Below are 72,089 nucleotides of genomic sequence, written 5' to 3' on the forward strand. Positions count from 1 at the left end.
GAAAGGTTATTGCTTATGCCTCTAGGCAATTAAGGTCGTACGAGCAAAACTACCCCACTCATGATTTGGAACTCATGGTAGTAGTATTTGCACTGAAAATCTGGAGACACTACCTCTATGGGGCCCAGTTTAAGGTGTTTATGAACCACAAGAGCCTCAAGTACTTGTTTTCCTAAAGAGAGTTAAATATGAGGCAAAGGAGATGGATGGACCTACTGAACGACTATGATTGCGCAATCGAATACCATCCAGGCAAGACTAATATGGTGGCTGACGCCTTAAGTCAGAAAACCGTGGTCTTCGTGGCACAATTGATGGTGCAAGAAATGAAGTTAATGGAGGATGTAGTGGAGTGGCACCCATCTAAACCTCTTGGTGAAGAGAGTGAAGTATTGTCACGCCTAAGGGAGCCCCAACTCTTTCAACAAGTCTGAGCGGCTCAGAAAGAAGATCCCCAACTGATGAAAATTCTCAAAGAATTGAAAGTGTAGGGAAAAGATGATTTCTCCATAGGCAATGATGAACTGTTAAAGGTTTAAGGGCCGAATATGTGTTCCCAATGATGAAAGTGCGAAAAGAGCCAATCTAGAAGAAGCACACCACTCTCACTACATGATACACCCTAGGGGTACAAAGATGTATCAGAATCTGAAAAGAATCTTCTGGTGGAAAAACATAAAGCGCAACGTGGCAAAGTTTGTGGCTAAATGTCTAACGTGCCAACAAGTGAAGGCAGAACATCAGAAACCTGCTAGACTATCACAAACCTTTCCCATACCAGAGTGGAAATGGGAACACATCACAATGGACTTTGTCTCTGGGTTACCAAGGTCAAGTGCAGGGCATAATGGTATATGGGTCATAGTGGACCTACTAATTAAGGTTGCTCACTTCTTACCAGATCGCACGACTTATACGTTGGACAAGTTGTGAGACTTCATGGGATTCCTATTAGCATTGTGTCAGACAGGAACCCTAGGCTCACTTCTGGATTTTGGTCAAGCCTACAATCAGCTTTGGGGACCGAACTTACCTTCAGCACAGCCTTTCATCCCCAGACAGATGGCCAATCAAAAAGAACCATTCAAACACTGGAAGATATGTTAAGGGTGTGTGTCATTGACTTTAAAGGAAGCTGGGAGGACCACTTGCCCTTGATAGAGTTTGCCTACAATAATAGCTTCCAAGCTAGCATCCATATGGCATCGTATGAGGCCCTATATGTGAGAAAATGTAGATCTCCCATCACCTGGGATGAGGTAGGCGAGAGGAAATTACTGGGGCCTGAAATAGTCTAGATAACTTTTGAGAATATTGCCTTAATTAGAGAATGGCTCAGGACAGCCAAAAGTCGGCAAAAGAGTTACACCGATAATTGTAGGAGAGACCTCGCATTTGAGGTGGGAGACCGGGTCTTCCTGAAGGTATCGTCAACCAAGGGCATTATGAAATTTGGTAAGAAGGAAAATTAAGCCCATGGTTCATTGGTCCTTTTGAAATTTTGGAAAGAATTGGGAGTGCAGGATACCAACTTGCCCTACCTCTTAATTTGGCCAATATCCATAATGTCTTCCACGTATCCCTGCTAAGGAAGTGTCATCCTAACCCATCCCATGTTTTGGAATACAAGCCAATCCCACTCAGAGAAGACCTAACCTACGCTGAATGACCAATTATGATATTGAACCGAAGAGCGTAGGTGTTTTGTAATAGAGAAATTCCCTTGTGACAGGTGCAACGTGGGAACAGGAGGATGAAATTAGGGAAAAATACCCCCACCTCTTTGATTAATGATTTGGGGGACAAAATCCTTTTTAAGGGGGGATGATGATGGGCCACAATTCAACTGAGCCTGATCACTCGCGGCAGTAGAGAGAAGGAAGTCAAAAGAGACGGGAGCGCACGCCCGGTGCTAAGGGCGAAGGATAGCGTAGTCCGTGTGATTTGGCCTAGTGTTGTCCATATAACATGGAGGCAACGTCGTGTGCAAATGAGGGTATTGCCACTGGTATACGGGCCAACGTCGTGGGCAGGCCAGGCTAACACCCTGCGTGAAAGGCAGGAGATGTAACACCGTGCGTGAGATGTGGTGATGCAATGCATGGAATCGAGTAGTGTCGCAAGCGAGTTTCACCGTTTGGAGCATCACCGCGAGTGAGTATCCCATGTTTTGGAATACAAGCCAATCCCACTCAAGGAAGACCTAACCTACGCTGAATGACCAATTATGATATTGAACCGAAGAGCGTAAGTGTTTCGCAATAGAGAATTCCCCTGTGACAGGTGCAATGTGGGAACAGGAGGATGAAATTAAGGAAAAATATCTCCACCTCTTTGATTAATGATTTTGGGGACAAAATCCTTTTTAAGGGGGGGATGATGTAAGGGCCACAATTCAACTGAGCCTGATCACTCGCGGCAGTAGAGAGAAGGAAGTCAAAAGAGACGGGAGCGCACGCCCGGCGTTAAGGGCGAAGGATATCGTAGTCCGTGTGATTTGGCCTAGTGTTGTCCATATAACATGGAGGAAACGCCGTGTGCAAATGAGGGTATTGCCACGGGTATAAGGGCCAACGTCGTGCTCAGGCTAGGCTAACACCCTGCGTGAAAGGCAGGAGATGTAACACCATGCGTGAGATGTGGTGATGCCACGCATAGAATTGAGTATTGTCGTAAGCGAGTTTCACCGTTTGGAGCATCACCGCGAGTGAGTATCACCGTCTGAAGCATTGTTGCGAGCGAGTATTGTCGTCTAGAGCATCGTCGCAAGTATGTCGCCGTCTGGAGGATCGCTGCAAGTACGTCGTCGTTTGGAGCATCGCCGCGAGCGAGTATCGCTCTCTGGAGTATCGCCACGGGCATCGTCGGGAGTGAGTGTCATCGTTTAAGAACATCATCACAAGTGTGTTGCCGTCAGCGGTGTCAGCGCCGCGCCTACCTATCAGTTCCACGTGAGTGAAGCCATCCACAACTCTTTTCTCAACCACCCAGCGACATCAACCATAGTTGGCCTCACCTACCCACGTGCCTATAAATGGCGCCCCTCCTCACCCTCAGACTCGTTTTCCCTCAAACTTTCTCTTTCTAGAGAGCCTTATGCTACTGTCGTTGGGAGGTTGTCGATTGGAGCAAGGGCTGACCTGCACGTGAAGGCCTAGGAGTGAGGCGGTTGTGGGGGAGCAAGGGGCGACCTGCGCAAGGAAGTTTAGGGGGCGTTGTGACCTTTATGTAAGTAGATTTAATGTTATGCCTTGAGATTTCCATTGAGTGATGGGATATAAAGAATAGGCAAATGGTAGGTTAAATGCAAGAGCGTAGAAATGCATGAGTATTCATTTATTGCCAATGAACTTGGAAAAAAATTATAAAGGAGATCTTCTAGCCAAACTTGCTGATTCAACTTGTAAATGGTATGTATCATGGTAGTAACATGTTAATACTTGTGGGAAGGAAAATTTTCCAGAAACCGTGAGGGCTCATGTTAATGATGCTCCACAACAATGTTCCATGTAGAAAGTGATAAGCGCCATATTGATGTGATTATTTCATGATGAAAGTTTCATGATAAGTGCCAAAATTTCGTTGAAGATATTCATGTGTAAATTTTATGCTACAATTCATGTAATGAATGTTTCGTGTTAACTGTCATACTGATATGATAAGAATGTGGTTTATCTGTTACGAAGCATTGAATTGGCATGAATGAATAGAATGCTCAAGCAAGAGATGAGGCCCTAATGATAACCACTATGCAATGGGACACCCATTGGTAGTGAACACTGCTCTATTATATCAATGTGAGAATGGCTATTGTTTGTGGATACTGGCCACTATGCGATAGGTCATCTATCGGTAGTGGAGATTGATGCTCTAAGATAGTAATGCTGGCATATTCCCTAACCTGTATAATGACAGGAACTGGTTAGGGGAGAAAAGATAGTCGCTCCCTGTGATTCATGAGATGAGATATGTGATTGATTGACGCCTTGCAAGGTTAAGGCATGTCGAACCCCCAATGCCCGCTAGGGACTGTGTGTGTGAGTTGAGGGTATTACGAAGCGAATTACCCCACTTGTCATTACCCTCCCTCCTGTGGGATGGTAGAAGTCTTAAGAAATGAGTTTAGCTTGGCCTGATAGATAGGACTTCTACTAGCAGGAGTAGGTGAACTAGGGAGTGAGTGTGCAATAAATGAATTGTGACTGTGATTTCCTGAAGTTGTGATGACTGCATGATATTGTCTATAATTGATGCACTATTGCTTGGATATCCTATTTATAATTGATGTACTGATCTGATGACCAATATGCATGACTACTGCACTACCACTGATTATGATCTACTGTTTATTGCACATGGGTAGACTTGTTACCAAAATATAACATTAGATCTGCTTACTGAGCTTCAACGCTTATTCCATTATTCTTCCTCCTTGTAGACTGAAAGTGACAGGTTCAGAGTTGGGAGTGCGAGTTGCAGCTAAAGATCAAAGCAGTCATTCAAAGAAGGACTTTAAGATCTTGTAGGTAGCTGGGCTCTAAGCCCAATTTGTACTACTTTCTTTGAACTATGTAACTCTGGGCCCTGGAGCCCTGAACTCTATTGTACTACTTTAGTGGTGCAATGTAATGTAATGAAACATCTTTTCTTATGAATGAGTTTGCTAAGTTTTAAATTTTTAGGCTTGCGAGCATCGACTTTCCTTGGTTTGCTTGATTACTGAGAATAAGGCGTTGAGTCTGCTCTTATCCAAGTAACAAACACTACGTTGGGATCACGAACCCGTGCCTGGTCACCCTCCATCATTAGGGATAAGGCGGTCAGGGGCGGGGTCATGACATGCGCTCTCATGCACATGCCCTCACCATCTCACACCCATGCCTCTCCTCACCACACTCCATCTGCGCCTCATCTCCCACACTCCTCGTCTTCCCACTCCTAACCACACTCCATCTGCACCTCATCTCTCAACACCCACATTTCTATCCGTGCCTGACACTTGCACATACTTGCCCGCGCCTTTGCACCCATACCTCTACCTGTGATATTACACCCTTGCCTCCATCCGCGCCCTTAACACCCTCATTTCTATCTGCCCTTAGCTACACACTTGCATGTCTTTGTCTGCTCCTACAACCTCTGTATCATCACTAATCTCTATCCTCCCCTACATTCTTTCATAACCTCCCATCCGCCCTAACCCATGTTCGCCCCTATTTACTCATCCATCTTACACCTTTCACCCATCTGCCTTATCACACCCCAACTCTTACATGAGTCTTAACTCCCATCTACACTTACTAGGCCCCAACCTCCACCCGCCCTTATCACCCGTTAACCTATTACACCCTCACCCTACACACTCTTACCACATATCACATCTCCATCCGCCATATCATTTCTAACCTTTAACCGCCCCTTGTATTTCCACTACCCTATCCACTCCTTTGATCCCATTAACCCTTTTTCCACTCTCATTTCTCTCTGAATCATACTTTAAATGCTTCATTTATTTCATCTTATTTTTATCTCATTATTTCTCTTATCTCTCTTTATTTGTTGGTTGCTTCTCTCACTTCTTGATTACTCAACTTGGGGTTATCCTGAGATAGTGTCTCAATGTCCTAATTCTAGGATTGCTACTCTAACCACTTTCTCTCACAATGAATTCGAGTCATAAGAGACATTGATTCTCTTACACTTAGTTGCTCGGGTCGGGGTCCTGAGTTAGCTTTCTTTAGAATTCTGACTCTTTCGCTACTCTAACCACCAGGTCACATAGTGCTTGGGTTGAGAGGGGCTTCCTTCTCTCTCATTTCTTTTCTCATTTGACTACTTTTAGGGGGCTCTTCGGTTTAGTGACATAGTTATAGGTTCAGCTATGTAACTTCACTTTTCAAACCCTTCGGGTACCAAGGCTTCCAGCCTAGTGCTTTTCTCGTCTCCCGTAATACCTATTGGGAGAGGTTACGCCGAGAGGCTGCCCAATTCTCTTCGGGTCGTCTCGTCACTATTTTCCTCGTCTTCTTCTTTCTTCTAAACCAACTCTCATTTACCCATTCTTATTCTTCCTCTTTCTTCCCTCTCGTCTTTAAGCCACTCAACTTACAAATTAGAGCCACTCATCCATTAAGAGGTACATCAAAGAGGAGTATATTCTATTCGGATTCCATCAGCAATCATTAAGTGAGATTTTTAGGTGAAGTGTTGAGTCTTGAGAGGGGACCGTATCCAAACCGCGCTCTAAACAATCGGAAGGCTTTTATGTATTGATCTAAGAGGGCGACAGCTTGGGCTTATCCCTCGAACTCAAACCACAATGAGGTAGGTGCTCGAGTCCATCTCTTCATCGCTTCTAAAACCTCTCATAGTTGGACATACATATCCACACGTGACACATGAGCCACACACGCGCTCGTACAAGTCCAGTGGACCCAGGTCCCCGAGGGAGCCAGGGCTAGGCGGATCCAGGCCCGACCACATTGGACTGTAGGTTATGAGTACTACTGAGTTAATTTGAGAAAGCAAGTGTGGATTATGGTCCACAGTAGAAGATGGAGTGCTTCAGAATTACTAATTCCTAAACCTTAAGCATCATATTCCCATCAAATTTATTTTCTTAGATATTGATTAATTTTAGAATAATTATTTTAAGATTTTAAATATTTTATTTTATTTTTTTTGTTTGTAAAATATATTTATTAAAAATAAATTAACAAAAAATAAAATTGTATTTTTCAATACTTATAAAATAATATGGCTATAGGGGCCCATTGGACCCCATTATGTTTTGCATGGGGGGCCCACTATGTGAACCTTTTTGGCACACCACTTTTAGTGGGGCCATGGGGTCATGCCCCACTTTGTGGAAGCTTCCTATTCTCATGGAGCTAGGTGCCACTTTTAGTGGGGCTAAAGGGGGAGCCACGCCCCACTTTTAACAAAATCCACTTTTTGTGGAATAAAGCCCCCATGCCACTTTTTGAGGGGCAATGGGGGTTACGTACCACCCCATGAGATAACATTTTGGTTTTGATTTTAAATTTGAAAATATCCCTTAAGATATGAGAATTAGTTATTTGAAATCAAAAATATATTTTGAAATATTTAATTGGTTAAAGAAATATAAATTTATTGACTGGATACAATGTATATGATATTTAAGGATATCTCTTATTTGATGGGATAAAGGTCTAAGAACTCAATGATAAGGTTCTGGCCCCTTCCTTTTGATCATGATGGCTGATATAAGAAATAGATAACTTAAATCTCTCACCCCACAGGTCTCCAAGTTCAAAAGATCATGATCAAACTTTGTTGATGGCTATCTCTATGGAAACCCTATAAATAGGGTTCTCTTCTCCCATTCTCTACAAGCCTCTCTCTCTTCTATGTTCCTACTTTCTCTCTAAGGGGTATGCCCCACTTTAAAATCTCTTCTTCTCTCTCATAAATATTCTCTCTCTCATAAATCAAGTTATAAAGGGTGGCACGCCCCACCTAGGTAGAGCAGGTGGTGCACTCTACTTACACTCAGGTTGAGATTTATTTTATTGTGGTTCATAAGCTCTCATAAGCTCTCAAAAGATAGTTAAAGCTTTCCAGATGTGAGATTGATCTTTACACTCGGGTTAAGATTTATTTTATTGTGGTTCCTATGCTCTCAAGAGATAGTTGAAGCTTTTCCAGATGTGAAATTGATATTTACACTCAAGTTGAGATTTATTTTATTGTGGTTCCTAAGCTCTCAAGAGATAGTTGAAGCTTTCCATATGTTAGATTGATCTTTTGAACTCACGCGCCATTGGAGGAGAGACCCAGTATGGGATGGTTGAGGTAATTTTCCCATCTTCCGGCGTTCTTATTTTTATTCATGCAGTTCATTATTTCTTAGTCTTGTTTTCGTCTACTATTTTTTTAAGGAAGAGACCCTTTTTATTTATACAGTCCATTATTTCTCAATCTTGTTTTCCACTTCTTCTTTTTTAAGGAAAAGACCCAATGTGCGGTGCTTCAAAGACCGGTTAAGGTACGCTTCCGGCATTCTCATTTTTATTGATGCAGTTCATTATTTCTCTATTTCATTCAAAGTCCAGCCGGTTGAGGTAATCTTCCTGTGTTCTTATTTTTATTCATGCCCTCAGCAAGTGAGGGCCATCTTAGTTATTTTATTTATTTCTTTTGAGTTGAAATAATTGTATAGGACTGTTGTAATATATATATATATATATATATATATATATATATATATATATATATATATATATATATATATATATATGGAAGATATTACAAAATGCATATAGGAGAAAATGAACAGTGATTTCTCCTACCCTCATCTCCATCCAAACTTCATAGCATGATCACGATTGTCTGGTAGTATTTCACTTTTTCTTTTTTTTCTACAAATCAGAATGACTTGAAATTTGGAGCGTGTGTACATCTTAGTGAGGCACACCTAATAAAAATATATAAAAAAAAAATCATAAAATATAAATTGATCAAAATACTCTTGAAATTTTTGGGGCTATTTTGGTCAATTTATATTTTGCGAGTTATTTTTTTCATATTTTTATTAGGTGCGCCTCACTAGGATATATACAAATTTCAAATTTTAAATCATTCTGATTTGTAAAAAAATAAAAATTTAAATACTACCGGACAACTGTGATCGTGCGATAAAGTTTGAATGGTGATGAGGGTAGGCGAAATCACTGTTCATTTTCCCCTATAAGCATTTTGTAGTATCTTCTTATATATATATATATATATATATATATATATATATATATATATATATATATATATATATATATATAAACTTAGAAGGGGTGTGATTGGTGTATATATCAATAAAATGACTACTTTTTGTTTAAAAAATTATTTTAATAGGTAACTTAATTATTAAGAAATGAAAATTTTAAAATTTTTACAAAAGTACAATGGCATTTTGGAAGTTAGTGTCCTGGAATTTATTTGTAGAGTGTCATTGTCTTTTAGTAAAAATTTCAACTTAACCGTTTATGGAGATGACAAAAATACCCCTTGTCTTGTTGTAATATTTACAAAATTGCCCTTACTTAATGATAAAAATATCACAAAAAGTAATTATTTTTTAAAATAGACAACAAAATTAGTAAATATACCTTTCACAACTCTCTCTATCTTTAACCTTTATAACTTGAAGGATTGTGAAGTTTAGATTATCTCATATATATATATATATATATATATATATATATATATATATATATATATATATATATATATATATATATATATATATATATATATATATATATATATATATATAAATATATAAGGGAAAATTGCGTACAGACCCCTAATTCCCCATCGTATTTCATGGTATACCCTTCTTCTATTTTTCTTTCAAGTGGCATAAAAAATCCCTTAAGTATTTCACCGACCCCCTCATCTCTTCTCTCCCACGTTTATTCACTTTTGGCTACAAAAACTAGCCCCAACAATTTTTTTATTCCATCTCAATCCAAAAACTTTTTTAAAAAGTGTAAAATAAGGTTCAAAAGGATTTTGGATTGAGATGGAATAAAAAAATTTGTTGGTGTTAGTTTTTGTGGCCAAAAGTGAATAAATGTGAGAGAGAAGAGATGAAGGGGTAAGGTAAAATATTTGAGGGTTTTTTATGCCGCTTGAAGAAAAATAGGAGGGTCTAACGTGAAATAAGATGGCGAATTAGGGGTCTATACGATATTTTCCCTATATATAATGTAATAAAAGTATAAAAAAAATAATTCGTAAAATATAAATTGACCAAAATACGCTTGAAACGTTTTGGGAGTATTTTGGTCAATTTATATTTTGTGAATTATTTTTTTTATATTTTTATTAGATTCTACTATTTTATACACCCCAAATTTCAAGTGATTTGGATTTGTAGAAAATAAAAATGAAAATTCAAATATGAAATGAGATCGTGACCGTCATATCGGCCAGATTCAATCTGGGCATTGGACGTTTACTGTAGCAGTCAGCCTATGTGTATAGGACCTCAAAGGATCACCATTAAAGTTAGCATAGATCTCTAGAAAAATTATCACATGGGTGTGGGACTTGACTTTTCTAGAGATATTTGCCAAATTTAATGGTGATCCTTTGGGGTCCTACATACATGGGTATGGGAGCGTCTCACAAGGTCATTTCCTCTATATATATATATAGGAAAAATTTCTTGTACGCCCATGAGCTTACCGCTACAGTAAATTTCCAATGGCCCAGATCGAATCTGGGCCGATCTAACGGTCACGATTTTCCGAGAGTGTTTGAATTTTAATTATTTTTCTACAAATCAAAATGATTTGAAATTTGGAGAGTGTGTACATCTTAGTGATATGCACTTAATAAAAATATTAAAAACAATTCTTAAAAATAAAATTTACCAAAATAACCCAGAAAAGTTTTGTGGGTATTTTGATTAATTTATTTCATGTAAAATTTTTTTTTATATTTTTCATAGATTCGCTTACTTTGATGAATATACGTTTCAAATTTCAGATCATTTCAATTTTAAAAATAAAATGAAAAATAAAATACTACTGAACATCCGTGATCGTCAGATTGGCCTAGATTCGATCCGGGCCGTTCAGCATTTACTATAGCGATACTCAAATCGGTGTACTGTAGCATCTTCCACATATATATATATATATATACCCTAGTCCTACTTTCAAAAACTACCTTACTTTTCTGAAAACCTTTGATTACTAGTACATAAGGCAACTCCACACTCTTCTTTCCCAGCCGGGCAGATCAAAGGAGTCATTTGAAGGGAGAGAGAATGAGCCTACCACTATAACAAATGCATTTCTCCATGTGTCCTTCATAGTGCCATCATTTGTAAATAAAAATGGACCATTCTCATCCATCTCCTCCATTGCTTTGGAATCTATACATAGTCCCCCCCCCCCCCCCCCCCCCCCCCCCACCTCCTCTACCTCTGCCTATTGGTATTTTGGCTCACCTATGAAAGAGGTCACAGTGCCAAATTGGATGTTGCACCTGTTGGGTTTATGTGGCCTTTAAAAGCCTTATGAGTACCTGTAAAATGAAATAATATAGTGGAACATGAACTCAGTGGGAGTGTGGTCCCTCGTGGACCATACTAAGCAAACGATGTTTGCTGATACCGGACTGTGCTTGACGATCTAGGCCAGTCGGTTAGAAAACCCAAGGTATCTGGGCTTAAAGAACAAATCGAGAAGGGTTCTGAGTTATTCATTGATGAGGTCGGAGCTTATGCCTGGATGAATGAGTCGAGGGACTGTGTGATCCTTATGTGTGATGGTGGGCCTACAGAGACGGGGGCCAAAACCTCATCCATGATCCATCACACAACATGCATATCGATAGATCATTTGGGAAAGTCAGATATCCACCTTTTAGGGTGAAGCGTATGTATATGCGAAAGATACCCCTATGCGCCATAGAGTTGTGGTCGGAAAAGGTCTTGGTGACCTTGACTCATATTTAGGGGAGGACCTGTAATCCACAGACTAGGATTGCGACCCCTTGGCTCATCGGCCAGATTTTGGTGACTCGCTAATGAGCCCCTGCTTGGACTGTGGGTCATGGGAAACACTAAATCGGTCAGATAAAGCAAGTGTGGTCTGTAGTCTACAGTTGAAGGTGGAGTGCCTCATGATTGTTAATTCAATTCTTAAACTATATGGATCTATTTCTCATCATATTAAGGTAATTATGTTTGTTTTATAATAGTAATTATTTTAGAATTATTATTTGAATTGTTATGAGTTTTTTGATATTTTATTTATAATTTTTGAACTTATAAAAATAAAGTTACTGATTTTACAAAAGTATAAAATTCAAATAATATTTTAGAAATTAATTTGTTAAATATCATGGGGGCTCATAGTATACATGGGCCCACCATGTACCATGTGGGTGGGGCCCACACGTGCCACACATGGGTGGCACACCTCACTTCTTGGTTGTTTGTTTTGTTGTCAAGTTATTCAAATTTAGGAAACTTATGTTGTGGCATGTGATCTAATATTAATATGGAAAAGATAGACCACATCTTATCCTAAATATTGAAAGCATATCTTGACGAGACATATCTTTGAATAGTATGGGAAAGAATATGTTATTTTATGGAATGAATAATATTTAAATAAGATTCAATTTATTTAAATAAATTGATGGGAAAATAGTTTAAAGAAAAGGGGATAATGGTCCAAGCACCTTCTATAATGTGGATAGCCCATCTATGGAATGGATGGCTCAGATCTCTCACCACACAAGTCACCTTGATCAACAATTCATATTCAATCTCAATAAAGAGACAAGAGAAACCCTAAACCTAATTTTTCTCTATAAATAGAGGTGCACCCTCTCCCTATTCTCTACATTTTTCTCTCTCCCACAACTCTCTCTCTCCTCTCGCTCCCATAGGGGCAAGCCCCACTCTCTCTCCTCTAGGTCTCTCTCTCTCCAACTTTCTCTCTTTAACCATCTCTCTCCTAAGCCTCTAGAGGGGCACGCCTCAACCCTAAGTCTCCCACTTTCTCTCTCATGCTTTAAAAAAACTAAGGGTTGGGAAATTAGGGGTAAGCTAAGAAAATTTTGGGGCTAGAGTTTGTAGAGATTTAAGGGTGAATACTCAATTTGGCCGAAATTTGCTTTTTCGGTTCAAGATTGAAGCTAAACTATTGATCTCGCGCCATCAGATGTTGGTGACTCAGTATGGGGTGTAATAAGCCCGGTTGAAGTAATCTCCGGCACTCTCTTTTCTTTGTTTCTTGCTAGATTTAATTATATTGGTTTTATATTCCCAAGCATAAGAATTGTGGATATTTTCTTTGTTTAAAGAAAATTGGTTTAATGGCATCAAGGTTATAAAGATATTGGATTTGTTAGTTTTATTTTCTTTGAAGCAAAAAATATTGTAATAAGACTACTTGTAAAAGATCTTTGCCAAAAGAAAAGAAAATGGATGAAAAGAAGAAAAAAAAAAAAAAAATTCCCCGTCAAGATCGTATTAGTCTTTCTTTCGGCACCCACCTACCAGAGGAAGATGAAATGTTGCATCACTTTTAGTATATTTGCTTGAGAGTCTCTGTTTTGGTTAGGAATTGAAGTGTTTCAGCTTCATCTCATACAGGAGATATCTTAAAGTGTATTTTAAGATTAAACAATATAATTAGCCTTGCCTTGAAATGTTTTTTATCCATAATATTTTGGGAACTTTTGAACGCTTTATGGATGTAATAAAATAAAAGTTTTAATATTTAAAGGAACTTCTAGTAAATTATGGATCTATGGAAGGTATATTTGAAATAGCATTAGTGATCTTTTTCAAAATACTGTGGGTGTGATTCGCTACTTCAGATGAGGAGCTAACGCAAAAGGCTTCAGCTAAAGCGAAGCAAATTTGCGCAAGTTAGTGGAACCTAATCTAGTTATCAGAACATTTTTGTTTTTTGTGCCTTATATGCTTTGCCTACTTTAGTAGGATTTCAAAGTTTTGCTTTTTGATGGTCATTTCGGCTCCATTTTGAAATGGTTTAAGACTTTATTGCAACAATGTTCCCTTGCAATTTTAAGGTGTTTTCTTTTGTTTTGCAAACTTCATCTTCAAAGTATTATTTATCTTTTGAATATGAAATAACATAGACCCCCAGGCTGGATTTTTGTAGGACATTTCTTGGGTTTGTATACGTGACCCTTATGAAAGCATTATTGATATGCCTTTTGGAGGATTATTATTGTCTTGTCAAACGGTTGAAACAGAAATTAAGTATCCAACAAATACAATGTTTTGGCACGTCGCACTCTCCCACAATCTAAGCCAAAACCATTGATTGGAGGTGTTGAGGAGGTTCTTGATCATCGATCCATGCGGTTATGAGGATCACAATATGCATTCCCAATTTTCTTTTGGGGCATGTTCCTATTTCTAGGATTGTTGTCATTCAAATATATTCTCCTGAGTCCCATAGGTTATAAAATAGTTAATAAATAAAATAGTTAATAAATTAATAAAAGTCACCAGTCAGCGCTTAAAAAAAAAAGAAAGGAAAGAGTGGAGGTTTTTTCTGTAATAAGTCTCTTCAGTAAAATATTTTGTTAATTGTTATGCACTTTCACAGTAGTTCTCAATGTGAGCTCCCTTTCTTACCTTATTTCTCTGTTTTTGTTGCTGAAGTTTACCTCCACTTTTTCTTGCTCTTTGCCTTAAGAGGATGAAAAAATATTCCGAGAATGGAAAAGAATTGATGGAGGTAAAAGTTGATTTAGAGGTAGATACTCAAAAATGTTCCATGCATTTGAAGGATGAAAACATAAGTTGGTGTTCAGAACAATATAAAACATAAGAGTTAGTAAAAGTATGTACCTTTAAAAAATATGTGTTTCTATAAAGGCCTAGGCCTTACAAACAAAGTAAAGCCTCGCTATAAAATCTGTCCAGAAAGCACTTCTAAGTATAAAAAATCCTTTAGATGACTCTAAAATCTATTTCTACTATCGATTATGAAACTCAAAAAATGGTTGTGGATCTGCAAACACTTGAAAATGGATGGTATAGATAATGTGTTACTATAATCATTATTTTTAAGGCTTGAAATCCAATTTTTTTTCACAACCATAACGATCAAGGTCAGTAATCAATTGAAAAGATTTCCAACTCCATAACTATAAAATTTTGATAAGTTTTGAATTGAGGCTTTTCTCTTTTTTCATTAACCCTTGGCTTTATTTACATTCAACAAAAAAAAAAAACCTTGGCCTTATTTTAATCTTTCCCTTAAAAAGCCCATTCTCATTAGGTTGGGGATTGATAAACAATGGGTGTGAGTTCTAATGTCGTGTGCCATTTTCTCAAGTGTGTGGAGGAGCAAGTAAGCATAAGTTCGAGAAATAATTTAATAAGGAAAAATTTTATTTTAGGTTGAGTTACCAAACAATCAAACTAAGATGCACCTCAAAAATTACTAAAAGAATTTGCTTTAATGTCAAAAAAACCCTTAAATCCAATCATGTCGACCTTGAGATATGCACATGAAAAAAAAAAAAAAGACTTCAAGTCTTAAAAATAGTGCAGCTTGTAACACATTATCTATACTGTCAATTTTTTAGATTTTTAAGTATTCATAGATTTGCTTGATCTACAATATTTTTGGAACTTTAAATTTTATAATTGGAGATGAAAATAGAATTGCAGGCCATCATAAAAATCTTCGATACTAAAATAACATCTTTCAACAATATTTTAATATGTGCCTTACTTTGATTGTTTAAGGTCTCGGCCATATGCAAACCGTACCCTAATAATAATAGGAAATTAAAGTTGAAGTCTAATGAGGATTGCCAGGCTGTATAATAACAATGTCTAATAAAGAGTCCGTGTCACATCAATTTCTAGTGGCTGACCTAAGCTCTAGATAGATGATGAAACAAAAAGACTTTGCGAAGAGATAATCCCATGAAACTCTTTGAAAACATTTAGCCATTACGAAGTTGGGAAATGAAGACGTTGCAAATATATTGGGATCACTACCTTTAACACTACTCATGCTCTAAATCACCAGGGAGCATAATTAGCAATTAAGAAACTCCCATTTGAGATGATTAACTATTAGGGAAAATCCCATTTGAGAATAAAGTGCTTTAATCTTGAACTTACCAAAACATTTCACTAATCACCATGATTTAATCAAGTTTGAGTAATCAATAGCTACAACATGTTGCACAATACCAGATACCAATATTGACATACACATACATTACATGAAAAAAGACCACCCGTTTCACTTGATGTAGTAGGGGAGGTTCAACCCATACAGAAGGAAATAAGCCCAAATAACCCCGGATATCCCACCAAAGAAGAAACCGCCCGAGAAGCCAGCCCACCCCTCGGCTGTCTGTAGTTTGTCGGCCTCCTTCTTACGACCTGTCAGGGTTAGCGTTGGTGCAATTGAAGGCTCCCCTTCGTTGAATGAAGCAATTCCATACATCGTGAGACATATGCTTAGTATGACCACTAAACCAGCAGCTGCTAAGGAACCGGCCGTCCCTGCATAGGGTGTGTTCCTTAAGGGCCCAGTCTTGACGAAGGGTCCAACGAGCAAGAAACCATGTGCTAAACCAACCTCAATTCCCCTTAGGAGTGGGCTGACTGAGGTGCGGTAGGCTGGGAGGTTGGAGAGGTACCACGCAATAAGTGGGCTCGATGTTATCGGGGTCTCGAGCCCTCCGATGAATGGGTCACCATTTAGAGGCTCGATCACTTGGTACTGGTACATTGCATTGTCAATCAACTAACATTGTTTAACGGCGATATACATGATGATTGTGGGTAACTATATTGTGATGGAAAAGTATATAATGAGATCATTTATCTTTCATACAATGTGTTTACAATTAATCTTGACTTGGATGGTTGTATTTATTCCATTGACCAAGCTCAAAGTTCAGAACAAATTTTCTCGAACTTTGTAACACATCCAAACTATCAAATTTCATATTAGATGGTTATAAATAATGGTAATCTCTTTGTACCAAAAGAAAATGATCTCATTATATACGGTCCCTATTCAAATAAGAGCCATCACTGTCTCCCTATTCAAATAAGAGCCATCACTATCTAATCAATAGGCTGGAAAAGGACGATGGAAGATGGGGGCATTTCAATAAAACGCCTCACCATCCATTCCCACCGATAACATTTCAAAAAAAAAAAAAAAAAAAAAGAAATAATAGAAGAAGAAAGAAGGGAAAAGAAAACCGATACCATTTCAAAAAAAAAAAAACAAAAAAAAGCAAGAAGGGAAAAGAAAAGAAAGAGAAGAAGAAGGAAGGAAAGACCGGCATAAAATTTGTTGGTCCCCTTTCCCTGCATTGCCGTCCAGGATATTGATTATGGTCATAAGGACCATTATGAGCATATTGTGGCTGTGATCCTAAGGATCATAATATACTTTGCAACAGGGGAGCATCCACCATCCATTCTGGTGATGGGGGATGAAGCCTAGCTCATTGAATTCCATGACTACAGTACAAGTTAGTCACACCTATCTGTCACTGGTTAATAAGATGATGATTTCATATATCAAGCAATGGGCGTGACACCAAATAATGGGCAATACTGGCATATTATAACGGTAACAGCCCCTGGAATAAGGAGTTATCAGGGATCTTTAAACCTTGGTACTCGATGAATGATAATCCAGCTCCACACACTTCTCCAAAATCTGGTCACGTATATGATTGAATATAATGGAATTATTTATTTTGATACAAGGTGGTCACAATTAATCTTGACCATTAGATATGAAATTGGGTGGCCCTATTTATTGCCCTGATCAAGTTCAAAGTTCAAAATAAATTTTTTAGAATTTTGTCATGCATCCAAGCCATCAGATTTTACATCGAATGGTTAGTAATTACGATTTTTTTTTATAAAAGGCAAATGATCTCATTATATACAATCCCCTATGTAAACTAAACCGGAGAGAGAAGTGACCATGTTTATTATAATATACATAACAAAATGATGGTACATTATTTTGTGCTGGTTTTTTTTAATCCAAAGAAAGAGTTAGAGATTGGAGGAGTTTATATTTGGTACCTTTTCAGTCTGGATGGCTTTCACAGTAAAACCAGAATAAGAATAAGAAGCTCTTCTTCTTGAACTCAATGGCGTCAAGGGCAATCCTGAAATAATTCCCTTGGGGGAAGACAAGCCCCCAAGAAATGCATTTCCCCTCCTGCTAAGGCTCACAGCTGAAGAAGCAGATGCTACAGAGGCTGCCATTCTTTCTCTCTCTCTCTCTCTCTCTCTCTAGAGGAGGAGGAAGGTTATAATTTGAAATAAGAAAATAATATGTAAAAATAAACACTTCTTCTCTGCCTATGCTTCCTTGACGGATCAGGGGAAAGAATGGGTGGTTTTTATTGGAGGAGAGGTGCCAAAAGGCTTATCCTTATCCCACGAGAAATGAAATCAGGCCTTGGAGTCCACAAGGAAAAGAATGCCTTTGTATGACAAGAAAAATATCCAATGCATCCCTGTGGCCAGTGATCCACCTAAGATTTCCTAACAATTCTGCCTTGGGTTGTCAGCGTAGGAAGGCCCTTTTGGTTATTTCCTTAGTTGTTTCTCAACTTTGGGCCCGAACTATAGGTAGCAAGCTTATTGATTGAAACGCGATTTTTCAAAAAATCTCTTCTTTTGAAATCCGTTAAAGAACTTTGATTTTTTTCAAAAGATCTTCAAAAAATTATTTTTTTAATGAAAATGATATGAATATATTTTTTTGTTAAAAAAAACTTCTGCCCTGCAACTTTCTCTTCATTGATTCTAGATTTTGGTTAAAGGTAAACACCTTAAAAGTGGGAGTAAATTAAGAATTTTAATCTAATAAAAAATTTCAAAAAAAAAAATCACCAATATGTTCATTACCCAAGAAAATAAGCGCAAGCTTTCTATGTTTCCATAACAGCATAAAACTTCTATATTTCCCCCTATCCAACAGTCCATTCTAAATGGACGGCTTAGATGGCCCCAATCACAATGTCAACGTCCATATTATTGTACTTTTAATTTTTCTTATACAAAACATTTTGACGACAACATTTGGGCGTCCAATCCTCACTTGAACTCGCACCTATAAAAAATATATTCCCAACAAAATAAAATATCTAGAATGCCCCTGAAAGTTTTAGGGGTATTTTGTTCATTTTATTTTATCAAAAATATTTTTTTAATATTTTATTTAAGTGCTCCCCATTGAGATTATGACACGTACTAAATTTCATATTCATATAATTAATACAAAAAAATTAGAAATAAAATACTCTAAGACGAATGGTTAGAGGCTCACTTGATCTAAATTGGACGTCTGGATATCAGGGGAAGTACAGAAGTTTTATGTTGTAGGGGAAGCTTAGAAACCTTTCCCAAAAAATAATCCATCAAAACAACTATATATCTCATAATAATAGTTAAAGTTAGAGGAAGAGTCATCATCATAATTATCAAAGCATTCTCAACTAATTGGGGTTAGTTGTACAAATCTTGATCTACCATTATGCTCTATTATAAGTCATACTCTCAGTAAGGCAATAAATCTCTATATCTTTTCTCATTACTTCCAACCATGTCTTTTTGGGCCTACTCTTTGCCCTTTTTTAGCCTTCCACTTGAATGAACTCGTACCTCTTAACAGGTTATGTACTTGGTTTGCACCATACGTGGTCAGCCCACCTAAGTTTACTTTCTCTCATCTTATCGCCTATTAATGTCAAACTTCAATTTTCTTAGATGTATTTATTTTGAATTCTGTCCATTCTTATCTTGACGCTCATCCAACTCGATATACAACATACATGGCCAGCCCACCTAAGTTTACTTTCTCTCAGCTTGTCGCCTATTGGTGTCAAACTTAAATTTTCTTGGATGTATTCATTTAGAATTCTATCCATTCTTGTCTTGACACTCATCCAAGTCAATATCATCATCTCAACTGCACCTATTCTATGGGAGTTAGAGGAAAAGTAACCCAATAAAATATATTTGTTTTCTCTAAACACAATGCCGTTATAAAGAGCAACAGAGAGATTTAGTGACAACTAAAGATTTAGGCTGCTAAGAATTCAGGATGAGCTTTGAATATTTAGATGTCCTCATGTAGTTTATTGTTTTCTTTCTATATACAGAAGTTTGATTAATTTCACCTTTTTAAAAAAAATTTATTGATGATGTATACAACATAAAATTTTGGATAGACCAGTATTTTACATTTTTGGGTTTTTGTATTTTAGTTAAATGCAATTCTTTACTAAAGGCCTTTTTTATTTTTTCTTTGAACAATAATCTCATTTTTTGGGTCACCAATCTTATAATAGTATGGTTGTTGTTTTGTGTCGTGACAACAGAGTAAACATTGTTGCAATATTTATTGAAAGTTTAGATAAAGTTTTTGCGATATGTATTTTTACCCGATTTTCCACCTTCAAATTTTTGGAGTAAAACCGATTTATTACCTAAATTTTGGTGTATTGATACATTATTATTCTTTGACTTGTTTACTAAAAATGACTATCCAAGCCAAATAAAACCAAGTTCAACTTCCAAAAGCAAATAAAACTTACTCAGCTTTCATTGAATATATAGAAAGAAAATTGTTGATTTCTTACTTTTTGGTTGGTGCTCCAAGGTGTGAACAGATATGGAAACTGTGAACAAATATGGTATCCTGCATAGGCACGATTATGTTGTACACAACTATAACAACCTGTATCTTGCATAGGCATGATTATGTTGTGCCCAACTATAGCAACTTGCAGAGGCATGATTGTGTACTATATATTTATGGAAACTATATTTTCTGGATTTGGAAATCATTAAGTGTACATGCAATTCTTCATGTATAAATCCGCCATGGTAAATCAAGTTTGTATCAATAGAAACAATATTTCCACACAAGGGAGGTGCAGAGATTGTTCTTTTTCATAGAAGAATGTTGATTTCTCTTTCATATAAGAGTACATTTTTTTCTAGCCTTTGTGGATGATAAAAATCATGGTTTGATAAAAATAAGGGAAAGAAAAATAATGTAGAAAAAAAAAAAACGGAAATACAAATGTTTACGTGGTTCGACAAATTGCCTACATCCACAAGACAACAAAGTTCTCTCCCACTAATAAAAAAAAATACCATACAAGTATGGATAATACACAGGATTACAAGCTCTCTCAAGCCAATAACAAGGTCTTTAAGAATACCCACCTAATGACTAACCCAATGACTAAAGAGCTAACCCTTCTCTCTTGCATACTTTTTCCATATTGTTCTCTCTACAAAAGATACCTCTTATAAAGAAGAGTCTCAAGGCCATCCACGTGATAGCGTCTCTCTCCCATTCTTATTTTGATTTGGTTTCCTATCCTATTATTGGGTTCAACAGTAGATTTCTATCTCCCACAAAAATCATGCACTATCCATGCCTCCAAGATTTTGTACTAGATCTTCTCTCATGGCATATCAAAGAAACCACATAAATAGGATCTTCCTTTAGGAAGTTTATCTCAACAATGACTCATGTACCTCTTTCCTTATCTAAAAGACCCACGTGAGTTTTTTATTAAATGGGATTTAGCTTCCCACATTAATAGGAAATAATGTAGTCATTAAAATGTCATCCACCAAAATAGGATATCTCCCAAACTAGCGGAAATTGGCTTCAGGCACCAACATTCTCCCACTTGAAGACAGGTCTCCATTCTGACTAGCCGGTTCCAAGAAATTGATGCCCACCGGTTACTAATCATCAGGTAACTACAAGGCCCATGAAAGATCTACATCAAGTGAACTTCTCTTTCCCTATGGGCATAGTAACATATCCACTGGATTGTCATTAGTATGAATTTTTTGCAATAAAATTATCCATCTTCCATCACATCATAAATAAAGTGATACTAAACATCAATATGTTTAGTCTTGTCATGGAAAGCTGAATTCTTTGCTAAAAACAAGGCATTATGGTTATCACAATGAAGCAGAATACCTTCTTGCACAACTCAAAACTCACCAAGTAATCTATTTAGCCAAATTGCTTCGTTAGATGCATGAGCAAGTAACATGTATTTGGCCTCTATAGAAGACAACGCCACCACAGACTACAACATTGATAACTAACTGCACCACCTCCCAAAGAAAAACATATCCGATAGTAGACATTCCTTTATCCAAATCACCTGCAAAGTCAACATTGACATAACCAGTGACTTTCAAATCCATTCTACTATAACAAATACTTGCATTACAAGTTCCTTTCAAATACCAAAGGATCCATTTTACAGCGATCCAGTAATCATGGCCAGGATTTTCCTTATACTCACAACTCCCACTGGTTGTGCTATGTCAGGTCTAATGCTAACCATTGCAAACATGAGGCTCCCTATTGTAGATGAATACGGTACTCGAGACATCTGCATCTTCTCTACTTCGGTGTTAAGACATTGTTTCGAATACAACTTCATATGCACATGAAATGGGGTACTAACTAATTTGACATTCTGCATATTGAAGCGTCGCAGAACCCTCTCCACATAACTCTTTTGAGTTAATCAGATTTTCCTATTTTTATGTTTCTAAGTACGCTCATCCCAAGAATTCAGTTAACGGCTCCCAATTCTTTCATCTAAAATTCCCTAGCCAACTGAGCTTTAATTATTGCAATATTCTCCTTGCTTGGTCCTACAACAATTATACAATCGACATATAATAACAAGATAGTAAAGCTTCCATCACTATATCTGTGGAAATAAGCACAATGGTCAGCTTCACATCTATGAAAATTCAAGTTCAACATGAAAGAGTCAAATCATTTGTACCAACACCTCGGCTCCTTTTTCAACCCGTACAACAATTTCTTGAGCCTACAAACCAAATTCTCTTTACCTTCCTCAATAAAACTCCCAGGTTGATATAAATTTCTTCTTTCAAGTCACCATGCAAAAATGCAGTTTTCATATTTAATTGTTCCAACTCTAAATCAAGCACAACGGCTATAGTCAAAACAAATCTAATAGTGGACATGCGCACAACAGAAGAAAAAATTTCATCAAACTTAATTCCTGATTTCTGAGCATATACTTTCACAAGCAATCGAGCTTTGTACCTTTCAACAGTATCATGAGGACCATCTTTCTTCTTGGAGACCCACATGCACCCAATTGTGCTTCGCTTCTCTAGTAGTTTGATGAGATCCCATTTTTTATTTTTTCATGGGGCCTCCTCCATCTCTTCCTCCATAGATGCTCTCTATTGACTGGCTTCAATGACCTCACATGCCTCATGATAATAAACTAGTACACCCTCTTCTGTTAGGCAAGCATAAGACAAGACATGGTTGCTAAGCCTCACAAGAGTCTTTTTAGGTCTATCAGATTTTATTAATTCAATATTACCTAAATATTTTTCAAGCTCTTTGACAATTTCAGGTTGTTGGTTCTGACCACTATTTCGCTGGTTCTTATGGGTGCATTCCACCTCAACAGTTTTTGCATATGGCTCGTCTATCTTTTTCTACATGGAATTCTTATTTAAAATAATATCTCGACTAACTATAACCTTGTAGTCAGTAGAATCCCGTAATATGTACCCTTTGTACTATCAACACAACCAAGAAGACACACTTCTTGGATTTTTCATCCAATTTAGTTCTTTTCTCCTTTGGAGTGAAATGATATTCATCACAACCATAAACATGAAGGAAAAAATAATCAGCAAATTTATTTGTCCAAACCTCTTCTGGTGTCTTGCAGTCAATAGCAGAACTGGGAAACCTATTGATTAGCAAACACTATGAACTGCTTCTGCCAAAAAATACCGCTCTAACCCAGTAGCACTCAACATACACTTGGCATGTTCGACAATGATACGATTCATCCTCTCAGCAACACCATTTTGCTGAGGTGTTCCAGGAACTGTCAACTACTTAACAATATCATGCTCGCTACAAAAGTTGTTAAATTCACACGAACAAAATTCTACCCCATTATCTAAACCCACACTTTCTTGAAAAATCATCAATAAAAGTGACAAAATATGTAGCACCCCCATAGAAACAATAAGTGATTCCCATATGTCTGAATGAATCAATTTTAAAAAATCTGAACTTTATGCGGTGGATAAAGAAAATCGTAATTTGTTCTGCTTTCCAAATAAACATGACTTACAAAAATCTAAATTAAAAGATTTTAAACCATGGAGAGGATTTTGATCAAAAAGTACCTTGAGTCTGTGCTCACTCATATGGCCCAAACTTGCGTGGCACGTCATGACAGTACCCACCTCTGCAATATCATCCTCTCCCAAAATTGTTTCACCAACAAATCTTTAGAAATTGCCTACCAACTCTCCTTTCACAACCACTAGTGCTTCTTTTGAAATTTTCAGACATTTATTTTCACCTGTAAATTTGAAACTTTGCTCATCGAATTCTCTCAAGGACAAGCGACTCCTTTTGAGACCTAGACCATGCCTGACACCTAGTGCATATGCCTCCATTGAACATCTTGATTCTCATATCTCCAACTCTCACTATTTTACATAAGTCATTATTTCTCATGTAAACAATCAATCCCTATGTGGAGTCATGTGAAAGGATGCACTTGAATTAAGTAGCCAATACTGCAAAACTTTCTCCCTATACATAGGCAAAACTTCTCCATCTTCAGAAAAGTCAACATCTTCTACTAGATTTCTTTGAGACCCACTTGAACTAGGCTTCTCATAAGAACCAGATTTAGGGGCTTCATGGCTCTCTTTCTGTGCCTTACAATCTTTCTTCATATGGTCTAACTTTCCATAGCTCCAACACTTCACTTTTGTATGCCTTCTTGATTTGGATCTTGACTAATCTCTACCCGTAGTTCTCTCCATTGATCTTCCCCATGCTACAAATACATTCCTAGACGAATCCTGACCAGGCTTTCGCCTAGACTCCTCTATCAGAAGTGCTGAAACAACAGAATCAAATTCAAGAGATTTTGCACTACTAAAATTCATAATTAATCCATCCCAAGATTATGCCATTTAACAAAGTAAAATAGTTTTTTGTCTTCTTCATCAATTTTTACATCCAGTGACATCAACCTGCTAATCAAGGCATTAAATCATTTAATTGCCCTTGCAAAAATGCATCATCACGCATCTTGAGATTGCAAAGTTTCTAACAAGGAAAAATTTTATTAAGAAGAGTCTTACCTTCATAAGCATTTTTCAGCCTGTCCCATAGACTTTTTGCGGAATTTTCTAATGAGACATTGAATAAAACAGACTCATCAAGCGCTAAGAAAATATCCGCCCAAGCTAATTCATCATTTTCATCAATTTCCTCATCACCCATCTTTTCTAATTTATTTTCTATGCCTTTTAAAGCCACTACACAACCATCTTTCACCAACACCGCATGCATATTTAATTTTTAGGTTGAGAAATCTAAACAATTAAACTTTAGAGTTTTATAACTGGATGAACTTCCTAAGGCCATTGTCAAAGATATGTGATCTACCACAAACCTTATGCCCAGCAAGGATCTTAAACAATCCTAAGGCTCTAATACCAATTGTAGAGGATAAAAAACAAGGTTTGACAAAAATAAAAGAAAGAAAAATAATGCAGAAAAATAAAAGAATAGAAACACAAAGATTTACGGGGTTCGACAAGTTGCTTACATCTATGGGGCCGCAAAGTTCTCTTCTATTAATCAAAAAACACCATGCAAGCATGGATACTACAAGGAATTACAAGCTTTCTCTCCGAAACCCTAAAATAGGCTCTCTCTCTCTCAAAAATACCCACCCAATGACTAAAGAACTAAGCCTTGTTCTTGCTTACTTTTTCCATATTGTTCTCTCTACAAAAGATACTTCTTATAACAAGTCCATCCACGTGATGGCCTCTCTCTCCCATTCTTATTTTGATTTGGTTTCCTACCTTATTTTGGATTCAACAATAGATTTCTGTCTCCCATAGAAATCACACACTATCCATGCCTCCAGCATTTTCTACTACATCTTCTCTCATAGCATATCAAAAACACCACATAAATAGGATCTTCTTTTAGGAAGTTTATCTCAACAATGACTCACATACCTCTTTCCTTATCTAAAAGACCCACGTGAGTTTCCTTACTAAATGGGATTTAGCTTCCCACATTAATAAAAAATAATGTAGTCATTGAAATCTCATCCATATCTCCTAAACTAGTGCAAATTGGCTTCACGCACCAACAGCCTTTACCTAGGATATTTTGTAAATCGTAGGTGTTGTTTGGGGGGGCTAAAATTCTATTTTATTAGTAAAAATTGCACTACCATGCGACTTAGATGGCATATAGCTTACTCTTGCATAGCACACTACGCTTACTCTCCCAGGGAAAGACCTAAGAAGATTTTCCGATCTGAACTTCTATGATCTGTTTTAAAATCACTAAATGATATTAAAAATAAAACATTTTGACTTCCAAAATAGACTGTTTAAACTTGAAATGTTATTCTTTTCTGACAAATAAAAAGTGGTACATGCTCATCTCCTCATTATTCTTTTTAAGTGAGAGAGTAAATGTACACAATCTAAGCATAAGATCAAAGTTGTTTAAGAGAGGAACATCAATCTTTTCTGAAAAGAGAAGGTTGTTTTTCCCTCACACAAGGATACCAAACTAATATCTAAAATGAAATGAACAGTTTAGAGAGGACATCAGTTTTGTGAATTTGGAAATTTTATGCTCTTAAAAAAAAGAAAACATGAATATTCTTGTTACTTCTCTTAAACGGAGCTTGCGGTTTATATAATGCATCCACTTAAAAAGTCAAAGGCTCACCTCCAACTTTTGTTGAAAGATGTAGTTTCGGTTTTGAAAACACTTAAAGATTGCTTGGAAAAAAAATTTACTTCTAATTATAAAATTTAGAGCTCCAAAAATATTGTGGATCACTCAAATCTAGAGACACCTCAAAATTTTTGAAAATGGATGTTTTGAACATTGGACAAAAGTAATCTAGTATGGTGTATACAATTTTAAATTTTTTCTCTCACCAACTAGAATACTTACAATAGTCCAATTATAATAAAATCGACTTAAAAGAAAAGAATAAATAAATAAATCGGTTCTCACTTGATGCCTCTATTTATTTTCTTTTATTGAATAAAACAAACACAATACTTGATGGGAATAAGAAATAAAATACTGTCAACCATAAATCAAAATGTCGGAAGATTACCTCAACCGAATTTAGTACACCCTACAATGCGTCTCATCCTCCAATGGCGCATGGGATACACCCTACATCGGGTCTCTTCCTCCAATGACGCACGGGATCAAAGGTCAATCTCAGATCTTCCAAACGTGGAAAGCTCTGTGTAAACCCCTTCACAAAAATATGAAAACAATAACTACTTCATCGAGCCAAGGTCTCAATGCCTTGCAATTTTATGAGTGGGGTATGTCCACCTCTATAATCTCTTATGTGAACATGCCCCGTATCTTTCTTTAGAGAGATGAGACCTTCAAGAGAGAGAATAATTTCCCCGAGGGTGGCGTGTCACCTTAGAGAGTTTAGATAGAGAGGGAGAGAGATTTTTGGTGTAGAGAATAAGAGGTGAGGAGGCCCCTATTTATAGATTTTTCAGAACGATAGGGTTCCATAGGGCTGGTCATTCTTGTAGATTGATTCTGACCAATTGATCGTAGAAGACTTGTGGGATGAGAAATCTGAGTCATTTGATCATTGGATAAAATAAATAAATAAATAAATCGATTCTCACTTGCTGTCTCTATTTACTTTTTTTTATTAAATAAAACCAACATAATGCTAGATGGGAATAAGAAATAAAATACTGTCAACCATAAATCAAGATGTAGCAAGATTACTTCAACTAGACATAGTACACCCTACACCGTGTCTCATCCTCCAATGGCGCACGAGATACACCCTAAATCGGGTTTCTTCCTCCAATGGCACACAGGATCAATGGTTAATCTCAGATCTTTCAAATATCGAAAGCCCTAGCTAAACCTCTTTACAAAAACACGAGAGCAAGAACTATTTCATCAAGCCAAGGTCTCAATGCCTTAGGCAATTTTATGAGTGGGGACCTCTATAGTCTCTCATGTGGGCGTGCCGCCATATCTCTCTTAGAGAGATGAGACCTTGACCTTGAAAAGATAGAGAGAGAAGAATTTCTTAGAAGGTGGTGTGTCAGCCTAGAGAGAGATTTTTTGTGTAGAAATAAGAGGTGAGGAAGCCCCTATTTATAGACCTTTCAGGGGGATAGGGTTCCATAGGGATAGTTATTCTTGTAGATTTATCCTGACCAATTGATCGTAGGAGACTTATGGGGTGAGAAATCAGAGCCAATTTACTTTCGGATCAGCCATCATGATTTAAACGATGATACGGAACTTTATCTTTCAGTTTCCTAAACATTTATCCCATTTAAAATAAAATATAAAAAATATATATCTTTGTATAAATTTTTTTTATTTATATCTATTCCTTTTAAAAGTATTAATTCATTTACGATTCCATAAGATATATCATATTTATTTATATTCTTTTTAGAAGTTTTAATTTCCTTAGGATTCCATAAGGTATATCATGTTTTTAATTGAATTGGTCAATAAGACATGATCCAAATCAATAAATCCTAAATAAATGGATCTCAAAATTGTAGAGAATTGCCCGCTTTAAGTGAGGCATGCCAACTAAGGTTTTCATAGTAGGCCCCACATATATCCCAATAGGGTCATGATGGGCCCTCATCTATTATATTAATTTTTAATTAAGAAATTGATTTTTCGTATTTAGAAAGTAAACTTTATTTTTCTCTAATTATTTAAGTACTGAAAATTGAATATTTCTTATTTTAAAAATTAATATAGTTGATGAGAGTTCATGGGGGCCCATCCAGACCCCATTGGGATGTAAGTGGGGCCCACCATGGGAGTCGTAGTTGGCACGCCCCTTTTAAAATGGGGAATTCTCTACAAATTTGAGATTCACTTTTTAAAATTTATTGATTTAGATCATGTCTTGTTGACCAAATCAATTAAGAACAAGATATATCTTATGGAATATTAAGGAGATAAGGACTTCTAAAAGGGATATAAATAAACAAGATATGTCTTATGGAATCCTAAAAAGATTATGACTAAAAGGAATAGGTATAAATAAAATAGATCTATACAAATATAGATATTTTACCATATTTTATTTTTTATGGAATAAAGATTTAGGAAACTCAAAGATAAGGTTCAGCATCATCATTTGCATCATGATGGCTTATCCAAAGATTATATGGCTCATATCTCTCACCTCATAAGTCTCCTATGATCAATTGGTCAATGATCAATCTACAAGAATTATTATCCTTATAGAATCATATCCCCTTAAAAAGTCTATAAATAGGGGCCTCCTCACTTCACATTCTCTACACCAAAAATCTCTCTCTCTAAACTCTTTAGGGTGGCACGCCACCCTCTAGGAAATTCTCTCCCTCTCTTGAAGGTCTCATCTCTCTAAAGAGAGATAGGGGCATGCCCCCATAAGAGACTCTAAAGGCAGACACAACCCACGCATAAATTACCTATGGCATTGAGGCATTGGCTCGATCAAATAGTTTTATCTCATAGTTGATCAGCTTTGTCCAACTTTCATTGATAGCAGAGTACAAGGTTCAGTCCAGGGCTAGTGTTTGTGCATTCGGCTGAAGAAAAGCACATAGCAAAGGTGGAGAAATATGATGACCAGCGCAATCTTTCCAACAAGAATAGTGAAAGAGTTTATTTGGCAAAGGATGATGAATTCATAAATCTATTCCTAAATCTATCCATTGAAAGAGTAGGTGATTTTGATATCAAGGATGAGAATGTTGGATACAGTGATATCCAAAATCACCCACATAAGGAAATCCCATACTAAGTGAGATTGAGTAGATTTTGACAAGTTTCCTAAAAGAAATAGAAATTCGAAAAGATTATGACCCTGGGATATATCTCTTGGTTCTTGAGATATATGTAACATCTATAAAAAGTTTCTTACTTACTATAGATTTCTAACCTTATATATATATATATCTATGAAGAAAGATAAAACAATATGTGTGCCCTATTCAAGTCACCATGTGAGAAAGGTGGTTTCCTCGAGAGAGCGAGAGAGAGATAGAGAGAGAGAGATATATATATATATATATATATATATATATATATATATATATATATATATATGCAGGGGCCTCCTGTGTATGAGAGGTAAGGTATCCCTTCAAAGATAAGAGAGCTTCCTATGGAGAGAAACACTACAAATGTGCCTCCTATAGATTGAGTGGTTGGTTTCTTGTAGAGAAGTGGTTCCCATAGAGATTTTGGGTGGTTTTCCCTTTTAGAGATAGAAAGTCTCAGTTGGTCTCAAGGTTTTCTTCTTGAACAGTAGTTTAGTTGTGGCATAGTGATAGATTTCTTTTGGACAGTGGGTTTAGTTGTGGAACAGAGCTGAGAGAACAGCGAGTCGTGCCAATTGGAAGAGCGAGTCTAAAAGGATTTACTCAACTTGGTTTTGTCGAGGGTTAGAGAGGTAATTCCACATCCCAAAATCTATGATGTAACTTTGCTTAGTATAGTGGATTTCAGTTTGTCGTGCCTGTGGATGTAGCCCTCTTGTGGTGAATCATGTAAATCTTTGTGTTTTTGTAGTGTATGTGTTTCATGTTTTATTTCTCGTATTATGGTTCGTGCTCTCTCCTATTTTGCTTCTAGTTGGATAAATATACGATCTTGGTAGGATCCAACTTTTAGGATTCTTGTTTCCGCATCTAAGAGAGTTCTTAAATCTTAACATGTTCCAGATAATATGTTACAAGATGCATTATTTTTAATACTAGAAATCTTATTTTTTTTCTCATAACGATACATCCCAAGGTTGAGATGATCAATTGGAAGGTTTTCTACCATGGGAATGACCTTTTCCTTCAGGTTTTGAGGTGCGTCTGAAGATTGAAAGAAATAAGACATAAAAGTAAGGAATAGAGGGAAAAAAAGGCGGTTTTCTAAAAGAGATAAAGTAAGGAAGAGAGGGAAAGAGGGACGGTTTGTCTCTCTCTTTCTCTCCCCATCTTGGAATGGAGGGGCAGAGGGTTGCGATGTTGCAGAGGATAGAGATTGGGAGGTTTTAGAGAGAGAAATAGTCATGCATGTTATGTGATGTCTCAAGAGCATCGCTTCTAGTCGCTCCTCCATCTCAGATCCTGGTGGGGATTCCAATACAAAAATGGCTTACCGAGGAAGCAGAAGAAAACGTTCTTGGGGTAAGGCATCTGATACATTGGAAGATGCAAGTGTAGGCTGAGGTCAGCATATGGATTCTAAGCCAATGGAAGCTAATGCAACTGATGCAAGTGCATCAAATGTTGTTGTTCCTCTGGGAACAAATGAAAATGTTGGTCTTGATCAGCTGCCTAAGGAACTGCATGAAATGAAGATTAGAGATGATGAAGCTAACAACTTGGATCACAAGGAAAATAAAGCGGTTGTGGTGAATGGTCGTAGGACTGAAGATGGCCATGTAATTTCAACGACTATTGGAGGCCGTAATGGCCAACCAAAATAGACAATCTCGTACATGGCAGAACATGTAGTAGGCCATGGTCCATTTAGTGAGGTCTTCCGTGCTAAATGCCTGCAAACAGGTGAAGTGGTTGCTATAAAGAAGTTGTTGCAGGATAAAAGACACAAAAACAGAGAACTTCAAGTTATGCACTTACTTGACCTCCCTAATGTGATTCGGCTGAACATTGTTTCTTTTCAACCACGGAGAAAGATGAAGTCTACCTTAGTCTTGTAATGGAATATGTATCAAAGACTATGTACAAAGTTGCCAAGCACTACAGCAAAATGAGCCAATGGATGCCCCTTGTTTATGTGAAATTATATCCATATCAGATTTGTCGGTCGTTTGCTTACATTCATGGTGTTATTGGTGTCTGCCACCATGACATAAAGCCACAAAATTTATTGGTTAATCCCTACACTCATCAACTAAAGCTTTTGTGATTTTGGGAAGTGCAAAAATGTTGGTAGCTGGTGAACATAATATTTCCTGCATCAGTTCCCGTTATGATAGAGCTCCGGAGTTGATCTTTGGAGCTACTGAATATACAATTGCAATTGACACGTGGTCTGTTGGTTGTGTATTAACTGTGCTGCCTCTGGGATAGCCTCTCTTCCTTGGAGAAAGTGGAAATTATCAAGGTTTTGGGTACTCCCAAAAGAAAAGAAACTAAATGCATGAATCCAAACTATACAGAATTCAAATTTCCATAGATTAATATTTATGCACGTTCTTATTGGCAAGAAATTTTTCATATGAAAAAATTCTCTCGTGTGGTAAAATGTAGGAAAATCTATTAGTTGTCAATTGGTGTGAAAAGATGTACTAAGACCAATTGGTGAAAAAATATTCCCACATTTTACCACACCAGAAAAACATTTGTATGAAATTATTTTCCAGAAAACAATTTCACGCCAATCAAACATGCACATTGGCATAATGTTTTTTCTAAATGAAAACCTCTAAAAGCAGTTGATTTGGCATCAATGCTGCTTCAATATTCTCCCAATCTACGTTGCACAGTTCTAGAGGGATGCGCACAACCCTTCTTTAATGAGTTGTGGGACCCCAACACACGCTTGCCCAATGGATGCCCGCCTCCCCCCTTAGTCGACTTCTATGTCCCAAGAGATTGTCGCTGCTTGTCCTGATATGCTCCACTTTTTTACTCCAGAACATATCATTTATTGCGCTTTTGTTTTCTGAAAGATATCTTCTAGAAAGTTTTATGTTTTAAAATCTTTTAGAAAGTTGAATGCTTTGTTCTTGAAGGTCTACAAATTTCTGGGTACTGTGTTTGATATCATATACATATTATTAACCACATAAATATAAATAAACCTTACAATAGTTGGGCAGCTATAATGAATAGTAATATAGGTACTCCTCCGTCAGATCTTCATCATGTAGTTCAAAACGCATATCACTATACAAATTTTAATATTTTTTTCTAGAAATCAGATTATAATGAAATTTTAGACGTGTGTACTAAAAAATAGGGCACACAATTAAAAAATATACAAAAAATATTTTCAAAAATATAAAATGATTGAAATACCCTTGAAAAATGATATTGGTAATTTGGTCATTTTAAATTATTGAAAATAATTTTTTTATATGTTTATATGATGCGCAATAGTGTTAGGTATATACACCAAAAATTTCATCTTAATTTGATTTAAAAAAAATTAAAATTAAAATTGAAACAGTGATATGCATTTTGAACCGCACGATGAAGATTTGACGGTTGATATTCTACCTATATTACTATTCATTATAGTTGCCCAGCTATTGTTAGATTTTTTTCAAATATAAATAGGGAAGTATTGGCATAGGCCCACTAGTCTACAGCTACATATAGGTCCAACAGCCTAGATTAAATCTGGACCGATCCAATGATTACGATTGTATTCCAGATTTGAATTTTAATAATTTTTTATAAATCTAAATCACTTGAAATTTTGGACGTGTGTTCTTTAAAAATATTAGATTCTAATAAAATTATCAAAAAAAAATTCTGTAAAAAATAAATTAACCAAAATACCCCTGAAATATTGAGGGGGTATTTTAATCAATTTATATTTTACGAATTATTTTTTTAATATTTTTATTAGGTGCACGTTGATGAGAAGAATAGACATCTAAAATTTCACAATATTTGGATTTATAAAAAAAATCAAATTCAAATACAAAATCAGATAATGCCCGTCAAATCAGCCCAAATTGAATCTAGGTCATTGGGTCTATATATAATTGTAGGCTAGTGGACCTACGCCACCATTTCCCATATAAGTATATAACATATATAACATACTATAATATATTTTATATATTTTATTAATGTATATTTGTATTATATATAACATATAATATAATATTTATCATAATATAATATAAGATATTTATATATTAGATATAATATAATAATATAACTATTATATATTATATGAGTAATGATCCTATGAACCCTGCCACACATAATGGTATAGTACCCCAACAAATCACTGTTGAGGATTTGTAGGTCAGGAACAATGTGTTTTGATTTTCGTCATTAAACATTAGGACTTTCCTCATATCTAGTTTTAGAGAGAGAGAGGAGAGAGAGTATTTTTAGAGAGAAGAGAGGGTGGGAGTTTTAAGAGAGAGAGAGACGTTAACTTCGGACTTTCTTAACAGGTTAGTCGGTAGCCCCTCAATCTCGCCTTAAGATTTGAGATTGATCTAACAGCTTAGATTAGGCATCCTATGCCACTAAGTGTGGCAGGGTCTCACGAGATCATTTCCTATATTATATATAATATATTTATTATATTATATAATATCATAATATATATTATATATAATATTATAGAGTAATGATCCTATGAGACCCTCCCACATCCATGTGTGAAGGACTCTAAAAGATCACCATTAAATTTGTCACAGATATCTAGAAAAGTTATCATATATGTGTGGAACTTAACTTTCTAGAGATTTGTGCCAAATTTAATGGTGATCATTTGGGGTCCTACACATATAGGTGAGGGTCTCATAGGATCATTATAAGATATTTATATAATAGATAATATAAGGATAATGATCTTATGAGACCCTCCCACACCCATGTGTGTAGGATCTCAAAGGATCGTTATTAAATTTGACACAGATCTCTAGAAACATTATCACATGGATGTGGGACTTGACTTTTCTAGATATATGTGTCAAATTTAATGGTGATCTTTTGGGGTCCTATATACATGGGTGTAAGAGGGTCTCACCAGGTCATTTCCCATAATTATAATAATATAAGTATTACATACAATATATATTTAATATAATAAATATATATTTTATTTATATATTTTATATAATATATATTTATATTATATTAAATATTATATATAATATATATTTTATAACATTTAGTATAATATAAAATATTATATTATATATATATATATATATATATATATATATATATCTTAAAAATTATATATATTATATATGATATAATAAATAAATATATATAGTATAAATATATAGTAATATTATATATTACATATAATATATAATCAATAGATACTATACAATACAAATTATATTAATAAAATAAATATATAATATATAATATAATATTATAAATTATAATATTATTATATACTATTATGTTATAGTAATACTATATTATATTATGTTATATTAATAATACTAATATTATGTATTTATATTATGCATAGTGATTAATGATCAACAAAAAGTTTTCTTTCACTTTTTAACAAAGGAATAGGAATTTTTGTTGAAAGATTAGTTTCTAAACTTTTCATGAAAAGTGTGAAACAAACGTGGAACATTTTTTTCAAAATCTAAAAGAATACTTTCAAAAAATCAAACACACCCTTATAGTGATTTACGTACGGACCTTAAAATTTATAAATAAAATACGAAATGCTCCACTTATATGTGAAAATTACAAAGAAAGTCGATCAACTTTTTTCTTTTCTTTTTTTTAAATTGCCCCTCAATAGACTAAATTTAGATTTTTCTTTTTTGCTTTTCTATTTTTCATTAGTAGAACAGTGCCTTAAAGTTTGGGGCACTGCCCTACTAACAAAAAAACTAAAAAAATTTTAAAATATATTAAAATTCGGGTTGACCGAGGGGTAATTTTGAAAAGAAAAAAAAAAGGCATGTTAATTGTCCTTCTTTGTAATTTTCGTCTACAAACGGAGAATTTTGTATTTTACCTAAAATTTTAAGATCCATACGTAAATCACTCTAAATTTTACTTCTAAATTTTACTTCTATGTTCTTGTGATACAAGACCCTGCTACACATCACATTGTAAGCATCCCAATTTTACTTCAGCTCTTAGGAACAAAGGTTTTAAAAAATAGATCAGTGACTCGAATCGGTCTCTCCCATACTCGTGTCGGATCGGCAGATTGAATCGAAGAATTAACCGAATCGGAATTTTTTTTTCTCAAAACATTTTATAAAAATCACTATAAATTTCTAAAAATAATGTTATGTTAGTTTGTAAAAGAAATTAGGAGTGGTGCATTATGTATTTTCATTACTTTGTAAAAATAGGTGAATATTGAGATGCTATTTTTTAGTGTGGATGTCTGTATAATTATTAGTTATACTATAGTATTATAATATTACATCAAAATAATTTAAAATATTAGAAACACTTCCATATTATCAAATTAAAATAATAATTTCCCATATAAAGTTACATAAGTTTCATATCAAAGTAACAAACATTTATTAATTGGCTTTACTCGTTCAAAACTATCACAACCTAACTAACTATAACAACATATACATAAATTGAAATTGTTGGTTTATAGTTTATAATTATTTTACTATACAAATAAGAACAAATCTAAAATGTCGCATTATTTACAGCTATAAAAAAAATAATACGTTACACAAGTTACAATGTAAATAAATTAATAAATAAAATACAAGATTTGGTTATCTATGTATAACTATTAATTATAATACTATAATAAACATGATTAAAAAATTATTAAAAAATATTTCCATACCATATGATTCAAAACAAAAATAAAATCCCCAATAAATTTTAATATTATGATATTAAAAATAAAAAATAAAAATTATTTTATCCTAAAAAATGAAAACAAAGATATCAATTTTTTTAAAAAAAAAAACTCTCGACGACACGCAACAACGAAAAAAAATAATAATAATAATATGGTAATTAAAACCTACCATTGGTTTTCATATTATTCATTTAATTAATTAGTGTGCCATATATTAAATTTAATTACAGTAACTTCAAGGCTTAAAAATTCGCCGTCCCACTTCGAGCGCTTTGTTGTACGCCATATTTTTATGGAAAAATCACAAAAAACCCCAAAAGCACACTTTTTATGCGACTTACTCCCAACCAAGCTTTTTCTCTCACTTTATTTCTCCAAAACAAAATTTCTATGCAAATACTCCCAACGGAAAAAGTTCAGTTTTTTTAGATGGAAATACCCTTCTCGTACACAAAAATCATTTTGGTCAGATTTGACGTTGATTTTTTTACCCCAGTAGCACATTGCCGGAGTGCACTATCACATTGCCGGAGTGCGCAACTGCTGGGCTGCCCTTTGCAATTGCCGGACCACACTTTACAACTGTCGGGCTGCCCTTTACAACTGTCGAACCGCCCTTTTCAATTGCCGGACCGCACTTTACACGGTGCCAAAGGCCTACAGCCGGACCGCACTTTACGCAATGCCGGAACTTTACTGCCAGACCGCACTTTTCATAGTGCTGGAGCGTTACTGCCTGACCACACTTACACGGTGTCGGAGCCCCTATTTTGGGGGATAGAGGAGAGAGAGGCGTGGGTAAGGTAAAAGTAAAGGAGGGTAGTTTAGGTATTTTCTATTTTATTTTTTAGTTGGGGGTTTTTACATAAAAGGTATACTTTCGGTTGAGGATAAATTGCATAGAAATTATAGTTTTAGGGTTTTTTTATAATCCTTTTTATTTTTATTGCCTTAACGCTTAAATTTTATTGCAAGTCATTGTCGCACATCATATATTTTAATGAGTAGAAAGCTCTATAAAGTGCTTGAATCCCATGCCTCAAATGCCACGGGGTAATGGGTGTAGGATGTGGGGATTGCTTGCGGAACATGCGAGGAAAGGCCCTTTAATTTTAATGACAAAGATGACGGTTTACAATAAAATGATAAAAAATGTGGTATAAAATGATAAAAAATGTGGTTCACAAAAAAAATTGATAATGAAATAGACGAAGATGACGGTTTGCAATAAAATAATTGAAAAAACGTGATTCTAAGAAGAAATGACAAGGATGATGTTGTATGCCGGATCTCGATTTTGTATCAAAAAAATCGGCGAATTCCGTTTAAAAAAAAACGTGATTCTCAAAAGAAATGATAAGGATGATGTCGGCGAATTCCGTTTACATGACCGTGCATCCGATAAAGATGATGTCGGCGGATTCCGTTTAAATGACCGTGCATCCGATCTAGCCGATTCCCGATCCAAATCATCTGAGACACCAACTTTTTAAACTTTGTTAGGAACAAAGGTGCAATCTATCGACCAAAGTCGAGCAATATTTTCCGACGTCCGAATGATGTGTGCGTCCCAAGTTCGATCCTTTCAAATGAGTGCAGTGCATTTATGCCATTTTCTCTTTCCTTTTCTTTTTCGAATGATATCCGTGGATTTATGCTCGTAGATTGTGATATATTAGAATGTGTTTTCATGTAATGTGGTTAGAATGTATTCCGCAATGTACACTCTTAGAATGGCTCGGGCCTCGCCCATTTGCTTATGTATTTGTATTGATTTTAGATGGATGAATGATTCTCTCTTACCCCGTCAAAAGAAAAAGAAGGGAAATTATCAGAAATATAATTTAATTTTTGTTTAATTAAAAAAATACCATAAATTTTCAGAAACCTCATCCACACTTTTTTTTCTCAATTTTAGCATTTTTCTTACCAAAATAACCTTTATGGTAGTCGTATTATCATAATGACGACCACATTATGGTATTTTAAGTACTATAATGACCAGGCTAAGCTTTACCGTACTTTAAGGGCCTGTTTGATAACTGGAAGCAAGTTCAGGAAATATAAATTGGAAGTTTTTTAAGTTTTGTGAACTTAAGAAGTTTCTGGTTTCTGTGTTTGATAACCTCCTTGGGACGTAAAGAAGTTCTTGGTTTCTGTGTTTGATAATCTGATGGGAAGTTAAGAAGTTCCTGGTTTCTATATTTGATAACCTCCTAAGAAGTTAAAGAAGAACTGGGTATCTATATTGGATTAGAAAAAAGATTGGCTTTCATCCCATTAGCAAGAGTTACATTTTTCATATGTCTACCACTAATACCACATGAGAAAATTGTATTTTGGTTTCCAAACCGGCCTATAGTCCTTACCAAAAGAAATATCATGGAGCAGATATCATCTTGAAGTTTTCCAAACTCAGTGGCAGTCATGTAATTTTTATAAAGCGCATATCATTTTGAAGTTTCCTAAATCAGTGGCAGTCATGTAACTTATTTTCTACTTCTTTTTTTTTGTAAAGAATAGGTGCACATAGTTTCTTTTTTTGCAAAGAAGTATGGACATGCATGAAGACAAGCAAACTCCATAGAGAAATGTAGTCTACCTTTGTGAGATTTGTAGTCTCTATTTGATTCTTGTAACAATTTTTTGTTTGCATGATTTTGTTTTTGTGCATTCACTTTTTCAATATATATTTTTTGATAACTTTTCTCAAAATATATAGTACTTATAAACAGCAAAAAAGAAAAATGCAAAATGTGTCATATCATGGCATTGGAACCAAAAAGATCTTTTCATAAAGAAATAAAATGTAAAATGCATAACAGAATAAATTCACTAATCAATGAACATTTGAAGATTTGCATGCTATGTGGCCCAATGGATAAACTACGAGTGAAGTTTATATGCAAGACACTTGGGGTCAAAATATTGAAACTCTATGGAGGCATTAGATGTTTTATAAAAGGGATGTATAAAATATCCAATGCACTACATAAAACTATACTCCATCGGGGTAATCCACATTTGATGAAATTATGAGTGGTGATGAATGAGTGATGATGAAGAGGTAAGACCCACCATTGTGATCATATCCTGTTTTAGGGGGTTCCAGTCACTCTTTATACCATTTATTATTTCATTGGACAAGGACCACCTCATGGAATATGCAAATGAGTAGTCATTGGATATATTATACACTTCCATTCTAGAGATGTAATAACAAATCATAACATGTAATAACTTCAGTATTGATGCATCTGTATCGAGCAATATTCACAATTGATGCGTCCCTAAAAAGAAAACTATGTACAAAACCAACCCATTCAAAAATTAACCTGTAATAGTTTAAACATACATAATTCAAAATACAAGAACTAAAAAATCAACCCATTCAAACACATATGCACAATGCAAGCAGTAAGAAATCAGCCCATTCAATAATAACTTGCAATAACTTGAGCGCTACATATATTCAACACTGATGCATCTGTATCAAGTAACATTCACAATTCATGCACCCATAAACAATAACCTGTAAGAAATCAACCCATTCAAATACACATGCACAATGCAAGCAGTAAGAAATCAGCTCATCCACAATATCCTGCTATAACTTGACCACTACTTATATTCAACACTGACGCATCTGTATCAAGCAACATTCACAATTTGTGCACTCATAAAGAAAACCACATACAAAACCCCATTCAACAATAGCCTGTAATAGTTTAAATATACATAATTCAAAATACAATAGAATGAACACGACATAAAAATTTCATATGAAATGCAAAACAATGTTTAATTACAAGTGCTAGCTACTTAGGTAGGCCTCCCACAACTGCGTCGCTATGGCATCTCACAGATTTACGCCAATGTCATGATCAACATGCCCTTGAGTTAATTGTGAAAAACCATCATCTCCGTCAATTACGAGTTGACTCTCAACCCTCCTTCGAAAACGTAGCTCCCTTCTGCTATCGGCTCCCCGAGTCATCATGATGTAGTTGTGCAATATTACACATGCAATAACTACATCAACCTGTGTTCGTAAAGGATACTGCATTTGATTTTTGAGTACGTGAAATCTAGCCTTCCAAATGTAAGATATAAGATTACCACCAACCGACGCTGTTGGGGATCCATAACTAGAAATAGAAGAAGGCACCCACATTAAATTAAAGCAATATTTTTAATCAAACCATAATATGAAAGAAGCCATGCACATCTATAAAGAAAACCATGAAGCAACATTTGACATTAAATTAAAAGAAACCATCCACATACAAATGAAGGAATTTATCTAACACATATTTATAAAATGCAAGCCATAAAGTAATCTCTATCAAGCCATAATAAAAAAGAAGCCATCCACATCCATAAAGAAAATCATGAAGCAACATTTGACATTAAATTGAAAGAAACCATTCGCATACAAATGAAAGAATTTATCCAATACATATTTATAAAATGCAAACCATAAAGTAATCTCTATCAAACCATAATATGAAAGAAGCCATCCACATCTATAATGAAAACCATGAAGCAATTTTTTATATTAAAATGAAAGAAACCATCGAATTACAAATGAAAGAAGTCATCCACATACATATTTATAATATGGAAACTATAAAGTAAACATACTCAATTAAGTATTTAGAGGTGTTTCATCTCTTCATTCAAGTAAGCTTTTCGTATCCTTGAATCCGGTATGTTTAATAACATCTCTGCCTTTGTAGAATCTAGGAAGATCTTTGCCGCCGTTACAAAGACATTATCACCAACTTCACCTGCTCTCCACATGTCTTCAACAATCTTCAAGGCATCTTTCCTAACCTTGGACGGAACATCTACCACAGGAGTACTACTGTTACCTGCGGTTTCACTTGCTAGCATCTTAATGCTATCGGCCACTTCTATCATGACTTTAGTCATGGAGTCATTGAAGGTGGGTTACTTTAATCGCCTTTGTGTTCCTATAGGAGTATGGGATCGTCGTCTTTTTTATCCAGATGATACTGGGCCATCAGATGAGGATGAGCTAGATTGGACTTGAACTTCTACGAGGGGGTCATTAGAGAATGGAGTTTCGAGCCTTTTTGGCTCAATTGTAATGCCACCCCCAATCGATTTGTACCTCTCATCTGCTGTGTTGCCCTCATAGATCTTACTTAAGAGCGAATATCTGGGCAAAGTCTTGTTATGATATTTATTTGCCCATTCATTATCCTGCATATAAAAGATCATAAATTATTTTTAGCAATATTCGTATTTAAATATATTCAAAAATTTTAAAGCCTATGCAAATGAGTAATTATATACCGCTAAGTAGTCAATCCAAACAGCTCTCTCAACAATTACTATCATCCTCCTTGCATCCCATCCAAACCCGGATACATTCATAACTTTTTTATGTCACTGTACATGGTTTTGAAAAACTTATACTTGCTCTTTGACTTACTTTTCGTGTTTAATGGACCAAATTTAATTGTCATTGCTTCTACCATCCGATTCCAGGAACCTTTTTTAAAGCCCCCCCGCCCTACCTTGGATACAACCCTACTCTTCTTTTCCATAAGGTCAATGAAATGATCATCTTCTGCCTATGTCCATTGCAAGTATGTTCATTCCCTATACTTGATGACGTGTTTGGATCCATTCTAAAATAAGGAGACAACAAATTTATTATATTCTATATAATCATATGTTGTGTGCTCTCTCTCTCTCTCTCACTCACTCTCTTGGCAAGATTACAATGGCACACGACATTTGAACATATATAAAATAACCTGTAATAGTTTAAACATCCATAATTAAAAATGCAAGAACTAAGAAATCAATCCATTCAAACACACATGCACAATGCAAGCGGCAAGAAATCAGCCCATTCAACAATAACCTGTAATAACTTGGGCACTACTTCTATTCAACACTGGTGTATCTGTATCAAGCAACATTCACAACTCATGCATCCATAAAGAAAACCATGTACAAAACCAACCCATTCAATAATAACCTGTAATAATTTAAACATGCATAATTAAAAATGCAAGAACTATGAAATCAGCCCATGCAAATACATATGTACAATGCAAGCATCAAGAAATCAGCCCATTCAATAATAACCTGTAATAATTCGAGCGCTACTTATATTCCGCATTAGTGCATCTGTATCAAGCAACATTCACAACTCATACATCCATAAAGAAAACCATATACAAAACCAACTCATTCGACAATAACCTGTAATAGTTTAAACATACATAATTAAAAATGCAAGAACTAAGAAATCAGGCCATTTAAACATACATGCACAATGCAAGCAGCAATAAATCAGCCCATTTAATAATAACCTGTAATAACTTGAGCACTATTTATATTCATCATTAGTACATCTGTATCAAGCAACATTCACAACTCATGCATCCATAAAGAAAACCATATACAAAACCAACCTATTCAACAATAACCTGTAATAGTTTAAACATACATAATTAAAAATACAAGAACTAAGAAATCAGCCCATTCAAATACACATGCACAATGCAAGTAGCAAGAAATTAGCCCATTCAACAATAACCTGTAATAACTTGAGCACTACTTATATTCATCATTGGTGCATCTGTATCAAGCAACATTCACAACTCATGCATAATTACAAATGCATAATTAAATATGCCTATGGAGGACCCATTGCGTACTCATCCACTACCAATGGAGGACTCATTGCGCGGTGGCCAGCATCAGAATCAGATAACAGAAATGCAGTAACCACTACCAATGGAGGATCCTTTGCGTAGTGCTCAGAATCATAAGCATCAGTATCATAAATAGAATCAGATAACTGAATCAGACAGTATTAGTGTCACATAAGGGCGTTTCCTGCAATTTAAGGCAGTGACATCCTATCAAAAACAGTGTCATAACTCTCAATTTGTTTGGAATTTAAAGATAATTTCAAAACAAAGTTTTTGCTATACATAGCAATCTTTCGAATAAGGGTAGTTTAAGAGTAATTGGACCTTATTTGGCCCCTCAAAATACAAAAGAACAGAGACACTTCATCTGAAAACTGTTGTGTAGTAAAGATGATGACATATCTTTGAACTTCTATCCATAACTCAAAATCAAGAAGGAATTTCCAAAAGTGCTAAACACGTGAGTTCACGTTAATTTATAGAATTTTCAAATGGCAGTGGTTTGGACTAAAATGAGTTCCATTTGATCATTAAAAACTTGTGGCAACAGATGCGAAAATTCTGAGTTTCTGTGAAATCTGTCAACAGTGACATATCCACACTTTTTAGAATATAAATCTCCAATTATGCAAAATTTGGACAAGACTAAAACATGAAAATTGTATTGCACTCGTGTATCTTGCAAATGGCTATAATTTTAAGTATTTTGGACTTCATTTGGCCAAACAAAACTTCAGTTCACCAAGAGTGATATTTCTGAAAATTGGTAGGATCTATCAACAGTGACACAGGTGCATAAAATAAAGCACAACTTTCAAATTATTCAGAATCTCAGCTAGGCCCAAACATGAAGATTAAAATAGAATCAGAGACCTTTCTAATGGTGGCAATTTGAAGAAATTCTGACACCATTTGAAGATTTTTTCATAGCTTCAAACATGTATTACAAATTATGCACAGTCCCTGGATTTTCATGTCACAGTCATAGCATGCTTTAAAGATTTGTTCATAGCTTCAAATTTTCATTAGCAATCAGCATGCAACCTTTTTTAACACATAATAGCTACATATGCCCCATTGATTCACAAGTTTTTCCCCAATAAATTGAAGGGTTTCATTATTCATTTCATCATACAAAGGCAAGCCATTGTTGCTCGAAAAATCATTAACAAAACAAGTCATTTATCATGATAATCGATTTGCCCTTAACTAATGCCAAATATTGTCATAAACTTCTCTCAATTTTCATTAGATACATATAGGCACATGATCACAGATTTTTCTATGAAAATCGGGAAGATTTGGGGCTTACTCAAGTCAAGCAAAGACAAACTATGTTGCTGGAAAATCACAGTGTAACAGTGTACATAAACTCTCATTACACATGCTCATTTTATGTGTATGACAGTCTAAAGAATTAGCCGACGCTAAATACTTGGGAAAAGGCTCTCACGATGATGTTGAGTACAGTCCCATGAGTAACGCCTAAAAAGAGTTCGAGATGAAATTTCAGAATTTTTTTTCATAGCTCTGACAAGTCTAGAATTCAATATTAAATTATGACTGAAATTGATCAAATTCCTTCTAAGATAAACAAAACACTCAATTTCAGTATGAGAAATTATAATGCAATAATGAAGAATCAGTGTAAAACCACTAGAATCATGGATTAAACATAAGTACATGAAACTAAGAACTAATATCACAACAAAGAGAGCTATTCCACCACAAAAAGAGGGGAAAAAAAAAAGCAAAAATATAGCGTAAGCTGATAAACAAGCTTAAATTTCGCGTAATGACTCGAACATACCCATAAAACCCTAAAAATTTACAATGTTTAAGCTTAGATAAAAGCTTAGAAATCAATTAATTGATCAAAGGGAATCTCAAAAAGCCCTAGAAATGGTTAGGGAGAAGCCCTATAAATAGTTTTGGTTTTCATGTTCAGATCTACGAGATCCGAGCTCAATCCAAGTTTTCGAGAGAAAAAATTTACAGGAGTGGGCTCTTTGGTACTGGTTAAAATTATAATTTTGTAAAAAAAACCCACTTCCATTTTTGCCTTCTTTTTTTTTGTTAAAAATGAAACGAGAAGGGAGCTGTAAAAATAGTTCTCAATTTTTCATTCTCACAAAATTCAAAAGAAACAGGTATGTACGTGATCAGAAGTTAACAATGGATTGTCGTTAGTAATGGACGTAGTCACATCACTGATGAATTAAATAAATATTAGAGTATTTTTTTTTTTTCCTTTTTCATTTTGTTCTCTTTGTATTAAGGGCACGATTTCTATGAGTCTATGTACAAGTGAGTCACATCTTAAAAAACTATTTTTGATATGGGTTTTTGGACTTAATTTTTACGGACATGTAATCTCTAACATGGAGATCATGAATATGAATAAATAAATAAAATTTGAAAATTAAAAATAATAATTTTATTAAGAAAACATTTGAACCGTTAGTTTCATTTGTTTTTAGATGGACCACCTATTTGCATTCATCTTTAAGATGGTTGCTTTATATCTTGGGATTGCATATTGTACAAATGCGATCTTGTGCTCTTATCTCAAGATTAAGACTGAGATTCACGGGTTGACTTGCTCTCGAGCAGGTAACCGGTAACCCAATAAGGCCACCCAATTTTGAAACAAAGTACTATGTAGCTCTCTAGTCGATGAACTATCTTTTACTCTACAAGAAAAAGGTCGCTAGAGGTCTCTTTCCTACATGAGCAGGCTAGAAAAACCAAGGCAACTCTATCTTTCTCTCTCTCCACAAGCATCTCTCTTTTTTTTACCGATTTTACTACTTTAAAAAAAAAAAAAACCACAAAAAAAACCACAAAAAAAACCCTTCATAAGAGCCCTACAAGTACAATCAATTTACCACATTTGCATGGACAGTTTCACAAATTCCATACTGGAGTTTCCATATTGATAGATTCATATAACATTAAATATTCATAATCTACCAAGGAGAATTACATCCAATACACATAAGCTATAGCAGTGAATTCATCATAGAAGCACTCACATAAGATTTCAAAACCAACCCACTATTTCAATTTCACAATACTTCAATTTCACCAACACACACATGCGTGTGTGATGTAAGAGAGAGAGAGAGAGAGCATGGTTATTTATAGGCATTTAGCAAATTATAATATTATACCCATTAATCAACAGCCATGAAAAGAGAAGCCCAAAATACAACAACATTTGAGAAATGAACAAAAATCAAATGATCCATGATCAAAGAATACGACCTCAAATAATCGAATAGAAACACTAAGTTCCAGCAAACATTAGGGTGATGAATGGATGATTAGGAGCAAAGAATAATCACCATTTATGAGATATCTTCTCTACCCAAGTAGTATTTACATTTAAGAGATAAAATCAAGTTTATGACAAACATAAGTTACATTGTGTTGTTTAGTCAAGAAACTAGGGATGGAAACAATTTATCAGTATCACATAGATAATCTGAAAATTTCTAAAATCTTATCTAACAAGTAATGATAAAAAAGCAACAAGTTATAATTATAATTAAGCCTAGTGGTTAAAAAAACGAATCGGTGCCCCTGATCGGGCACCCCAAAAACCTATCCAGAATGGTGGATAAGCGATCCAGATCGGAAATCAGCCAAATCGGTCGGATTAAGCTTTAAAACAAATCTAAAAAAATTATTCAAATTCATTATAAATATTGTTTTTTAGGAATCCAATAAGAAATCGAGATACTACATTATTAATTGTCATTTTTTTCATCAATATGTGAATATTGAGATATTTTTTCTCTGTATGAACTTATTTTAACGATTAAATTACATCACACAAAATAAAAATCACGCAACCATCATTGATGAAGTATATAATCATACATGGACTACAATAAAGAATGGTTTTTTTATAAGAATATTTTAGTTTTTTTTTAACAAAAACCTTTTATTTTTTTACAAGAAATGTTTGTCGTATTACATTTTTTCTTGTTTTTAGCAAGAACCTTTTTTTTAACAAAAAATACTTGTTGTATTATTATTTTTATATAAGAACTTTTTTTTTTGACAATAACATTTTGTTTTTTTTACAAAAACCTTTTATTTTTTTGACAAAAAAAAGAAATTTGAAAAGAAAAATAATTGATAAGAACCTTTCATTTTTTCTAATAAGAAACTTTTTATTTTATTGATAAGAAAAAAATTTGACAAAAAGAAAAATTGATAAAAAAAACCTGTCCTTTTTTTTATAAGAAAAAAATTTGATAAAGAGCGAAATTGATAAAAAAAACCTTTCATTTTTTTCTTATGACAAAAAATACTTGTTGTATTATTATTTTTTTATGAAAACGTTTTTTTTGACAATAGCGTTTTATTACTTTTTATTTTTTTGACAAAAAAATGAAATTTGACAAGAAAAATAATTGATAAGAACCTTTCATTTTTTTTTATAAGAAAATTTTTATTTTATTGATAAGAAAAAAATTTGACAAAAAGCGAAATTGATAAAAAAAAAACCTTTCATTTTTTTTATAAGAAAAAAATTTGACAAAAAGCAAAATTGATAAAAAAAACCTTTCATTTGTTTCTTAGGACAAAAAATACTTGTTATATTATTATTATTATTTTGAAAACTTTTTTTTTGACAATAATGTTTTATTACTTTTTATTTCTTTGAAAAAAATCTTTTATTTTTTTGACAAAAAAAAAAAATTTGACAAGAAAAATAATTGATAAGAACCTTTTATTTTTTTTTATAAGAAACTTTTTATTTTATTGATATGAAAAAAAATTGGCAAAAAGCAAAATTGATAAAAAAAACTTTCATTTTTTTTATAAGAAAAAAATTTGACAAAAAGCAAAATTGATAAAAAAAACCTTTCATTTTTTTTTATAAGAAAAACATTTGACTTCAAAAAATAAATTTGATAAGAAAAATAATTGATAGGAGAACCTTTCTTCAATTTGACATCAATTTGACAAGAAAAATAATTGATAAGAGAACCTTCCTTGTCGAGGGGATTCGAACCAACACCCTCCACAAGCAAAAGGCATTTGATAACCAATGAGCCACATTTTATTTAATAGTATTAAAAGCGCATACAAAATATATAATATATTAATGTTTCAAGTTAATACATTCACATTATCCCACATCGAAGAGGTAGCAGAAAGTTGTAGAAAATAAATACATCTTTGTACCCAACGAGAATAACGCATGTGAAGTGAGGAGAGTCACGTGGTGAGGTGTGCGGACCTTAGGTTTCTGTAATTTTTAAAATTTACAAAAATGCTCATTGAAGAATCGGCGGGCCATGAAGTCATAAATCGAAGAATCAGGAGATTCATGATGTCACATAGCAATTTACGGCATGGAATCGCCGGTTCTTCTCTAGAACCGGGCGATTTTCGGTATTTCACTGGAAGTGGTACACATTGAATCCCGAGTCGATTCGGGCGAGTCCGGTTCGACTCGCTGACTTTTGAATTACTGGTTAAGCCTCTTCAAACAATGCGAACTACGGAATATGTTTGCCACTTAAGTTATTTGTCAAAGAAATGCAAATAATGACCCACATGAATTGGTTAAAGTTTCCCATATCTACACAGTTAAAAAATAACAATTCTGAAAACATGAGAAAATGAGTCCTCGGGATGCAATTATAGAATACAAGAACCTTCGGGCAGCCAAGAAACATAAATACATAATAGCTCCATATCTCTGAATTTCTACCACAAAATATAAAAAAAAGGCATTAATTCCTAGAAGTCGAGTTTTTGAAGTTCTAAATAAAACTAGAGAAGCCTGATGAAATTTGTTTGTTTGATGGTGAAGACTCATGAAAATGAAACATTCAAGCAAGTTTCCCTGAATTTTTTACCAAAAGCCGGATAAAATGAATGAGTTGAGGTGAGATGTATTGTTTGCAAAAAAACTTGATGGGCCCTAAAAGTTCCACAATAGCATATGATCCATGTAGCATAAAACTGGAGAAAAATAGACAAAATCGAAAAATAAATAAAGTTCCTCAATAAGAACAAAAAATTTCCAAAGACAGACTAAAATGTTCTATGGAACCTGCAAGTCCCACATTGATTTGATTCTAAGTAGGGAATAGATAAAATGGGTCTTAGAGGGAAAAAACAAACTTTTAAAGATAATATTTGGAAAGAAGTCTAAAAAACCCTGAAACATTTTGGAAATAAGCTTTAAACCCAATAAAATTAGTGGAAAAAATTGCTGAAAATACATTTATTTCTATGTTTCTCATCTAAAATATATGCGATGGGCACAATCAACTCTCTATAACTCAAGTTTTCTAAGTTTCTAACCTAATCACAGTGAAATAGAAGCAAACAAAAAGCATGTTTCCCAACCAAGATCTTTTACCGCAGAACGTATGGCTTAGTAGTTGCAGAATTGGAAAATCATATCTTGGCTAAAAGAGAAACCCCAATCCAACAAAATGGTAGAAACAAAGCCATAAATATAATTCTTCTTAATCAAGCTCTTTACAAAAACTAAGGTCCCAGGAATTGCAGATGCAGAAGGCATAATATTATGGAACCAAAAGAAAAAAGAAAGAAAAGAATAACAAGAACCAAATTCAAGAAAATACTTTCTCACAAAAAAGAACCAAATGCAATAGAACAAATCCACAAGAAACACTTTTTCATACAAGCTCTGTAATTTAATGCCCCTACACTTGTAGAATTGGAATTAGAAGCTACATAAAAAAATAGAAAAACTAAAACCAATAGTGAATTGCAAGATATATGAACCCACAAAAAACTTTTAATTTGGGGTTCTCATTTTTATCAAGTACGAAAAGTTGAGAAGTTCTCAATTTTCAGAAGCCACTTCCTATTATTAAACACGCCCAAAGTACTATAATGACCAGGCTAAGCATTACGATACTTTAAGTAGTGTAATGAACATGCTAAGTATTACGGTACTTTAAGTACCGTAATAGTTAGATGCGACAAATGAGGGAGAAAGTGACCCGGTGAGCATTACGGTCTTAATGTACCGTAATGTTTAGCCTAGTCATTACGGCACTTAAAGTACTATAATGTGGTAGTCATTACGGTAATACGACTACCGTGAAGGCTATTTTGGTAAAAAAGAAAAAAATCAAAATTGAGGAAAAAAATGTGTGTGATGAGGTTTATAAAAGTTGAGGGTTTTTTTCTCTAATTAAACAAAAATTAAAGTATATTTCTGATAATTTCTCAAAAATAAAGAAGAATATGTTAGCAATCTTTCAAAGAAAATGACAATTAAAACTTAGCTCTTTTCCTTATGGGTGCGGTTTGTATAGAGCCTCTAAACAATCAAATTAGAGCCTACCTTCAAATAGTGTCGAGAAATGCGGTTTCAATACAGGAAATCTTTATGATAGCCTTAAAATATATTTTTATTTTTATTTATAAAGTTTAAAGTTTCAAAAATAATGTAGATTGACATATCTATAAAAACTTGAAAATCTTAAAAATTGACGATCCACAAATATATTACAAAATGCACTATTTTCAAAACTGGAAAATGTATCTTGATATCGAAATAATCAATTTGAACATCAAAACCACCTTTTCTATTGGAATTTTTGAGGTAGGCTCTAATTTTATTGTTTAGAGCCTCGGCTCAGTATAAACCTTTCCCTTTCCTTATTGTAACCTTTTCATCACAACGTTGGAAACGTTTGGATGCATTTATTGTTTTATTCTATCTTGAGTCCAAAATTTCTCTCTTACCTGATACGATGAAAACTTTTTATCTCAAAAATAATTCTACATTTCTTAAGTAAATTTTGCGGTGTTTGAGGATTTAAAATATTGTCTGCTTTATTTATAGGAGAATCAAAGCAGCCGAAAGTCCTACTTCATGAGGATAACCCTTTTGACATGATCCCCCTTTGAGAGGTAGGTCCACTTCCTTCTAATTCTCTTATTTCTATTTCTAACTTTTTCTGTGGCTTATTATTTCCCCAAAGAGTAGGAAAAAGTTCTTCTTTTTATTTTTTGCGCCAAAAGATATTATACTCTAGGGAGAGTATACTTTATATTTACTCTCTTTATTTACTCCCTCAAGTAAAACCTATGTAGGATAAACGTTGAGACCCCAAATTTTGTGTATGTAACCTCTTCAACCTATAGATTAATTTAATAAAAAAAAAATTCTCAATTGCACCTTTTATGTACCTAAATAAATAATGTCTCAAGATTGAATAGAGATTGTCGAATTATTAAAAGGTGAAACCTAAGTGTTAGAAAATTCAAATTTCAAAATTTTTCTTTTGAAAATAATCATTTAATGATTATTATGTGGTTTCCAAAATTTAGGAATGAAAAAATCTCTCAAATAGGTATTTTGACCGAGGGAATAAATATACACTATGCTTCTGTAGGAGCATAATTTTTTATTTATTTCGCTATTTCGAGGGGTACAAGTAAGTATCCACTTAAGGAAAAAGTTTAGGCTCTAAACAATCAAATTATAGCCCACCTCAAAATTTTTACTAGAAGACGATGTTTTGATGCTCAAATATCCTGAAAGTGATTAGGTCGACATCAAAATGCATGGACATGAGAAAAAAAATAGATTTCAAGTTTTGGAAATAGTGCATCTTGTAACGTATTTTTAAACCGTTAATTTTTAAGATTTTCAAGTTTTCATAGATTTGTTTGATCTACACTATTTTTGAAGTTTTAAATTCTATAATTAAAGATGAAAATATATTTTAAAGCTATCACAAAATTTTCCAATATTTTTTTTTTTGACCAAGATCACTACTTTTATAAATAACTATGAAAAGAAAATTACATCATCAGAGACAAGAAGTGAGTCTCGTCATTTTGAAGGTGTACTTTACTTTTATTGTTTAGAGGGCGGGCTATATACAAACCGCACCCTAATGGGTCGTTTGGGACTTAGGATATAAATAACCTAGATATTAAAAACCTAGCTTTGATCCATGATGGGTTGTTTTGATGACTATCAACGAGCTTTGGGCCTCCTAAAAGAGACACAAAATGAGTGTATCTTTGTTAAAAAAAAAGTTAGTCTCGGAGATGAAGAAAAACTTGCTCTTCTTGGGCCGTGCGCTGCCCGTTGGCTCTTTTCTTTTTACCCAGGGGCTACCTAGTGTGTTTTGAACTTTCCTTCGCCATTGTTACACCCAAAACAAGCTCCGACCTCTCTAATACGATTGAAGCCACAAAACAATCACAATCGATTTTGAACACCATTGTTAGCACATTTTCTAAAGATCGATCACTGCTCTCTATTTATTTCGCCAGTACCAGGTTTGAGCATTGTTGGTCTTTGGTTTCGTTTTTTGTTTTTCTTTTATTTGGGGTTATCATTGAAGGTAGATTAGGTTTCTCTCAGTTTCTGCCTTCTTTTTTATGTTTTTACTGCAATGTTAAGTATTTTTCTAGAGTCCTTTTTTCCCTATCTGATGAATAAATTGCTGCCAATTCTCCCTTTAATTTGATGAAAAGTTGGGACTTTTCTTCTTCTTTTCATTAACATTGTCCAATAAATTTATCTGATTTACCTTCCATAAATCTGATTTTTGTTCACATTTCAAGAAACCAGTCGAATATGGCGCTTCATATTCCTTTTTACATGTAAATGCTATTTTCTAAATCATATGTTTTGATGGGGTGTTAAAAGAAACATCTGGTTTGAGTTTATGGATTTGATGTGGTAATGGTGGAACATAGGATAGATTTGATAGTGTGGTTTTCTTATTAACGAGGGCAGATTTTACCTCATTCCTTTCAAATGATAGCCGTCTACTGTAGATTTCTTAGTCTCATTCCTCCATTATTTATGAGAATTCCTTCGTGATAATCACATGCAATCTCTGAAACTCATCCAGTGCTTTATCAGTACGACTTGTGGTATGTCCCCCACTCGAAATCACTTCAGAATTGGTGGATGTTCAAAACATTATTCTTCCATTGTTCCAAGAAGCCTAGGCACCTCTTAACTAGACTAAAATCAATATTGCAATAAAACCATTGTTTTAAATAGTGGTTTGAAAAACGGATCGGTGCATCGGATTGGGCATCTCAAAAAGCCATCCGGATCTGTGAATCTGCGATTTGGATTGGGAACCAGTCGAATTGGTCGGATTCAGCCTTAAAACATCCAAAAATATTATTAAAATTCATTATAAATATTGTTTTTTAGGAATCCAATAAGAAATAGGGTATTTTATTAAGAACTTTCATTTTTTTGCATCAATATGTGAATATTGAGATGTTCTTTCCCTGTATTAACTACTCTTAACCATTAAATTTACATCGAAGCATAGAACTATCATGGATGAAGTATATCATCATCATATATGGACTACAATATCTAGATTCAAGAAGATACATTTTAGTGCATAAAAAAAATTGATAATAAAATTAAAAACTGCAAGTTTCTATTGCATTATAAAAATATATTTGACGTATGATAAAACTACATTTATGACATATAGAATTGGACCATTTGATTATAATTACAAGAAAAAAAAAAAAAAAACTTATTCTTATACTGAGAGAAATAAGAACATTCCTACATTTGATGTATTAAGGAAATTTAATTATGATTGTAATTACAAGAAAATAGAAAAAATTATATATTCTTATACTGAGAGATAAGAACATACATGAATTTGATGTATCAAGGAAATTTAATTATGTACCTAGATTCAAGAAAATTCATACACAGCATTTTCAACAAGGAAATCTATTTTTACACAGAGCATTTTCAATAAGGATATTCATATAAAAAAATACCAAACGATAAATTATGATACTAATAAATATATGCATTGAAATAATAAGGATCATAATAAATACCCCAATTCGATCTGAATTGACTTATATTGATCAAAATTTTCGATTTGAAATTTAGGGTTCTTCGAATACGCATGAATCAGTCACAATTTCTTCAAAAATTGATGAACAAAACTTTGTTAATAAAGTAAATAACTCACACAATAATTTGAAGAATATCATGAGCTTCAAGAATCCTCTAATAATATCATCTATAATGGTGCCAATTTGTGTTGAATTCAACACGTCAACGGATAAAAAATTTCAGAAAATGTTACCAAAGCTCGATTTCTTCAAAATTAAAGCAAAATAGATGTTTAATCACAAAAATATAACTACAATACTCTGAATAAAACTTTAAACTTCAAAACCTCACTTATTTTGATCACAAAAACTAGTTATTTCGCCTAAAATTAATCAAATGGCAAAAATTATATGAAAATTAGGGTACTTCATGAATCAATCACGATTTCTTCATAAATTGATAAACAAAATTTTGTTAATAACAAAAATAACTTACAAATGACCTGAAGAACATCATGAGCTTCAAACCCTCATATATCACGCAATATGGTGCCTAATTTTAATAGAAATCACCACTTTGGCGGATCGTACTCAGAAAGGTTGCCGGAGCTCGATTTCTTCAAAAATCAAGCAAAATAATTGTTGAATCAGAAAACATATGACTATAATCCTCTCAATAACACTTTGAACTTTAAAAACCCTCTGATTTTGATCCAAAAAACTATCTAATTTATCTGTAATTCATCAAATAGTGGAAATTTTTGTAACTCTTTTTTTTCAAAATCATGAATTCAATCCGTTGTTTTATAATGTTTATTGCATTATTGTGAGCAATAATGCTCTACAAAGCCTGTCATGGTTCAATAATACAACAAAAAGTGAAAATCACGTGATTTTTTCACTGTTCATGCAAGGAATCGATGAGACTCACCCTAAAAACCCGATAATCTGTGATTTTTTCATCGGACTCATATGCCTAATCTAGAATGTCCTTGACGATTACCGATCTAGATCGCTCGATTCCATATCAGACGCTGATTTTTTGAACCCTGGTTTCGGAGTTGGCATAAAAATGGGATTCGTCTGATTTTGACGAAAAATCGTCGATTCTCTGGTTTTTGGGGCGAGCCTCACCAATTCCTTGCATGAATATGATTTTCACTTTTTGTTGTATTATTGAACTATGGCAGGTTTTGCAGAACATTATTGCTCACAGTAATGCATCAAAACATTATAAATAGTGGATTGAATTCACGGTTTTGAAAAAAAAGAGTTCTAAAAATTTCCTCTATTTGAGGAATTACAGGTGAATTAGAGAGTTTCTTGGATCAATATCATAGGGTTTTTAAAGTTCAAAATATTATTGAGAGGTTTATAGCTGTATGTTTTCTGATTCAACAATTATTTTGTTCGATTTTTAAAGAAATCGAGTTCCGTCAATGTTTTTTAGTACGATCTGCCGAAGTGATGATTTTTGCTGAAATTAGGTACCATATTGCTTGATATTTGAAGGTTTTTGAAGCTCATGTTGTTCTTCAGGTCATTGTGTAATTTATTTTTGTTATTAACAAATTTTTTTGTTCATCAATTTATGAAGAAATCGTGACTGATTCATGAAAAATGATAATTTTCATATAATTTCTGCCAATTGATTAATTTTAGGCAAAATAACTAGTTTTTGTTATCAAAATAAGAGGGGTTTTGAAGTTTAAAGTATTATTCAGAGTATTATAGTTATATTTTTTGTGACTAATTAAATATTTTGCTCAATTTTTGAAGAAATCACGATTCGACAACATTTTCTAAAATTTTTTATCCGTTGAAGTGTTGATTTCAGCACAAATTAAGCACCATTTTAGATGATATTAGAGGGTTTTTGAAGCTCGTGATGTTCTTCAAATTATTGTGAGAGCTATTTACTTTATTAACAAAGTTTTGTTCATCAATTTTTGAAGAAATCGTGACTGAATCATGTGTGCCTGAAGAAACCTAAATTTCGATCAATATAAGTTGATTCAGATCGCATTGAGGTGTTTATTATAATCTTCATTACTTCAATGCGTATATTTATTAGTATCGTGGTTTATCATTTGGTTTTTTTTTTGTATGAATTTCCTTGTTGAAAATGCTATGTGAAAAAATAGGTTTCCTTGTTGAAAATGCTCAGTGTATGAAGTTTCTTGAATCTAGGTACACAATTCCTTAATACATCAAATTCATATATGTTCTTATTTCTCTCAGTATAAGAGTAGATTTTTTTCTATTTTCTTGTAATTATAATCAAATGGTCCCAATTCTATATGTCATGAATGTATTTTTATGATGCATCAAATATATTTTTATCGTACAATAAATACTTGCATTTTTTAATTTTATCATCAATTTTTTTTTATGCACTAAAATGTATCTTCTTGAATCTACATATTGTAAGTCAATGTATGATGATATACTTCATCCATGATAATTTCATGCTTTTCCTTTTGTGTGATGTAAATTTAATAGTTAACAGTAAATTCTTATAGGGAAAGAACATATTCGCATATTGATGCAAAAAAATGAAAGTTCTTAATGGAGTACCCGTATTCCTTATTGAATTTCTAAAAAACAACATTTATAATGAATTTAATAATTTTTTTAAGGCTGAATCCGACCGATTCGACTCATTCTCGATCCGAATCGTCGATTCACAGATCCGGATGGCTTTATGGGATGCCCAATCTTGGGTACCGGTCTGTTTTTGAAACCACTGTCCGGAACGTCCTCGATGATTCTCGATCCGGAACATCTGATTCCAGATCGGATCGCTAGTTCTCTAGTTCTTTTGGTTTCATGGGAGTTTGATATGTTTTGGAACTTGTATATTGCAGTTTCAACTTGGTTTGAAAACATTCGGACCTCTACATCCAGCAAGTTTGATTAAATCCAAGCATATGTTTGATCTAGCATCCTTTCTTCATTTTTTTTTTCTCAGTTTCTTAATGAACTAAACCAATTCTACTTAATGCTTTTAGTTTTTCTTTTCATTCTCGTTTTACTTCACAATTTTGGGATTGAAGGTGCACAACTTCAGCCATTGTTGGCAAGTTACGCCACTTGTAAATTTTGGGAATCAATGGTTGTCCTTGGGTTTATGGGGCAATTCATGAACTAAGCTTTCTTGTCATATTGTTCTTTAATTTTATGAGGGACTTCCTTAGGATTATGTGTGCGCTTCTTATCCCTGTTCTTTGATGTTATGTGTGTTTCTTTTCATTCTCCAATGGGTTCTTGTTTAGGATTTATAATTTAATTGAAGCCTTATCGTTTTCTTAAAATCAGATCAGTAGAAAGAAGAGTCATGATTCATTTTAGTGTTTTTCTTTTTGTAAAATTATAGTATTATTGTCAGGGCTCATGATAGATAGACCATCTAGTTTTATTTTAAGCGTGCTTATGCTAGTGGAAATTTTGATTAGGTTGGAGTCAAAGTTGTGTGCAACTTTTGAGTAAGGAAGCTTCAATCTGCCGCTGTGTATCGATCGACGTTGTTCTACCTCCTGTAGAGGTCATGGATTTGAGTTTTCGGGGATGGGTATAGCGCCGCCGCTTATGGAATATTTTATTTTCATTAACGTGATTGTGTTCTTGTGATCAGAACCCATGCGAAGTGATAATTACACAGAACAACACTTAATGAACGGGCCCCAGCTAGTTCTCTATGTGCAAAATATCATCATTACAACCGATGATGCGAAGTTCCAAACTCATACTCAAGTTAATTTAGGAAAAAATCCTATGCTTATTTGATTAGCACTTGACGATTTGCAACGCTAGGTCTTACGCTCAATTCCTACAATGGGTAAGGCCCTCCCCCCACTAACTCACCCAAAATACTTATCCAAAAAAAAAAGAGTAACTTAGGTTAATATGGTGTTGAAAAATGATTTGATAGGGCTGCAGCCCAATCAATATAAGTAAATCCTCGTCTCCAAACTCATGAATATGCATTAAAAAACTCTCAAATAAAACCATCTCAACCTTGATAGTAATAGTAATAATAATAATGATAATGATGCTTAAGATTTCAAGCTCTAAAAAGAGTATTATTGTAACCAGCATATGAAAATCGAACTAGAATGGTTAACCAAACATGGGGCCGGAAGTGGTTTAACCAGCCTAATTGAGCAAGTCCCATGAAGTAAAAAAAGTGTTAAAAAATTAAAAAAATCTAATAAAATATAAAAAATATATTTAAAGCAATGATTAAACAAAGCACTTCCAAATGAAGTTGAAAATAATGAAAAAAATAAGATTTTAAATAATCGATTTGTGCCCAGAAATATTTTTTAAACTTTTTAAAAAAGATGGAAAAATATTTTTGAATTTTTCCAAAAACAAAGATGGAAAAATATAAAAATAAGTATTAATGGCCAAAAAAAATTTTCAATCTTTGCCAAAATGATGAAAGACATTAAAAAATGCAGTACAAGCAAATCTCTTATTTTTTACGATTTTATATGATGTTTTTTTTTTTTTTTTTAATACCCAGTATGTTCACCAAAACCAGGCCAAATTAAGCAAAATCTCTTATCTTTTAGGATGTTATATGATTTTTTTTTTATTTTTTATTTTTTTAAATACCCAGTCTGTTCACCAAAAGCAGCCCAAATTGGCCGGTTCTGATTAAGCAGGTAGTTAGAATTCTAATCACCTGATCTTTCCTACTTTGATTGTGACACATTATCCAAACCATTCATTTTGCCTTAAAATTAAGTCTTAACGTATATGCAAGATCTGTACATTTGTTTAGCTTCAAATTTTCATAGTTAGAATTAGAAATTAATTTTAAAACCATCAAAGGAGATTTCCGATGCTTAAATACTTTCCAAATGAAGATTCAAGGTGATGCTTTTATGTTGTATTCATAAAACAACATCCATTGATGTTATGTTTCTTATTGCAATTCTCTTTCGCCCTCCATAATTTTTTGTTGCGTAGTAAATCATATTATGGTGGGGAGAAAGACTTTTTGTAACGTATCAAAAGTATTTTTCTGTATTTCAACCCAATTTTTTATGGGATTATATACTCTGAGACCATTTATCTTTAGTGGAGGTCACAATTAATCATAACTATTAGATGTTCAAATAGATGGCTTGGGGTGTGTCATGAAGTTCAAAAAAAACTTTGTTGGGTTTTGAATCTAGAATTTAGGTACAAGTACATTTATAACCATTTGATTTGAAATTTGATGGACAATAATAGTTGTGACCTCCGTGTACTAACAGTAAATGGCCTCTTTGTATACTTTTCCAAATTCTTTTATTGGGTACTTGAGTTGGCTATTACATTGGTTTCGAACAACGACAATGAAATTCAAAAAAATTATATCCTTAACGTATTTAATTAAGAAAAATATGATTAGATACATAGAAATATTACATGCAAGGACGCCCGTTCGAGATCTACAATATCAGATGAGTGCCTAAAAACACCTCACAACCCTTTTTTTTTTTCTTTTTTCTAAATTTGCCAACAATATTCAAAATTTTACGAGTCCTTATTTTGCACTTAAATACCCTAAATACCACCAGAAGAAACTTTCATCATTCAAGTGTCCCACCAAAGCCCGAGCATCGAACGGCATACCAACATAGAAATAATTCCAGAGTTAAAGGTCCCAAATGGAAAAGGACTTTGTAAAGGAGTTGAGTAATCAATCATCTGCTCCGGATTCAAATGAATGGGGTGGAAGACGGTCTGGAAAGTTGGATTATCCAGACCGACTTCGGTTTTAATGGGTTTTAGTGTAGGCTTTGAGGTTTAGACTTCGGGAGTTTAGGTTCGGTTTTAGGCTTGGATAGGGTTCAAATTCGATCCAAGAAAGCTTATGTGCATTCTCATGATTTTTCCGTCTCTTTGGCTCAAGGGGGAGCACCTTATTTATAGTCAAAACAGTCTCATGATCACCATTGGTTGTTTCTTATGCAATCTGGGCCGTCCAGATGATGTCGTGTTTGCCAAATGTTTTGGCGCCATTGCCAATGGCCGCAAATTAGCATTAACTGCGATCAGCGTAATTTAATGCTTAGGATACCATGATCTTGACCCAGGTATGCTTTGGTGGGTGGCCTGTCAAAAGCCCAACGACATTGGCAATGTCGTTGGCGCCAATCGAAACGTCTTTCTAACTGAAACAGCCACATGTTGGTCTCTTGGCGGTCTTCTGAGTGTCTGACCAACCAATCAGGCAACAATCGAAATGTCATCGGCTCCATTTCTATATGTGCCGCCGTTAGTCGATTGTTGGGCATCTCTACATGAACGTTAACTAATGTGACGTTTCATTCAACTAATCCGAAGGCAGCACGACTGAGATGCCTTGTGACGTTTTTCTTAAGGTTGACATATGTTAGGAATGGGGCATTTTTCTTTTTATTTTTCCTGCTGTAGCAGGGTGTGGGAAGTGTAACATTCTTTGTCACGGTGTTGTCACTTTCATAATCAGGTGACCTTGTGTGCAATCAGTTCATTATTATCGGGGCTGATCTGACTTTTTTATTTTTTAAAATATTTTTGAGAGGATGATGATGTCGGGTTACAATTTGAACCAAATAAATTAAAGTTTTAGAAATCACATGCACCTATATTTTTAGGAAATTCTCAAAGTTGGTTGCCCCTACATCCGGGTTTTTTGAAAGAAGGTGAAGTTTTGTAAAAATGATTTAAAAATAAAAATAGTTATACAATTTTAGGCTCATGTGACCAAGGAGCCGACTCAGAAGTTTAACATCATGCAGTGATAGAACTGTTGATGTGACGGTATTCCATCCTGAGCAGGCATCATTAGGATCATGTTGAGAAGGTTTGTTGTAGGACTTAGGCCGACAAGAGAATGGTTCGTTCTTTGGGAGGTCCGGTACCTTTGACCGAGAGTCGTTGGGTTGTTTTATAAGCTTCTAAACGCTAATTCGACACTTTAGTATCTTTGGACATGCCTGCTCCTAAATTGTTTTGGGGTAGGCCTCGAAGCCTGTCTTGAGACCTATGGGGGTTGCCCCAAGAGGTCTTCTAATGCTTATTTTCTTCTTCTGGTGTAGGTGTCCCTTACCCTTGGCATGTGTTTCAAGGTAAGGGATCTGTATTGGCCTGATTTAGATAGCCCGAGGACCAACGTACTCATTCACGTGGCCTTGGTTCCTATTGGCTTTGAGTTGTTCCTTTCTGCTTCGGGGATAGCTCGAGGACCAACGTACTCATTCACGTGGCCTTGGTTCTTATTGGCTTTGAGTTGCTCAGTTCTGCTTCGGGGCGCGCGATATGATTGTCCCTAGTTTTCTTCCGTATATTTGCTTAAATTTTGCATAAGCATATTTTCCTTTACTGACCGGTTTGGTCCTAGGGCCTACATGGGTTCAGTCCTATGATGGGGCAGATTCCCTTATGGGTCCCTTCCCTCAAGCCCCAATACGGATCTTGGGGTTCACTAAGTTTTATTTCTAAGGCTTAGAACCCTTGACCTTCCCTCACGCCCCAAGATGGATCTTGGGGTTCACTAAGTTTTATTTCTAGGGCTTAGAACCCATGACCCAAGAGTGTCTCGGTTTTAAAGGCAAACTGGGGTAGGGCTTTCTGGAGCACTTCTCTCATATCCCTAAAATTTACTTTAGGGTGAATTTATGAATAGCCGACTTCTGGATCTGCTCATCTTTTTTAGGGTGTGGTTTCTACAAGGTTGCACCCTTAAACAATCCAATTAAGGTGCACCCCCAAATTTTATCATAACATGAATTTTGGTGTAAACAATTCTTAAGATTATGTGAAATTGATTTTTATATCTAGTTATAAATTTTAAACTCCAAAAATGGTTGAAATCAACTAGATTTATAAACATATGAAAATATAAAAAATGGACAGTCTAGATAATGTGTTGCAAGATGCACTATTTTTTAAACTAAAAAATCTTATTTTTATTTCATATTCATATATCTTAATATCGAGATGATCAATTAGAGGGTTTTTCAACATTAAAACAACCTTTTCCAATGGATTTTTGAGGTGCATCTTTAATTCTACATTTTAAAGTTGCGACCTTATATAAACTTTTTCCTTTTTCTTATCCTTGGATTTAGGGGTGGAAATTTATCTTGTATTTATCTTCTCTGTTTTCTTTTGCAGCCTATACAGGCGACCAGGGGTCCCAACAAATTGGTGGAGGGTCCTGCAAAGCCAACGTATAGGGGGAGGCCTTACTGGCTCAGCATGCATGAGAGGGCCAATGATGACATTTTCCTATTGAACTAAGCTCTTTTTAACCAAATGGTAGTGGAAGTAGGCTAGGGAGAAGAGCAGTTATGGACAGTAGTTTTTAACAAATATGGGAGAAGAAAATGGGTTTCGTGACAAAGGAAAACTGTTGTAGGTTCCTTGGCATCGGTAGTACGGAAGGCATTTGAGGTGATGAGAACTTTATATCTCTGTTACAATAGATACTCAGTGGGAGATGGAACCAAAACTAGTTTTGGTCAAGAAAATGGCCCTGAATTGTATAAGAGAGTGACAAACAAATAAGTGAAGCTAAGGGATTCTGTAAAGGATGAAGCGTGGGAATATTGATTTGAAATATAGAAGGGTTGGACAGCTGTTTGAAGAAAGTACACTACCCTCCTTAGGATGCTTTACTGCTTCTTCTATTATCAATGGACAGTGGATAGACTCGTATGGGAATTTGAGCCAGGAGAGAAAATCATTATACTTCATCAACAATGATTGCTACGTCACAGAATGCCAGTGGTGACAAAGTGTGGTCCTTCAAAATCCTGCAGAGAGTTGGGGCCTTTATATAGTTTGTCGGGAGAGATTAAACTTTGTCCATAGGAACGAGGCATGACCATCATAAAGTATGGGTTTATTTTGCAGGATGATGGGAAGTCTTAACAATCATCTATTCTTCCATTTTGGGATGGATGATGGATAAGACTCGATGGGCCATGCTACAAACTGTCATCCAACTCTTGGGACAGATTAGTTCCCCTCCTTTTCCTGAACATTATAGAAGTTATGGAGGAGCATCATGGAGGTCATGTAGTGGAAACTTTGGAAGGAAAGAAATAACCCAATTTTCAAAAATAATAGAGGTCAAAATGGCCATCACCAGAGCCAGGGACCTTCATTTCTTCAAGCAAATCAAAGTTCAAAAATCTGGAAGGTGATTGGCCCAACGAAGGGATGGTTCAAATTAAATTTTGGCATAAGCGTTAGGATAATAGAGCAGCAACAAGATACCGGGGACTACTTAGAAACTCTAGGGTAGGTGCTTTATAAACCTACCAAGGTCAACTTATCAAGGCTTTAAAACCCGGGGTACTAAATTGGAAGAGCAGCATGAAAGACTAACAATTGAAGGAGACTGCCAACGTCATTAGGCTGTGCCAAGATACTCATTTTAGCCCATGGATTTGGATGAGATCCTATTCTCCCTAGCCGGAAAGGAGGTACTCTTCCAACATGTCTTCAGCGAGAGATACCAGGCAGCTAACGATTTCGCAAAAATATCTATTCTTTTGTGATGTTCTTTTTTTATCTTTCTTTCTTGAGGCTCATTTTAGGCTGCTTCCTTGTGTTCTTGTATTTTTTTTCTTTTTCGACTTTTGCTTATGTTCTACTTTTCATTCTTTATATGAAATTTCATTGAAGTTACCAAAAAAAAACCTTGAGCCCTTGGCATGCATGCAAGAGACTTGTACATGAAGTTTTAGCACAGAAGGCATGCATGTATAATCAGTGCACTAGGCTACACAATATACACATGCTCGCAGTGTAACCAGCATGTGCGCTTTGTAGCATCATAGACTAGTCATGACCAGTGACGTGCCCCTAACTTGGTTCATGCATGCTGGTTAAGGGCTTGGCCAAGGAACACCACTGACGCAACCAACAACCTCCCCTCATGTTTCCGATGAAGATATGGACTAATGCTCCTTAGCAGCAAGTAGTGTCACCTCTTAGCGGTTCAGTTTGTTTGGACCTTCATCCCCTTATGAGGTGGGAGCAAGTGAAACCTTGGGTCAACCAGGTTGCGGTGGTGGACAAGGCTGGTGCACGTGCCCATGGACATAAAGCCTCACGACCTTGCGGTAGCACCAATGGATGGTGAGCTGATAGGGGACCATTGATGCCCAGGCTACCACGCAAAGTTCAAATTCAAACTATGGTCACAACATAGACGGCAAGCTAGATATGTGGGCACAACAGTGGGATGGAGTTCAACTAGAAAGAGGGAGATGGTCACGATGACCATCCCTGGATGACCACAATGTGGCTAGGAATCATGGATGGGAACTTGGTGGACGGCTAGATTTAAGGACTGGCATAACCAATTGGACGAGTGTGATGATGTTGACTGATTAAGTGGGCTTTCATTGAGCCACCAAGTGGGCCTTCACCGCACCATATGCCTGCCACCACCAATATTGTAATTGGATTTCAAAAGGTTGTGACTAGGGAATATGTAAACCACTGACCCAAACCATTGAGGCATATGTAACAATATATCGTGTAAATGTATAACCCGAATAAAATTGGGCCACAAACCTAGAGCAATATGTGCCTGTGAGAATTTGTGTGGTGTGTATGTTACTCTCAAGTTACAACTTGACCTTTAGCAGCTAGGCAAAGAGTCAAAAGTCCTCAATGTTGGCTTAGGGAAAAGTGACTGTCGTGACACCTAGCCTGGACATCCAAAGCACAAAAACATGCCATGACTCGATCCATGCGAGATCGACATGCTTAAAGCATGTAGACCCTTACAAAATCCTCAACCCTCAACTTAAAAAATCAAAATAAGAGCAGATACTATAAGAATCAATATTTCAAAAAGAACTCTGAAACTGCAAGGGGGATGACACTTGGACTCTCTCTTACCTCAATGTATGTGGCCTGTTTGAGACCCAAACCCCTCCTCCCTCAATTAATGATGGCAAGGCTCCCCACATACCTTCATTCATGAGGGTGCAACCACAACACATATGGGGCACCCATTAGGGAGCATGCACTAGTAAAAGGTAACCCGGTAGGAAATGACGTGAAGAGATAGATACCTCTTTCGCAAAGATGGTGCAGCTCTCTGATCGAGAGGGTGTAACCTGTGTCCTTCCAAAGGGGCACACCTCATGCCTACAATGGCAACCAAAGCATTGGGCCTGGTATTGGAATCGTGACAATATATGTTTCAACCAATGGTTTAAAAAACGGATCGAAGACCCGGATCGGCGAATCGACGATCCGGATCGGGAATCGGTCAAAATAAAACTTAAAAAAAATCGGAAAAAATTATTAAAATTCATTATAAATATTGTTTTTTAGGAATTCAATAAAAAATGAGGGTACTCCATTAAGAATTTTCATGTTTTTGAATGAATATGCGAATATTGATATGTTCTTTCCCTGCATGAACCGCCATTCAGCATTTAATTTACATCACACAAAAAGATAAACATATAATTATCATGGAATAAGTATATCAACATACATGGACTGCAATAAAGCATAAAATTAGTAACATATGATCTAAAAATAAAATGATATACAACGTTATTGTTCTTCTTGGTCACGCTGGTGCCATTGATTGAATTCGTTTAACAATTCATTGATTCGATCTAAAAACGAATCATCAATATTAGCGGGCGTCTGACTATTCCCAAATCCCTGAGTGTTAGTGTTTTGTTGTGTTTACATCTTTTCGGAAAATCATCATTTTTTAAAAAATTCCATCATGAAAAAAATAAAAAAAAAATTTGCAGCAAACTCAAACAATAAAAATTAAAAATTGGGTTTAATACATCATGATAGTCAAAACTTTATCACGATTTTCACATCTTTTCGGAAAATCATCATTTTTCAAAAAATTCGATCATGGATAAAAAGAAATAATAAAAAAAAAAGTACAGCAAATTTTCAACAAATTCGATCATGGATTACAAAAAAAAATTTTGATCATGGATTAAAAAAAAAATTTAACAAATTTTCAAAAAGTTCGATCATGGATTAAAAAAAAAAAATCACAAATTTTCAAAAAATTCGATCATGGATTAAAAAAAAAAATCACAAATTTTCAAAAAATTCAATTATGGATTACAAAAAATTCGATCATGGATTACAAAAAATTCGATCATGGATTACATAAAATTCGATCATGAATTACATAAAATTCAATCATGGATTACAAAAAAAAAAAAAACATAAAAAAACAAAAAATTCGATCGTGGATTACAAGAACAGAAAAAAACAATTCGATCATGGATTACAAGAAAAAAAAACAAACATTTCGATCATGGATTACAAAAAAGTCGATCATGGATTACAGAAAATTCTATCATGGATTACAAAAAATTCGATCATGGATTACATAAAATTCGATCATGGATTACAAAAAAAAAAACAAAAAATTCAATCGTGGATTACAAAAAAAGAAAAAAACAATCAGATCATGGATTACAAAAAATTCAATCATGGATTACAAAAAACTCTATCATGGGTTACATAAAAAACAAAAAACAAAAAATTCGATAATGGATTACAAAAAAAAAAACAAACATTTCGATCATGGATGACAAAAAAAAAAAAACAAACATTTCGATCATGGATTACAAAAAAAAAAAACAAACATTTCGATCATGGATTACAAAACATTCGATCATGGATTACAAGAAAAAAAAACAAACATTTCGATCATGGATTACAAAAAATTCGATCATGGATTACAAAAAATTCTATCATGGGTTACAAAAAAAAAAAAAGAACAAAAAATTCGATCATGGATTACAAAAAAAAAAAAAAAACAATTCGATCATGGATTACAAAAAAATCGATCAAGTATTACAAAACATTCGATCATGGATTACAAAAAAAAAAAAAAAAATTCTGTTCTTCACCGAACCATTTTACATAAGCGATTTTAACTCAAAAATCCACCTCTAAGTGAATAAATTACATCCAATTGAGTATATTTTTTGATAAACAACAATATAAGGAATCAAAACCCTAAATTTTTAACACATTATTTCTAATATATCATCAAAACAAAATCAAAAGGCGGAAAAAAAAAAAAAAAACAACGAAATTTTGGTTCCGCAGACATCTCAATGTTCATCTCAAATTTCATGCTGTAATTGACCAGATTACGTAAAATTGAAAATTTTAAATGATACTAAACACAATAAAGATTAAAAACCCTAATTATTGAACTCATTATGTTCAAAATATGCCGTGAAATAAATCAAATGGCGAAAAAAAAAAAAAACCCAAACTTCTTACCTGATTTTGTAAACCGAAGCCTTCAATCTCCAAAAAACTCTGTTTTTCTCAACGATTATCACAAATTAATAACAAAAGGTTTTGATTCACAGCTTTACGATCAAAATGCCTACAAATTTTGAAATATTCATGCCCTATTTGGCATGAAACTTTCAGAAAAGGCAGAAACCCTAAACACCAAATTTTTCGTGATCCAAAAACACCAAATTTTTCAACCATTTAATCTTTGAAAAAGCTGAATAAAACTGTTTACAGACTGCAAATTAGATCACATGCCAAAAAAAACAAGAAAAATGACAAATTTCAAAAAATCCCGTGAAGATCACTGTGCAACCCGTGTTCTTCACGGACTCGCCGATTCCGCACAGTGACTCGACAGAACCGGACGATTTTCGATTTTTTGACCGATACGATCCCCTTTTTGCGATTTTCGAGTCGAACCAAGCGAGTCCGGTTTGACTCGCCGTTTTTTAAAACACAGGTTTCAACCAATTCAAATTTCAGACATTACTGTCATTCCTAATTTTAAAAACTCATACGAGAACAATAATCCAAGTAAACCAATAGATATTAGTTGGGTTACTCCATTACTGATTTGCTTTGAAAAAACACATTGATAGTGCATCCACGGCTCTCTAGATAGATTTTTATTTTTTTTAGGTGATTAGCAGTTGATATATCACTGGTTCTGCTGTAAGGGGTGTGACGAACAAACCCAAGGACTAGGCGGAAGAGGAGGGGTGCAACAACACATCCTTGAATTCAAAACCTACCCAGCTAACATTCAAGAAAAGAAAATATCAGCACAAGAAAAAATAATAATAATAAAAACAAAAAAAGAACCTCAAAAAATTATGCCCCATTTGTGGGCACAAACAAATATGAGATGCGATTGCTGAGACTCAGGCGAGGCCATTTGTGGCTGTTCAAAAAACGCAACGCCTGCAGCATCAAATATGGTCATTACTCAACATCAATTGTAAAATAAAACGAGGATAAAAAGCAGTATTTTTAATGTCCACTTGGTAATAACAGAGCATAGGTGAAGCTATTACACATTTCATAAATCGAGGGTCAGTTCAAATATTTTGACTTTATCGATCTATCAGTGTAAAAGATGAAAGCTTAATTTGGTATGCCATAACTTCTAATTGAATATTTAGTTGTATCTTTCTTGAAATGAATATAAGATTAGTACACAAGAAATTCATGGGTTTTGCATTTCTTGAGGGAAAGAAAGCACATTTAAGCTTGGAAAAGTGATGCGAACTGCAGCAAAACCATCTTCAACCTCAACCAAGCTAAAAGCTCCACAAATGCCACCAACAACCTGCACATCATTTCCTCCACAAATGGTATCCGGAGGATTCAGCTCTTATTTTATTCAACTGTATTATCTTTTTAGGTGAAGCAAAGCAAGGGCTTGTGAGAACAAAGAAAATAAAATAAAATCCAATTAAAATGCCGGCGGAAGTCATCAATTCCCTAAAGAGTAGTACCCACAGACAATGCAGGAGAGGGAATAAACTGGCAAGAATGTGTGATCTTTGAATGAGCTCCATGGCGTGAATCTTGCATCTCAAGGAGAGAGATGTGTCCTGTTCGTGTTGATGGAGAACGGACTAAGTCCTTCCTCCTTAGGCTCTTGCTCAACAAAGCTCTCTGCTTCAGCACATGGCAAAGGAGTACCAAGAAATACACAATGCTAGAACAACAATTTTTTTCTTCTACATTTATTCAATTCCAGCTCTTTCGAAATATCGGACAGATTAAATTTCTACAAAAGTAGAACCCCACCAAAGCATCCTGCATTGGTTTTCCAACAAACAACCACCACTCCTAAAAGGAGATCTCGACCACACAAGAGCTCCATCTCTCATGCCCCCAGCACTTCCTTATTGCCAAATTTGATGCATATTGAGCCTTGGAGGTTTATTCTAAAAGCTACAGACAACAATTAACTTGTCAACCATCTAACCATGAAGCCTCCGATCCTCAGCCGGTGACTGTCAGGAAAGCCCTACTTGAGTCAAACTAGAGCTTCAGCTCTGCCTGATCATCCACCTTATCCAGTTGTTACCAGTCAATCTCATCCATTTTGGTAGTATGTCGCCAATCCTAATCTTTGGCACGTCTTTTTATACTCACGCATCTACTCATCCTCAGTATCGTTAAGTTTTGGAAGAGGAACTTGCTGCTCTAGTCTCTCAACCAGTTGCAGAACCTTTTTCTGTTTTTCTCTACCAGAAGCTGAGGAACTCATTTGGATGAAAATTGGTTCTCATAGCTCACTCTATCTACAGGACACTTGTTTATACAATAGTAGAGCATAGAAGGAGAAATTTGTGATGGCAAAGATGACACTGAGAACCCTCAGTATCTTAGCAACAAATCAGTGTTAATCTCCAGATAGACATAAAAAAACACGCTCCTCAATGCCACTCTAAAAGAAGAAGTGGTTTACATGATAGGCCACATAAATCATCAGATCATTCTGATTGCAAGTTCTATAAATACATTTTATGGTCTTAATCAGGCTCACTTGCATCTGATTTCATAGACTCTGGCATGATGTGTGGACTGGCCTCTCGTGGTAACCATGATTACTCTCTGTACGATGTGCCCCAATGGGGATATGTATGCTTCCATTCTACATCCATGGGATCTTGATATTGGGTAAGCAAATGACATTTATACTTGATTTTACGTCTCCCACTTCCTAGGTTTTGTGATTTTTTGCAGTTCATAAGGGTTTTGCTCTTCCTCAACAGTCAGCAGGTTCAATTGGGAATCTCATGATGTCATGACCATATAGAGTGCACACAATTCATAGGTTAGTCAGTACAGGGCCAGTCAGTGTGAAGCAACATCATGCAGCTGTTCATTGGATTATCCGCTATATATGCATGGTCCTATAGACAAAATTCTCATCTTTATCTTGATGTTGACAATTGATCCTTCAGAGTACACACGTAAGTTTATTAAGTTACCAAACCATAGACCAACAGGCCACTGCAAGATATTTTGTGCCTAGGTCACTTGCCACCTCCTTGATGACCAGGAGGAGTACAAAACAGGATTTAAGTATCCAAGTCAGCGAGATTGTATGGATATTCTACCACCATTCCACTTCATTGTGATATCCAAGTACCACCAGATTGCCACAAACCTCAATTTTCAGAGAGTACAACGGCTACCACTGCATCCATATGACCATGTTACTAAAGGGCCCATGTTCTTTAAATCCTTCCAGCAAACCAGGTGGTAGACACCCTCATCAAAGCCAAGACAAGGAAGCATCATCATTACCTAGTTGATGAATTGGTATATCCTTGTTATTTTTGTATCTCAAAAAAGTCCTATGGGTGCTGATGCTTCCTGCAACAATTTTTCCAAAACATTTGGCAGATCATTCCACCCTGAAGTATCCTAAGCAATCAAAGACACCTTCAAAAGACAAACTATCAAGCGAAGCCTCAATCCCTAAGAAAAAAGGTCTCCACTCCTTGATTAATTTTAGGCCAACTACCCTTTGCATTGTCATTTACAAAATTATTATTTGCTAATAGGCTAAAATTAGTCCTCAACCAGATCATCAGCCCATCCAAGAGTTTTCCCTTAAAGAGAGAGCAAGTCTAAACAAGCCTTAATCGTTCGTGAACTTGTACATGGTATGGCTAACAACAATAGTGAAAACCCCTCTTGCCTCAAGATCAACCTTCATATGGCCTTTGATAAAGTTAATTGGGATTTTCTCTTAAATGAACTAAAAAGTACAGTTTTCTGGAAGACCTTCATCAATTGGATTAAAATGTGCCTAAATGGAATGCCTTTTTGTTACTTTGAAGGACAAAATGGGTTAAGACAAGGAGACTCACTCTTTCCATATCTTTTATAGCCATGGATACTTAGGCAAAGTCAATGAAAGGATACAAGAGAAGGGAGATTTCAACTGCCTAATATCCTCTGGGTCACTTCCACTCCTTCATACTTCATGAAGACAATCTTCTTGTTTTTGGAAAAATTAACCCACAAACCTACCAATCACTTAAAACTACTCTTGACCACTCGCAAAAACATCTCCAGACCACAAAAAGACCTGTTCAAAACAAATATGTTATACTTCCACTCCAACTCTGATAAAACCAAAGTTAAACAAAAATTTTACCTACAACCCCTCGGATTTACCTTCACTTTATCTTGATCTGACACTATTCAAAGGGATACTCGCACCAACTTTGCCAACTGCTATCAGACAAATTCATGTCTAGACTAAATGGATGGAAAAACTGAAACCTTTTCATACCGAGAAAGTCTCACAAACTCTTAACTCGCCCTAATTGCACTTCTTTAGTCTATTGTGTTCAAACTTCTAGCACAATCAATTCCTTTGAAAAGCTTTGAAGGGATTTCCTTTGGGCAGCCATCTTAACCAAAAACACCCAAACCATGTCTACTAAAATCGGTTTGCAAACCAGAGAGTGAAGGAGGGCTTAAGATCAAAAGAATCCAGCAAATCAACTTGGGCTTACAAGCGCAAGCTAGGACGGGAGTTGGCAAGTGGGGAAGATTCTTTGTGGTTGACAATAATAAATGAAAAATACCTTTGGAGACACCACTTGTTGCAAGCATAGTTAGCAAATCGGGGAATAATAAACTATCGCAGATGAAACCATCAATAATAGATCGGTTTTATTACAAAAAGTAGGAGGAAAGAATCGGTCAAAAATACGGATCCCAAAAAAAATAAGGTAAGTTATAGAATCGTGAATATTTCGGATTTGGTTGAAAAAAAAGTAGTGAAAAAATCTGATCTGTAAAAATGACACAATATAGGAATATGATTTGCAGCTATTATATAGATATATTAAAGTCATTAAACAATAATTTTATAGCCTTACTAGTGTCATTAGCTAATACTTGACAATTTTTGTTGAAACTTTCAATAAATCCAGCAACAATGTTTACTCTGTTGTCACAACACAAAACGTATCGTAGATTTATTGGGAGC

At 34.8% G+C, this 72,089-nt stretch overlaps 1 protein-coding gene, 1 long non-coding RNA gene and 1 pseudogene across 2 annotated transcripts in view; 1 reads left to right on the forward strand and 2 right to left on the reverse strand.

Annotated features, from left to right (window-relative positions):
* Window positions 1-15,665: 15,665 nt before the first annotated feature.
* On the reverse strand, window positions 15,666-17,923 carry PSAL (photosystem I subunit l). Its single transcript, XM_006840858.3, has 2 exons — window positions 17,627-17,923; window positions 15,666-16,292 (listed from the first exon to the last, which is right to left on the reverse strand). The coding sequence occupies exons 1-2, from the start codon at window positions 17,810-17,812 to the stop codon at window positions 15,807-15,809; spliced, it is 672 nt and encodes a 223-aa protein (XP_006840921.1). The 5' UTR covers window positions 17,813-17,923; the 3' UTR covers window positions 15,666-15,806.
* A 12,833-nt stretch (window positions 17,924-30,756) lies between these two features.
* Window positions 30,757-31,889, forward strand: LOC105420365 (shaggy-related protein kinase alpha pseudogene; annotated as a pseudogene).
* Window positions 31,890-67,722: 35,833 nt separating this feature from the next.
* Window positions 67,723-72,089, reverse strand: part of LOC148781665 (uncharacterized) — a 15,676-nt gene continuing 11,309 nt past the window's right edge. Inside the window, exon 2 of the long non-coding RNA XR_016058115.1 lies at window positions 67,723-68,020. This is a non-coding gene — a long non-coding RNA (uncharacterized LOC148781665). The remainder of the gene's footprint in view (window positions 68,021-72,089) is intronic.

This window comes from Amborella trichopoda, chromosome 6 (genome assembly GCF_054954075.1).
Source record: "Amborella trichopoda isolate Santa Cruz 75 chromosome 6, AtrichopodaSantaCruz75HAP2 v2.0, whole genome shotgun sequence".
Taxonomy (NCBI): domain Eukaryota; kingdom Viridiplantae; phylum Streptophyta; class Magnoliopsida; order Amborellales; family Amborellaceae; genus Amborella; species Amborella trichopoda.

Coding starts and splice junctions, on each gene's coding strand:
- PSAL (XM_006840858.3), bottom strand. CDS start 17,812: ATGGCAGCCTCTGTAGCATCTGCTTCTTCAGCTGTGAGCCTTAGCAGG. Junction 16,293..17,626: donor AAGCCATCCAGACTGAAAAG/GTACCAAATATA, acceptor GCAATGTACCAG/TACCAAGTGATCGAGCCTCT.